At 42.1% G+C, this 72089-nt stretch overlaps 3 protein-coding genes, 1 non-coding gene and 1 pseudogene across 4 annotated transcripts; all 5 read right to left on the bottom strand.

Moving 5' to 3' along the window:
* Positions 1–651: 651 nt before the first annotated feature.
* On the bottom strand, positions 652–725 carry trnaa-cgc. Its single transcript has one exon. It is a non-coding gene; the product is annotated as a tRNA-Ala (tRNA).
* Positions 726–12950: 12225 nt separating this feature from the next.
* Positions 12951–15905, bottom strand: si:dkey-43k4.5 (potassium voltage-gated channel subfamily S member 1). The gene is made up of 3 exons (XM_045224019.1): positions 14940–15905; positions 14101–14433; positions 12951–13001 (listed from the first exon to the last, which is right to left on the bottom strand). Exons 1-3 carry the CDS (start codon positions 15903–15905, stop codon positions 12951–12953), a joined length of 1350 nt encoding a protein of 449 aa, XP_045079954.1.
* Positions 15906–38864: 22959 nt separating this feature from the next.
* On the bottom strand, positions 38865–39776 carry LOC123492074 (annotated as a pseudogene).
* A 2697-nt stretch (positions 39777–42473) lies between these two features.
* On the bottom strand, positions 42474–43679 carry LOC123492098 (odorant receptor 131-2-like). The gene has a single exon (XM_045224085.1). It carries the CDS (start codon positions 43657–43659, stop codon positions 42688–42690), a length of 972 nt encoding a protein of 323 aa, XP_045080020.1. The 5' UTR covers positions 43660–43679; the 3' UTR covers positions 42474–42687.
* A 19018-nt stretch (positions 43680–62697) lies between these two features.
* On the bottom strand, positions 62698–63744 carry or90a1 (odorant receptor, family 90, subfamily A, member 1). The gene has a single exon (XM_045224084.1). It carries the CDS (start codon positions 63716–63718, stop codon positions 62759–62761), a length of 960 nt encoding a protein of 319 aa, XP_045080019.1. The 5' UTR covers positions 63719–63744; the 3' UTR covers positions 62698–62758.
* Between the last annotated feature and the right edge of the window lie 8345 nt (positions 63745–72089).

Here is a 72089-nt window from a genome sequence, read left to right as displayed (position 1 = left end):
CAACCGGTTTGGCTAAAATAGCCGAATCTACTCATTTGAAGGGGTGTCCACATACTTTTGTATATATAGTACCAGTCAAAAGTTTGGACACACCTACTCACTCCAGGGTTTGTCTTTATTTTTACAGAAACACTGCTAACCAAACAACAGTGCTAGGTGCCTGCACACTTGAATTAAAGGGTAACTACACTTAAAAATTCAAAATGTCTTAGATTTTTCACAGATCTCAAAAGTGGTCTCCTGATGAAGTGTAAGCATTGTTGTGGACTTAGAACATACAATTGTGTTGTTTTTCTGCAAAAGTGTGACTTTGAGGGTGAAAACCTGATATATTTTTGAAAAATCTGAAACCTGTGAAATGTTTACATTTATCAGTTTTAATCATTTAGCAGACGCTCTTTTCCAGAGTGACTTACAGGCGCAATTAGGGTTAAGCGGCTTGCTCAAGGGCACTTTGGCAGATTTGTTTCACCTTGTTGGCTCTGAGATTCGAATCGGCAACCTTTCAGTTATTGGCCCAATGCTCTAACTGCTAGGCTACCTGCTGCCCTGTTTTAATGGTAGGCCTGCTACATTTTTACATTTTAATAATTTAGCAGACGCTCTTATCCAGAGCGACTTACAGTTAGTGAGTGCATAGATTTTCATACTGGCCCCCCGTGGGAATCGAACCCACAACACTGGCGTTGCGAACGCCATGCTCTACCAACTGAGCTACACGGGACTATTAGCCTACTTGCACAGGACAGCTTGGGTTGGCCTGACTGTGAAAGACCAAGACCATCAATCCTTCCCGAGTGCCTCTCTTTGCTTATTTCTTTTAAGTTTCTTAAAACAGTGAATTCTAGATGACTGTAAATGTGTTTTCTTTCTAATTTAAACTTGCATGACTACAAAGTCAAAGCCAATGTTTTTCCACTTTAAATAACAATGCAGGAATGCATCTAATTCAATACATCTGCCTGGTCACCTAGAAGTAGGTAGCTACTCATATAATAGGGTCTGTCTAACATTTACATTTTTTTACATTTTAGTCATTTAGCAGACGCTCTTATCCAGAGCGACATACAGTTAGTGAGTGCATACATTATTATTTTATTCATACTGGCCCCCCGTGGGAATCGAACCCACAACCCTGGCGTTGCAACTGAGCAACATCAACTGAGCAACATCCCTGCCGGCCATTCCCTCCTCTACCCTGGACGACGCTGGGCCAATTGTGCACCGCCCTATAACATTGACAGGGGAAGAAGGTATTTTTCAGTGGTGATTTGCTGCACACCCAGCCCTTAGGTTTAGAAAAGATGTACGATAAAATTAAATATAGCCTATACTTTAGTTAAAAAGGAGTCTCTGCAAACTTAAATCAGTTGCAATTTCAGAGATGTGGAGACTACTTTTTCACTATATAGCATACAGAACAGCCTCTATTCGTCCCATTGTTTAGGCCAGTTCCCATCATCCCCCACTCTCCATGTCTTTCACCTGACTTTGGAACTCACTAGAAGGTCTGTTTTGGGGATGGAACAAACTCTCAAAGGACGATCTAGGTGTCTCAAATCCAAAAATAAGGCTTACCAGTTACAAACAAATAGCCATTGAGTTATTGTCCCATGGTTCTTTGCCGTTCTTTGTTGGGTGTATCTCATATTGAACACACAGTCATCCATGCCTGTATGGACGAGCCAAAGGTGTGTCCATATCTCCATTAATAACCTGTCCATTTGATCTCTCTTACCCACTGTGCTCTACGGTGAGTCTATCAGCTGCTCTTCTGGACCAGTAGGTTGTCAGGGGCTTCTCAAGGCTCTCTACACTGTTATTTTTACTTTATTGATTGAGGGGGCAATAATTAGCTGTATAGTGCTCGTAAAAACCAAGGGGGAATCCCAAGAGGAAACATAACCAGGCATGAGATCCTAATCTGGCATATAGCCTAGCCACTATAAATGCTCAGACGCACCAATAACGTTTGCTGGCCGAGAATACCTAGCACCTCGTTCTCTATTTTCTTTCTCTCTGCATTGTTGGGAAGGGTCCGTAAGTAAGCATTTCAATGTTAGTCCACACCTGTTGTTTATGAAGCATTTGACAAATAACATTTGATTTGATTTGAACAGAGTGCTGGCTTGAATTTGCGAACCGCAATTTTACATGGAGAATCGTGTGAAAATATCAGCAGTCAGATGGCAGACGAACGCTAGATCCACATTCGGTGCAATGTGTGTGAGCCTTAGTGCTCACGCGTCTTATCAGTCGTTATCGAGAGCCTGTATTTGGGGATTTTGTAAGGATCTAAACATTAATTGGTAAAGAGTTCTTAGGGTGAACTTCAACTTTATGCAATCTGAAACCCTGAAAGCACAAAGTACTTCTAAGGACGCCATGGTTAAATGTGCAAGGTTTAGACCAGGTGTTTTGTAATTATATTGGTGGTGTCTGTATGGTTTGAACCTGGGATTCTTACGCGTCTTTCAGCTCAAGTTCAAGCTTAGTATAATTGATGACTTTGCGTGAACATTGCATGCTATGCGTGGATCAGCGTCATATTTGAGGGTAAATAGCATGCAGTAATAAAGGGGACCCCCTTTATGCGAACATGGAGTGTGGAGGAGCTGAGGTTGTGGCTGGCCTCCCTTGACCCCCAGATGGAGCAGGAGATCAAGGACATCCGCCAGCGCTACCTGGCCAAGCGCCAGCCCAACCTGGATGCCATCGAGGCCAAGAAGCGACACCAGCAGAATTTCTGAGGCACTTTGGCATGCCACACTCAAACCTCTTAAGTGGACTCTTGGTTATTCACACTGGACAATGACGTGGACAGATTACTTCTGTTCAACTCTACTGCATTGCGGTTCTTGTCTTTTTCTTTAAAGGGAAACCACTTAATGCTGCCAAGCACATTTTGTTTCTATTAACTTATTGCCCTTTTTTGTTTAGGTCACTTCAGATCTCTCAAGTATATGTTTTTCACTGATGTGGTACAATTGTATTACAGTGGGGGAAAAAAGTATTTAGTCAGCCACCAATTGTGCAAGTTCTCCTCTGTAGCTCAGCTGGTAGAGCACGGCGCTTGTAACGCCAAGGTAGTGGGTTCGATCCCCGGGACCACCCATACACAAAAAAAAATGTATGCACGCATGACTGTAAGTCGCTTTGGATAAAAGCGTCTGCTAAATGGCATATTATTATTATTATTATTATTAAAAAGATGAGAGAGGCCTGTAATTTTCATCATAGGTACAAGTCAACTATGACAGACAAATTGAGAAAAAAAATTCCACAAAATGACATTGAAGGATTTTTTATGAATTTATTTGCAAATTATGGTGGAAAATAAGAATTTGGTCACCTACAAACAAGCAAGATTTCTGGCTCTCACAGACCTGTAACTTCTTCTTTAAGAGGCTCCTCTGTCCTCCACTCGTTACCTGTATTAATGGCACCTGTTTGAACTTGTTATCAGTATAAAAGACACCTGTCCACAACCTCAAACAGTCACACTCCAAACTCCACTATGGCCAAGACCAAAGAGCTGTCAAAGGACACCAGAAACAAAATTGTAGAACTGCACCAGGCTGGGAAGACTGAATCTGCAATAGGTAAGCAGCTTGGTTTGAAGAAATCAACTGTGGGAGCAATTATTAGGAAATGGAAGACATACAAGACCACTGATAATCTCACTCGATCTGGGGCTCCACGCAAGATCTCACCCCGTGGGGTCAAAATGATCACAAAAATCCCAGAACCACACGGGGGGACCTAGTGAATGACCTGCAGAGAGCTGGGACCAAATTAACAAAGCCTACCATCAGTAACACACTACGCCGCCAGGGACTCAAATCCTGCAGTGCCAGACGTGTCCCCCTGCTTAAGCCAGTACATGTCCAGGCCCGTCTGAAGTTTGCTAGTGTGCATTTGGATGATCCAGAAGAGGATTGGGAGAATGTCATATGGTCAGATGAAACCAAAATATAACTTTTTGGTAAAAACTCAACTCGTCGTGTTTGGAGGACAAAGAATGCTGAGTTGCATCCAAAGAACACCATACCTACTGTGAAGCATGGGGGTGGAAACATCATGCTTTGGGGCTGTTTTTCTGCAAAGGGACCAGGACAACTGATCCGTGTAAAGGAAAGAATGAATGGGGCCATGTATCGTGAGGTTTTGAGTGAAAACTTCCTTCCATCAGCAAGGGCATTGAAGATGAAACGTGGCTGGGTCTTTCAGCATGACAATGATCCCAAACACACCGCCCGGGCAACGAAGGAGTGGCTTCGTAAGAAGCATTTCAAGGTCCTGGAGCGGCCTAGTCAGTCTCCAGATCTCAACCCCATAGAAAATCTTTGGAGGGAGTTGAAAGTCCGTGTTGCCCAGCAACAGCCCCAAAACATCACTGCTCTAGAGGAGATCTGCATGGAGGAATGGGCCAAAATACCAGCAACAGTGTGTGAAAACCTTGTGAAGACTTACAGAAAACGTTTGACCTGTGTCATTGCCAACAAAGGGCATATAACAAAGTATTGAGAAACTTTTGTTATTGACCAAATACTTATTTTCCACCATAATTTGCAAATAAATTCATTAAAAATCCTACAATGTGATTTTCTGGATTTTTTTTCTCATTTTGTCTGTCATAGTTGACGTGTACCTATGATGAAAATTACAGGCCTCTCTCATCGTTTTAAGTGGGAGAACTTGCACAATTGGTGGCTGACTAAATACTTTTTTTCCCCCACTGTATCTTCCACTGTTGGTACTCCTGAATCAACTGTGTAGCATTGGTAATTGGAGATCACTTTTATACCATACACTGTATCATTTTTTTCTTCTGTTATTACCACTTTTGTGTAATTTGGTACTTATTCCTTAATTTGTATTTTGGTTCCACATACTAGCCTATTCATTTTGCAGCACAGTACACTTTCCAGCCAAAAGGAAGTTGAATTTACTTCATGGGTATATGACCCAGGAGAAACTGAATTTCATTAAAGAGATAGTACCTCAGCTTTGGTCCTGAATTATTATATGAGAGCATGGACAAAAAGGTGCAACGCACAATCGTTTAAAATATGTTTGAAAAATGTAAGGGAAACCTTATTTTTGTGTTAAACCACGGTGCACTTCGTTCATTGTTATTCACTGTACAGTTACTTCTCTATTTTTGTTCATAACTCATCGTCAACATTCCATAGAGCAGCTTGTACTTATTTTTTTTACATTCACATTTTTGGTATACATAAGTGACAATTATTTGTTATACAGTGCCTTTAGAAAGTATTCACACCCCTTGACTTCCTCCATTTTGTTGTGTTACAGCCTAAATTTAAAATGCATTACATTTAGATTTTTTGTCACTGGCCTACACACAATACCCCATAATGTCACAGTGGAATTTTGTTTTTTGAAATGTTTACACATTAATAAAATATTTAAAGCTGAAATGTCTTGAGTCAGTAAGTATTCAACCTCTTTGATAAGGCAAGCCTAAATAAGTTCAGGAGTAAAAATGTGCTTAACAAGTCACATAATAAGTTGCATGGACTCACTGTGTGCAATAATAGTGTTTAACATGATTTTTTAATGACTACCGAATTTCTCTAACCCTCACATACAATCATCTGTAAGGTCCTACAGTTGAGCAGTGAATTTCAAACACATATTCAACCACAAAGACCAAGGAGGTTTTCCAATGCCTCACAAAGGCACCTATTGGTAGATGGGTAAAATGGAAAGAAGCAGACATTTAATATCCCTTTGAGCATGGTGAAGTTATTAATTACACTTTGGATGGTGTATCAATACACCCACTCACTACAAAATTACAGAGGAAGGAAACCACTCAGGGATTTCACCATGAGGCCAATGGTCACTTTAAAACAGTTACAGAGTTTAATGGCAGTGATAGGAGAACATTTGAGTTACTCCACAATACTAAACTAAATGACAGAGTGAAAAGAAGGAAGCCTCCACAGAGTAAAAATATTCAAAAAAAAGTAAAACTGCATTTTTTTGGGGGGGGGGGATAAAAATAAATGAAATAGAGCAAAGCACAGGCAATATCCTAGAGGAAATCTGGTTCAGTCTGCTTTCCAACAGACACTGGGAGACAAATTCACCTTTCAGCATGTCAATAACCTAAAACACAAGGCCAAATATTCACTGAGTGTACAAAACATTAGGAACACCTGCTCTTTCCATGACATAGACTGACCAGGTAAATCCAGGTGAAAGCTATGATCCCTTATTGATGTCACCTCTTAAATCCACTTCAATCAGTGTAGATGAAGGGGAGGAGACTGGTTAAAGAAAGATTTTAAAACCTTGAGACAATTGAGACATGGATTGAGACATGTATGTGTGCCATTCAGAGGGTGAATGGGCAAGACAAAATATTTAAGTGCCTTTGAACGGGGTATGGTAGTAGGTGCCAGGCGCAGCGGTTTGTGCCAAGAACTGCAATGCTGCTGTGTGCATGCGTGTGTGTGATGGAGAATGACACTAATGATTAGAGACAAAGTCTTTCTGGACAAGTATTTTTCCCTTCTGATAAATATAGTGTGACATACACACACAGTGTAGACTCACACACACACTCGAGTGCACATACTGGGCCACACGCAACGCTGCTGGGTTTTTCACGCTCAACAGTTTCCCATGTGTATCAAGAATGGTCCACCACCCAAACGACATCCAGCCAACTTGACACAACTGTGGGAAGCATTCGTATATAAGGACATTAATTAAGAAATTTATCGAAATAACCCAGTTTGATTACCAAGAAGCACAATTTAGTTTTCTGAAAATATGACTTGTTACAAGCAAAAAGGGAATGTATTTAATTGCCTTATCCTGCCTACTTATTCGTTTTTCTGCATTATTAATTGGAATAATGATCTATGTCAATAGTTTTTTTTATGAATTACAATTATTTAATTACTGTAGGTTTATAACTCCTCAAACCTTTAACATATCACTCAATCTAAATCTGCTCTATTTATCTGATTGTGTTTATTTGAGATTTATCACACTGTGGGACCCATGCCATGCCAGATATAACAGGATCCATGCCGTCCAAAAAGTTGTTCTCAAGTTTGCCAAAAAGCACCTGTATGATCGTCAAGACTCTTGGAAGAATGTTCTATGGACAGATGAGTCAAAAGTGGAACTTTTTGGAAGACAAGGGTCCCGTAATGTCTGGCGAAAACCAAAAACTGCATTCCACAGTAACAACCTCATACCAATGGTCAAGCATGGTGGTGGTAGTGTGATGGTTTGGGGATGCTTTGCTGCCTCAGGACCTGGACGACTTGCCTTAATAGAATGAACCATGAATTCTGCTCTGTATCAGATAATTCTGAACGAGAATGTCAGACCATCCATTCATAAGCTAAAGCTGAAGCACAGCTGGGTCATGCAGCAAGACAATGATCCAAACCACACAAGCAAGTTTACATCAGAATGGCTGAAAAGCAACACATTTAAAGTTTTGGAATGGCCTAGTCAAAGTCCAGACCTAAACCCGTTTTGAGATGTTGTGGCAGGATCTGAAATGAGCAGTTCATGCTCGAAAACCCTAAAATGTCTTAAAGCATTTCTGCATGAAAGACTGGGCCAACATCTTTGGTTGCAGTCATTGCAGCTAAAGGTGGCACAACCAGTTATTGATTGTAAGGGGGCAAATACTTTTTCAAACAGGGGCATTGGGTGTTGCATAACTTAGTTTTGAAAATAATTGAAATAACTATCAAAATGTTGTGTTATTTGTTTGCTCAGGTTCCCTTTTTCTAATATTAGGTTTTGGTTGAAGATCTAAAAGCACTCAAGTGTCAGAAATAGAGAAAATCAGAAGGGGAAAATACTTTTTCACAGCACTATAACTCCTCAAACCTTTAACATATCACTCAATCTAAACCTGCTCTGTTAGTCTGATTATGTTTATTTGAGATTTATCACATTGTTACAACCATTGTTTCTGAGTAACGTTCTATAGGCAGGCTATGTTTTTGTCTCTTATTTTGAAAGGCATTCATTGAAGTTGCAATCTCTGTAAAGCATTTCAGCCCTGTCTACTCTAAAGTCGCCACTGGTCCTTAAATGTAGTATTCATTCCAAGAAAATGGTTTTGAAATGTGTTAAATATCAGTGTTTGATTTGTATATTTGTTGCGTGCCTATTAAAACCAACTTAAGGAATGTGTTATTTATACCATGTGCTTTTTTTCTCCCATTGAAGTTACTGATGTTGGAACCAGCGTACTGTTAGGAGTGTGCAAAGCTGTCATCAAGGCAAAGGGTGGCTATTTGAAGAATCTCAAATATAAAATATATTTTGATTTGTTTAACACTTTTTTTTGGTTACTACATGATTCCATATGTGTTATTTCATAGTTTAGATGTCTTCACTATTATTCTACTATGTAAAAAATAGTAAAAATAAAGAAAAACCCTTAAATTAGTAGGTTTGTCCAAACTTTTGACTGGTAGTGTATTGATAATCTTTATTTAGGTTTCATGTACACATTACCACTTGTAGAGATGTGCAAATCATTTAATTTCATTTTCTTGGTAAGAGAAAAGTACTGGTTTCACTTAAATATAATCATTAAATCCTTCATAAACATAGGTGAAGGTTGTTTCCTATCCTTTATTTCATGTCATTTCGTCCTGTGTTTTATTTGCCAAAATAGCAGGGATGCATTTTTAATAGGGTCACTCTGAATTTGAGCCTTGTCTCCTTCAAGCTGTCTGGAGCGTTGGTGTCTATTTCAGCCCGTGTCTGTGTGTCTGTGTGTGTAGATTGTTCTAGAGGTGACTCCTAATATGCGTTTGCAGTTACATAACTATGAAAAAAACTAATTAAACCTTTATAAGCAATGCTCAATAGCGGGTTTTATATTGCATTTATTCATTTGAAATACATTGACTTTCAAAGCTTTTCAGTATCTTCACTTTCCTATGACCACCCATAGATAACTTGCATTGCACCGTGAACAGCAAATCATATCAAGTGGCCACAATGAAACGTCTCAATTTGGTTTCACGAACAAAGCTCTGTGTAACAGTTCAAGTAAACAACTAGAAATATGGATAGCATGTGAAGGGTGTGAGAGCAGTAGAAGATGAAAAGCTACAGGAAATGTTGTATATTAGTTTAAAAAGGACGTTTTGTTAGTCTTTTTAGAAACCAGAAAAAATACATCGGTTTTATCTCAATATCCAATCATTTCAATCAATTAAGTATTTTACTGTGATTGTTTTAAATTAAAATGGTCCAAAAGAACAATACAAATAGTCCGGGTAGCCATTTGATTAGCTGTTCAGGAGTCTTATGGCTTGGGGGTAGAAGCTGTAAAGAAGCCTTTTGGACCTAGACTTGGCGCTCCGGTACCATTTGCCGTGCGGTAGCAGAGAGAACAGTCTATGGCTAGGGTGGCTGGAGTCTTTGACAATTTTTAGGGCCTTCCTCTGACACCGCCAGGTATAGAGGTCCTGGATGGCAGGAAGCTTGGCCCCAGTGATGTACTGGGCCGTACGCACTACCCTCTGCAGTGCCTTGCGGTCAGAGGCCGAGCAGTTGCCATACCAGGCAGTGATGCAACCAGTCAGGATGCTCTCGATGGTGCAGCTGTATAACTTTTTGAGGATCTGAGGAGCAGTAGCGGTGCTTAGGTAAAATCACTGGGGAAGCCAATGAATGAATCAATGGTTGGATCAGAATCGCCGTTATAATCATTGGCCAGTACGGAGAATTAAGTAAAACCACAAGTACAAATCCCTATCTCCATCTATGGCTAATTTAGGAAAGGGGCAATTTTAACTAGCTGGCTAGCTAGCCACCGGAGGACCGCAACACAACTATGCAACAACTCAAGTTTTTCTGTCAATGACATATGCTCTCAATGAGATTTAAATAGGAGTGATGCCAAATCCAAGCTGGCTTCCCTTTACACGTTCTTTTGGTGCTCCAGGACAGTTCACAGTTGAGCTCGCTCAGTTTAGCTCAACGCTGATTGGCAAATGATTGGCAGATGCTCCCTGGCTTCCCTTGCCTTCAATGCTACGGGTGGCAACATGTCATACTCGTTTCGACCAGACAGCATCAGATAGATTGCCTACACGTTGTTCGCTCGCTCGGATGCTTTCTCCTGTGAGATACATTCAGCCTCTTGCGAATTGAAGGAACGTTATGAAACACAGAGAGACAAAAATATACATAATTGTATGTTTTTTAATGTTTTTATTGGTACATTTTTTTGAGAAGCCTTGCTTCCCTTGGCATCCATGAACAAACACCACTGTCTGGGAGTGGTCTGAATGGGGAGGGGAAAACTGAAAACTAGCTGTTTCTTATTGGTCTATTAACTAATTTACAGGCCCAAACTCCATCCCACCAAAATAGGCTGACATTTATTTGTAAACACCTCTTACACTAAAAGAGCATTATCATCATTTTCACAATTTCACAGTATTATTCCAACCTCATAGTGTGGAATATACAGTTGAAGTCGGAAGTTTACATACACATAGGTTGGAGTCATTAAAACTAGTTTTTCAACCACTCCACAAAGTTCTTGTTAACAAACTATAGATTTGGCAAGTCGGTTAGGACATCTACTTTGTGCATGACACAAGACATTTTTCCAACAATTGTTTACAGACAGATTATTTCACTTATAATTCACTGTATCACAATTCCAGTGGGTCAGAAGTTTACATACACTAAGTTGACTGTGCCTTTAAACAGCTTGGAAAATTCCAGAAAATGATGTCATGGCTTTAGAAGCTTCTTATAGGCTAATATACATAATTTGAGTCAATTGGAGGTGTACCTGTGGATGTATTTCAAGGCCTACCTTCAAACTTAGTGCCTCTTTGCTTGACATCAATCAAGAGAAATCAGCCAAGACCTCCGAAAAATAATTGTAGACCTCCACAAGTCTGGTTCATCCTCGGGAGCAATTTCCAAACACCTAAAGGTACCACGTTCATCTGTACAAACAATAGTACACAAGTATAAACACCATGGGACCACGCAGCCCTCATACAGCTCAGGAAGGAGACGCGTTCTGTCTCCTAGAGATGAACGTACTTTGGTGCAAAAAGTGCAAATCAATCCCAGAACAACAGCAAAGGACCTTGTGAAGATGCTGGAGGAAACAGGTACAAAAGTATCTATATCCACAGTAAAACGAGTCGTATATCAACATAACCTGAAAGGCCGCTCAGAAAGGAAGAAGCCACTGCTCCAAAACCGCCATAAAAAAGCCAGACTACAGTTTGCAACTGCACATGGGGACAAAGATCATACTTTTTGGAGAAATGTCCTCTGGTCTGATGAAACAAAAATAGAACTGTTTGGCCATAATGACCATCGTTATGTTTGGAGGAAAAAGGGGGTTGCTTGCAAGCCGAAGAACACCATCCCAACCGTGAAGCACTGGGGTGGCAGCATCATGCTGTGGGGGTGCTTTGCTGCAGGAGGGACTGGTGCACTTCACAAAATAGATGGCATCATGAGGAAGGAAAATTATGTGGATATATCGAAGCAACATCTCAAGACATCAGTCAGGAAGTTAAAGCTTGGTCGCAAATGGGTCTTCCAAATGGACAATGACCCCAAGCATACTTCCAAAGTTGTGGCAAAATGGCTTAAGGACAACAAAGTCAATGTATTGGAGTGGCTATCACAAAGCCCTGACCTCAATCCTATAGAACATTTGTGGGCAGAACTGAAAAAGTGTGTGCGAGCAAGGAGGCCTACAAACCTGACTCAGTTACACCAGCTCTGTCAGGAGGAATGACCCAAAATTCACCCAACTTATTGTGGGAAGCTTGTGGAAGGCTACCTGAAACGTTTGACCCAAGTTAAACAATTTAAAGGCTATGCTACCAAATACTAATTGAGTGTATGTAAACTTCTGACCCACTGTGATGAAAGAAATAAAAGCTTAAATAAATCTCTCTCTACTATTATTCGGACATTTCACATTCTTAAAATAAAGTGGCGATCCTAACTGACCTAGGACAGGGAATCTTTACTAGGATTAAATGTCAGGAATTGTGAAAAACTGAGTTTAAACGTATTTGGCTAAGGTGTATATAAACTTACGACTTCAACTGTATATAAAGCACAGCAAAATCACGTTTTTGACTGCACTGGAACTTTAACAACCAACATGATGTCACGCCACATTTTGCCTGCTGGGAGAAGCAGCCACGCATGAAGCATGAAATTGATTAAGATACGCAACAAATAGTATCCTATGGCACATTGTTGTGCAAGAAATTTGGATGAGGAGACAAGTTCACAAAATGATTGATGAATATTTCCAGCAGAGCTACCGGCCATGTCTAAAAGTATTTTCTTATCATAAGATAGAAATGTAACATGGGAAGTTATATTTGCCAAAATGATTGAAAATAATGCAAAACCAAATGACAAGTACTGTAGACTACTACTTTGCCTTCCAAGATGTTGGTATTTTAGTAGAGTCTACAAGGTTGCTGTGGGGAAAGGATCTGTTTTCAATCAGATCAATGAATCCCTTAATGTTCCAGGAGCTTGTGTTACATTTAATGGATGCCGACACAGGACAAATGTTCCCGGAAAGATGGGTTTCCAGCAGGCCAGTCTAAACGCATTAGTGGAGGTACAGCACTGTATTTGGATTGCAACACTCAACAGTACAGCAGGGCCATTACTTCCCACCTAACCCAACGTAGCAGGCGTAAAACGACGTCTGATCCCTGAAAACCGAAAACATCTGCTTTCTGCCGACCTTGCACTAGCTGTAGCAATACTGTATGTATTCTCTAAACAAAGGGAAATTGTTAGGATTGTCTAAAGCTGCATGTCATAATAAGTGTTTGCTGTGTCATACATTCATTTGTTTTGAGCAAGACAATTTCTTTGTATCATTTTCCTCTTTCATCTAAATGCAGCACTGTCTACTGCCAGTTAGGTGATATCAGTGCACAACTGCTTAACACTTCGTCAAACTTCCAAGTTTCGACCTATAGGGTAGAATATAGACCTAGGCTGGGATTTCAACTGTATTGCTATGCAAAGGAAAGAAACCCACCCATGAGTACTGTGGACCTACACATGCATTGCCATAGTTTGTTAAGTGTATACAATACCTTAGGGATATTCTCCACTCATCAAGCACACAGCCTTGCTCTCTGTTAGCATTGATGCACAGTGGAAGAGTTCCTGTACATACATGTGGGGCTAAGATTTAGGATGTCTGGAGGGCTGATGGAAGTGAAGCACTATAAGAGAAGATGGAAAGTAAAGCAAGATGTTTGTCAAGCTCAAGGAAACATGCGGCACACTGGGATGAGACTCTGTCCTGATATGCTTCATTCAACAGTCTACAGTCTGAAATCTTAGTGCAGTGTTGCAATATAGCTGCTTTTGTCTACAGCTAACTTCCTAAGTGGCTGTGGGCACTAACAATCCTTCTGTGTACCCTCTTTTCTATTTTTGGAATAGGAGACCCTCACAAATATGAAGAGGATGTAAGCATTCCAACAAGGAATACATTGGTATACCTTGGTATTGAGTTGTGATTAAAAGTATACAGTAACAGAACACTGCACAATTTCAGAATGGGGTGTTGATGGAGCGTATCAACATGAGTCTCTGTTCTGTACAGGGCTAGCAGAAGACACCATAGGAACTAGTGGAGGCTTGATATTGGCATTAACAGTGTCTCAATTTGGGATTCAGGAAGAGTTCCATCAAATCCAGAGACAGCACAGTGCTGAAACAATACCTTATGGTAACACCAAACAGAACAGAGAACACAGGGTGCTTATAATTAATTTCAGTTCATGTATATACTGTGTATACTTTCCCTGTAATGCTTCTTTTATCATCTGTCCTGTGTTTATGGTGAAGCATTCAGAGTTGGAAGAACTCTTTCCTCCTCGCCAATGGGCTGACCCTCTCCATAGGCAGCGGTGGATGATCAACATAGCTATAGTTCACCACTCCTCCATCATCATCATCCTTATCCAGCTCCTCCAGACACTGGCTATCCCTATCCGAACCCCCATCTTCCTCCTCCTGCACATTGTCACTGCGCACTTTGACCTTCTTCTTGTTGCTGTTTCTCACTGAGGCTTCCAGGGCCTTCTGCTTGCGGTAGAAGTGGGAGAACTTGTTGAAGATGATCGTGATGGGCAGGGACACCACCAGGGTCCCACCCAGGATGCAGCCGCTGGCCGCCAGCTTGCCGGCCACCGTGACGGGCACCACATCGCCGTAGCCCACGGTGGTCATGCTGACGGTGCCCCACCACCAGCAGGCAGGAATGGTATCCAGCCCCACGTCCTCCTCATACTCGGCCGTATAGGCAAAGCCCGAGAACACGCACACGCCCACGCCCAGGTACAGCAGCAGGATGCCCACCTCCCTGTAACTGTGCTACAGAGACACACAGTGGCAGATAAGCACAATATGTCAGAGTGGGTATGTGATAGAAATTCCTTTAAATTCAGAAATTCCTCTATTTGTGATCAGTTGCATGTTATTACTTTATTTTGTAGGACAATATAGGTGAGGAGTGGGTGATGAATGATTTGGGAATTGAATGCCCTGTATTACATTTCTCCATTGGGAATTTCCAAAGGGATCAGAGATAAAGGCAGTGCCTTCCAAGATTACCCCTGTTCAGTTTCTAGTATAAATGATGCAATTTGTGATACAAAAAACTGAACAGATGTAATTGATAGTGTGAGTGCTACATTTTAATCGCTAAATTCCACCATAGGATAAACTGTTTATAAAAGGTACGATGCGATTATGAATTTGACACTATTAAAACTGAATGACTCACAATTACAACCTCATGTTCTGTATGAAAATGTATGATAGATGTGATATGATTCTTTGATATAATGGGGTACTGCGGTTATAGTGGCAGGGCTCACCCGTAGCGTTGCTCCCAAAGACCTGAGGCCTGTCGAATGTCTGGCCAGCTTCAGAACCCTGAATATCCTCATGAGGCGGAACACCTGCACCAGTTTGCCCAGGTTCCCCAGCTCTGATTCGCTGCCCAACGCCAGGTCAATAGGCAGCGTGATATAGATGGGCAACACTGACACAATGTCGATTATGTTGAGCGGGTGGCGGAAGAACTTTCTCCTGTTGGGCGCCAAAAGCATCCGCGTCACCACCTCAAAGGTGAACCAGCAGATGCAGAAGAACTCCAGCGCTTGCAGGGTCGGGTCCTCCACTTGTTTGCCATCCTCGTCAAAGTGCTGGTACTCCGGAAGGCTGTTAATGCACATGATGGCTATGGAGGTCAACACCACAGCTATGGAGAGGAAGCTGAAAAGCTTACTGGGAATGGAGTAGCCAGGGTTCTCCAGAGTCAGCCACAGGTACTTCCGGGCATTTCCACAGCGCATGTCCTGGAAGTGCTGGATGTCCTTGTTCAGGTCTGAGATCTCGTCCACGGAAGTGTCCACGCTGCTAACATCACTCTCCTCGTCCCAGCTCTTGTGGCGTCTCTCCAGTTTGCGGTCGTGGTAACGGTAGCTACAGCAGCTGTCCAGGAAGAACTCATTGATTCCCCAGTATTCAATCTCCTGGCAGAAGGAGAAGATACATAGTTCCTCCATGATGTGGAGTTTGCCGGTAAGGTAGAATTGCAGTACGTAAGGGAAGAGTCCCGGGTTGCGGTCGAAGTAGAACTCCTTTTGTTGAACGTCGTAATCGTCGCAAACTTGCAATATGGCCTCTTCGGACTCGCAGGCCAGCAGGCGTCCCAAACGTGTGTCGGGGAAATTACTTAGAGTGCTGGAAAACAGGCTGCGCTTCAGGCCACCGACGTTGATGTGCACCAGGATATCCTCAGCTTCCTGGACCCAGGCTGGGAGACTCTCTTTCACCATGTTGCCCCCTCACTGAAAGATAAAAGGTCATTATGAAGATTCACCATAAATCAAACAAGGCTATTTACTGAACTATAAACAACATTGACATCTACCAATAAAATATGTTCACTAGAGTGGTGACTATGAAAGGAATGCAATTAGATTTCAACACCTACAGTGGGGAAAAAAGTATTTAGTCAGCCACCAATTGTGCAAGTTTTCCCACTTAAAAAGATGAGAGAGGCCTGTAATTTTCATCATAGGTACACGTCAACTATGACAGACAAATTGAGAAAAAAAAATTTATTTGCAAATTATGGTGGAAAATAAGTATTTGGTCACCTACAAACAAGCAAGATTTCTGGCTCTCACAGACCTGTAACTTCTTCTTTAAGAGGCTCCTCTGTCCTCCACTTGTTACCTTTATTAATGGCACCTGTTTGAACTTGTTATCAGTATAAAAGACACCTGTCCACAACCTCAAACAGTCACACTCCAAACTCCACTATGGCCAAGACCAAAGAGCTGTCAAAGGACACCAGAAACAAAATTGTAGACCTGCACCAGGCTGGGAAGACTGAATCTGCAATAGGTAAGCAGCTTGGTTTGAAGAAATCAACTGTGGGAGCAATTATTAGGAAATGGAAGACATACAAGACCACTGATAATCTCCCTCGATCTGGGGCTCCACGCAAGATCTCACCCCGTGGGAGTCAAAATGATCACAAGAACGGTGAGCAAAAATCACAGAACCACACGGGGGACCTAGTGAATGACCTGCAGAGAGCTGGGACCAAAGTAACAAAGCCTACCATCAGTAACACACTACGCCGCCAGGGACTCAAATCCTGCAGTGCCAGACGTGTCCCCCTGCTTAAGCCAGTACATGTCCAGGCCCGTCTGAAGTTTGCTAGAGTGCATTTGGATGATCCAGAAGAGGATTGGGAGAATGTCATATGGTCAGATGAAACCAAAATAGAACTTTTTGGTAAAAACTCAACTTGTCGTGTTTGGAGGACAAAGAATGCTGAGTTGCATCCAAAGAACATCATACCTACTGTGAAGCATGGGGGTGGAAACATCATGCTTTGGGGCTGTTTTTCTGCAAAGGGACCAGGACGACTGATCCGTGTAAAGGAAAGAATGAATGGGGCCATGTATCGTGAGATTTTGAGTGAAAACCTCCTTCCATCAGCAAGGGCATTGAATATGAAACGTGGCTGGGTCTTTTAGCATGACAATGATCCCAAACACACCGCCCGGGCAACGAAGGAGTGGCTTCGTAAGAAGCATTTCAAGGTCCTGGAGTGGCCTAGCCAGTCTCCAGATCTCAACCCCATAGAAAATCTTTGGAGGGAGTTGAAAGTCCGTGTTGCCCAGCGACAGCCCCAAAACATCACTGCTCTAGAGGAGATCTGCATGGAGGAATGGGCCAAAACAGTGTGTGAAAACCTTGTAAAGACTTACAGAAAACGTTTGACCTGTGTCATTGCCAACAAAGGGTATATAACAAAGTATTGAGAAACTTTTGTTATTGACCAAATACTTATTTTCCACCATAATTTGCAAATAAATTCATAAAAAATCCTACAATGTGATTTTCTGGATTTGTTTTTCTCATTTTGTCTGTCATAGTTGACGTGTACCTATGATGAAAATTACAGGCCTCTCTCATCTTTTTAAGTGGGAGAACTTGCACAATTGGTGGCTGACTAAATACTTTTTTCCCCACTGTACATAACAAAGACATCACTAAAACATGAGGGTTGTGGCAGAACAATACGATAATGCCATTTCAATAACAAAATGATAATATTTTGCCCAAAGACCAACCTAGAAGAATCTGGTTAAAATCAAATCAAATTTTATTTGTCACATACACGTGTTTAGCAGATGTTATAGCGGGTGTAGTGAAATGCTTGTGCTTCTAGCTCCGACAGTGCAGTAATATCTAACAATTTCACAACATATACCTAATACACACAAAACTAGTAAGGAATGGAATTTAAGAAATATACATATATGGACAAGCAATGACAGAGTAGCATGGACTAAGAAACAGTAGAATATAATAGAATAGAATGCAGTATATACATATGAGATGAGTAGTGCAAGATATGTAAACATTATTAAAGTGACTAGTGTTCCATTTCTTAAAGTGGCCAGTGATTTCAATAGGCAGCAGCAGCCTCCAATGTGCTAGTGATGGCTATTTAACAGTCTGATGGCCTTGAGATAGAAGTTGTTTTTCATTCTCTCGGTCCCAGCTTTGATGCACCTGTACTGACCTCGCCTTCTGGATGATAACGGGGTGAACAGGCAGTGGCTCAGGTGGTTGATGTCCTTGATGAGCTTTTTGGCCTTCATGTGACATCGGGTGCTGTATGTGTCTTGGAGGGCGTGTAGTTTGCCCCTGATAATGCGTTCGGCAGACCGCACCACCCTCTGCATCCCACGGGGCACAAACTGGTTGAATCAACGTTGTTTCAATGTAATTTGTCAATGTATTGTGACGTGGAATCTACATAAAAAATACATTGGATTTGAAAAAAGTAATCAACTGTCGTTTTGTGGGTGAAATTTCAACTACAGGATTATGTCATCATGGTAATCAAATTTAAACATAGACAAACCTTCTACAAAATATGTTGAAGTTATACCTTTAAAACAATGTCAGATCTTCAATGTTCTATCCACTATCAGAAAAAAAACTAACAATAACACTGGGCAGCACCTCTTACATGAGAATTGATCTATTAACAGCTACCCTTTAATCACCCATCAAGGGTATTGTACAAGCCGAGCCCTGCTTAGCTATGATATTTGTCACTTGTGCTATTGTGAGAATGATTGTTGAGAGATCACTTAAAAACGAAATAGATTCACTGTTGCTATTTAAGTAATTACAAAGGGTAGGTTTAACAGAGCAAATTAAATGTGACCATACTTTATCACTTTAAAACAATCCAATATTTCTTTTGAAGTACAATAAATAGTCTAAAGTTAAGTATATCTTACAAACTAATGTAACTTTAAAATTAGTAACACATCCATGGACACATTTTGAGGTTACTGTAACTATAAATGTGTTCTTATAGAATGGTTTATTTCAAATTCGACATTACAAAGTACAGTATCAATGGGAGCCGATGATGAAATATTTGACACAATTCACATAAATACACTTTGCACAAGAAAATCATCAACACAATAAAAACTACAACTTTATAATACATATCTTCTTAACCGTCAGTTAAGTTCTAGATAGCACCTTTTTTTCTAAGATTGTATGATGTGCACCGGCCTGGGCCTGTATCCTCTCAATCCTGTCCTGTTGTTTGCTGGTTAAACCAGAGTGCCACACTGGAGCTGCGTATTCTGTCATTGGCCGTATGTATCTGGTGTACAGCATCACCATGTCCTCCTGTGGGACGGAGCTATATTTCAGCTTCCTAAGTAGGAACAGGCATTGACTGGCCTTCTTGCAGATCGCATCCACCTGTACTGTCCAACGGTAGGACTGCCTGGATGAGGATGCCTAGGATTTTTATGGCTTCAACTCTCAGGAGCTCTGAGTTATTGATGTGCAGTGGTGGTAGGTGTGAAGTAGTTTTCATTTCTGCGGGTGGAGAATCATGTGACTGCCTCTGGACCATGACTCCAGGTCAGACAGATCTTGTTGAATTGAAGAGGGTGCAGTTTGGGGTTGCACCCCTAGTAGGTTAAGGTTGTCCACAGATTTTGAGTGTTGTACTGCTGCGTTGCTTGCTGCAATGTTGATATATGCGATGAATATCAGGGGCCCGTGCAATGTTCCATGGGGGAGGCCACATGACACTCTCCGGCATGGAGCCATGGTACTTCACTACCTGGTGCCTATTAGATAGGAAGTCAGTGATCCACCTGACTAGTGATGTTCGATGCCCCATGTCTAGGAATCTGGTGATGGACACAAAGGCCTTGCTATAGTCAGTGTTTACCAGTGAACAGATGAAGCCAGGCTTGTCAGAGTGCTTGTACAGCTCGTTGGTAAGGTCCAAAAGGCAGCGGGTGGTGGAACGACCTTTGATGCAGCAAAATTGATGGTCATCGATTTGGGGAAGGATGTTTCCTACTGCCCACTGGGAGATGAAGCTCTCGGCTGCCTTGCATAGAAGGGAGGTAAGGGAGATGGGTCTGATTTCGCTAAGGCTGGGTGGATTCGTCTTGGGGAGGGGCACTACAGTAGCAGCTTTCCACTCCTTTGCGACCACACCTTGGTCGAGGGAAGTGTTTAGGATATCAGCCATGGGTCCACTTAGCTCGTAAGCAAACTCTTTAATGAGCCTGCCAGGTATGCCGTCTGGGACAGTTGCTTTTTTTCATACATACAGTGCCTTCAGAAAGTATTCATACCCCTTGACTTATTCCACATTTTGTTGTGTTACAGCCTGAATTCAAAATGGATTAAATATATGTATTTCTCACCAATCTACACACAATATAATGACAAAGTGAAAACATGTTTTTAGAAATGTTTGCAAATGTGTTGAAAATGAAATACAGCAATATCTCATTTACATAAGTATTCACACCCCTGAGTCAATACATGTTAGAATAATCTTTGGCAGCGATTACAGCTGTGAGTCTTTCTGGGTAAGTGTCTAAGAGCTTTGCACACCTGGATTGTACAATATTTGCCCATTATTCTTTTCAGAATTCTTCAAGCTCTGTCAAATTGGTTGTTGTTAACCATTGCTAGAAAACCATTGTCAATTATTGCCATAGATTTTCAAGCAGATTTAAGTCAAAACTGTAACTCGGCCACATTCACTTTCTTCTTGGTTAGCAACTCCAGTGTAGATTTGGCCTTGTGTTTGAGGTTATTGTCTTGCTGAAAGGTGAATTCATCTCCCAGTGTGAGTAACTACAATGTTGTTGATCCATCGTCAGTTTTCTCCTATCATAGCCATTTAACTCTGTAATTGTTTTAAAGTCACCATTGACCTCATGGTGAAATCCCTGATCCGTTTCTATCCTCTCCGGCAACTGAGTTAGGAGGGACGCCGGTATCTTTATAGTGACTGGGTTTATTGATACACCATCCAAAGTGTAATTAATAACTTTACCATGGTCAAAGGGATATTCAATGTCTGCATTTTACACCTTCACCCATCTACCAATACAGTGCCTTCGGAAAGTATTCAGACCCCTTGATTTTTTCCATATTTTGTTAGAAATTCAGACCCCTCATCAATCTACACACAATAGCCCATAATGACAAAGCAAAAACAGATTTTTAGAAATGTTTGCTAATTTATTTAAAATAAAAAATGGAAATAATACAGTGGCTTGCGAAAGGATTCACCCCCCTTGGCATTTTTTCTATTTTGTTGCCTCACAACCTGGAATTAAAATGGATTTTTTTGGGGTTTGTATCATTTGATTCACACAACATGCCTACCACTTTGAAGATGCAAAATAAAAAAATGTGTGAAACAAATAAGAAATAAGACAAAAAAACAGAAAGCTTGAGCGTGCATAACTATTCACCCCCCCAAAGTCAATACTTTGTAGAGCCACCTTTTGCAGCAATTACAGCTGCAAGTCTCTTGGGATATGTCTCTATAAGCTTGGCACATCTAGCCACTGGAACTTTTGCCCATTCTTCAAGGCAAAACTGCTCCAGCTCCTTCAAGTTGGATGGGGTCCGCTGGTGTACAGCAATCTTTAAGTCATACCACAGATTCTCAATTGGATTGAGGTCTGGGCTTTGACTAGGCCATTCCAAGACATTTAAATGTTTCCCCTTAATTCACTCGAGTGTTGCTTTAGCAGTATGCTTAGGGTCATTGTCCTGCTGGAAGGTGAACCTCTGTCCCAGTCTCAAATCTCTGGAAGACTGAAACAGGTTTCCCTCAAGAATTTCCCTGTATTTAGCGCCATCCATCATTCCTTCAATTCTGACCAGTTTCCCAGTCCCTGCCGATGAAAAACATCCCCACAGCATGATGCTGCCACCATCACGCTTCACTGTGGGGATGGTGTTCTCGGGGTGATGAGAGGTGTTGGGTTTGCTCCAAACATAGCGTTTTTTCCTTGATGGGCAAAAAGCTCAATTTTAGTCTCATCTGACCGAGTACCTTCTTCCATATGTTTAGGGAGTCTCCCACATGCCTTTTGGCGAACACCAAACGTGTTTGCTTATTTTTCTTCTTTAAGCAATGGCTTTTTTCTGGCCACTCTTCTGTAAAGCCCAGCTTTCAGGGTTACCTTCGGACTCTTTGTTACCTCTCTGATTAATGCCCTCCTTGCCTGGTCCGTGAGTTTGTGGGCGGCCCTCTCTTGGCAGATTTGTTGTGGTGCCATATTCTTTCAATTTTTTAAATAATGAATTTAATGGTGCTCAGTGGGATGTTCAACGTTTCTGATATATTTGCAGTGTGTGCAAACCTGGTCAAGACCTACAGGAAAGGTATGATCTCTGTAATTGCAAACAAAGGTTTCTGTACCAAATATTAAGTTCTGCTTTTCTGATGTATCAAATACTTATGTCATGCAATAAAATGCAAGTTAATTACTTAAAAATCATACAATGTGATTTTCTGGATTTTTGTTTTACATTCCGTCTCTCACAGTTGAAGTGTACCTATGATAAAAATTACAGACCTCTACATGCTTTGTAAGTAGGAAAACCTGCAAAATCGGCAGTGTATCAAATACTTGTTCTCCCCACTGTGTGCACACACCACTTTTGCGTTATTTATTTTGTATATATTTTTTTAACAAGTAATTTTTTTCACTTCACCAATTTGGACTATTTTGTGTATGTCCATTAAATGAAAACTATTTCAATTAAAGGTTGTAATGCAACAAAATAGGCCAAACGCCAAGGGGGATGAATACTTTTGCAAGGCACTGTACATTTACATAAGTATTCAGACCCTTTACTCAGTACTTTGTTGAAGCACCTTTGTCAGCGATTAGAGCCTAGAGTCTTCTTCGGTATGACGCTACAAGCTTGGCACAGCTGTATTTGGGGAGTTACTCCCATTCTTCTCTGCAGATCCTCTCAAGCTCTGTCAGGTTGGATGGGGAGCGTTGCTGCACAGCTATTTTCAGGTCTCTCCAGAGATGTTCGATCAGGTTTAAGTCCAGGCTCTGGCTGGGCCACACAAGGACATTCAGAGACTTGTCCCGAAGCCACTCCTGCATTGTCTTGGCTGTGTGCTTAGGGTCGTTGTCCTGTTGGAAGGTGAACCTTTGCCCCAGCCTGAGGTCCTGAGAGCTCTGGAGCAGGTTTTCATCAAGGATCTCTCTGTACTTTGCTCCGTTCATCTTTGCCTCTATCCTGACTAGTCTCCCAGTCCCTGCCGCTGAAAAACATCCCCACAGCATGAATCTGCCACCATCATGCTTAACACTTTTTTTGGTTACTACATGATTTCATGTGTTATTTTATAGTTTTGATGTCTTCACTATTATTCTGCAATGTAGAAAATAGTAAAACATATATATATAATCTGAAAGGAGTAGGTCAATCAATCAATCAAATTGTATTTATAAAGCCCTTTTTACATCAGCAGATGTCACAAAGTGCTATACAGAAACCCAGCCTAAAACCCCAAACAGCAGGCAATGCAGATGTAGAAGCAGGTGTGTCCAAACTTTTGACTGGTGCTGTAGGCTGTAATGTCATTGATCAACGTCTCAACCAAATATTACCCAATTATCCACGTGGGATCTTTCTTTCCAGTGTTTTTAAACAGCCCCTCATTTGATTTATGGAATGTGATTATCCAAGGTGAGGTAGACATAATGCAATTTGGGAAAGTAACAGTAATACCGGTTTATTGCACTGTGTGGGAATTGCTTCAGGTTAGAGGTGATAATCTAATGAAGTTTCGATCCATAAACAGATTAGTCTCTCACAGCCTCTTTCCACATTAGGTTTTCCATTTCAGACAAATCAAAGAACCATATAGGCCTAGCTATAATCTCACCCTTTCCTATGGTCATAGACCAGGCATCCAGTGGAAAGAAAGAAGGTAATGTCCATGGATGATACTTTTGACCTATAGGTAATCATAGTGGTGCGTCGGTAAAATTAAAATCAAATAAAGTAAAAAATAACGAGGCTATGTGCGGGGGTACAGGTTAGTCGGGGTTATTGAGGTAATATGTACATGTAGGTAGGGGTAAAGTGACTATGCATAGATAATAGATAATAAACAGCGAGTAGCAGCAGCGTCAATGCAAATAGTCCGGGTAGCCATTTGATTAGCTGTTCAGCAGTCTTATGGCTTGGGGGTAGAAGCTGTTAAGAAGCCTTTTGGACCTAGACTTGCTGAAGCTAAGCCAGGAAAACAATCCATATTACAACCTATGTTGTGATATTTGCATTGTTGGCTCTTTACCCATTTGTTCATACGCCACCGTGATATACAATAAGGCCAAGACAACAAAAAGACAACAGTCACGCAGTGGTGGAATAAATTCAAACACACATACGGTTGTGTCATCACAAAACCGGAGAGCGACATCTGTCCGGTGAAGTCCACAAAACAAATATTGCATGTAACAAACAGTTACATGACCTACAACATGGTAAAGCAAGTTAATGTTTCTGACAGTTTACTAAACAACTACTGATTTAGAATCACTGAGAGTAACAGCAAGTCAAAACAGGAGCACTGCCTCCACTATTCCAGCACGATTTCAACTTAAACATCATCAAATCAACTAGGCTATATATGATTAGTCTCATACAGTGAAAACAAACTTAAAGATACCAAAAACAATTTAGTCCAATCAACATTGCTAAATATCATGTGGCTGTCCATCGTACTGATTTCTGCACCCACGCAAAAGTACAAAAAACATGTTGTTGACTCACCCTACTTGTAAACTAGATGAATGCCAATGCCATCTTTTCCTGTTGGCAAAACAGTCTATGACTGTCATACAGTAGTACACGCTTTTAGTTTTTAATGTCCTAGACTAGGCTACCTGGCTAAAATGCTTGCTAGCCTAACTTCCTTGCATGGGCAACAATGAACCAGCTAGCTAAGTAATTTTTTTCTGACAATGACATTTTGCTTTGATGTGATTTGATTGGTGTGATGTCAAATCCAAACTGGCCCTTGGGGGGTTCAACGCTGATTGGCTTAATATTTTTTTTATCAATACTCGCTGGCACTAATCAATCAAATGCTGCAGCGGCAACAACTCATACTCTTTTTGTCCAGACAGCATCAGATACATCATGGGCTATACAAATACTGAGACAGAGGGGCGCTGTTTCCCTCGCTCTGATTACTTCTCCGGCGAGGAAGATACAGCCAATTGCGAATTGAAGGAAAATTATAAAAACACAGAGAGTAGAACGATAAATTGTTTGAGATGTTTTTTTTTTTTATGCTTCCCTTGGCATCTACGAATACACGCCACTGAATAGACTGGGGTTGTCTATGTGCCTTTCGCTGCAAACAACAGATGGAGCGAGCTGTAAACACCTGTGACATTGAATGGTTCTGCTAACGGTGTTCTCACACGCAAGCCGCTGTGTGTCCAGCCCTTTCAACAAGCAACTGTGAGCAGCTTGATGGCCAAACTTTTCATGCATGGCTGCAGAAATGTTTGACTTTCAGTATACAGTGAACCCTAGGGAATGTCTTAATTTTTGTGTTCAGAGATGTATGAATACAGGTACAATGCCTTCAGAAAGTATTCACACCCCTTTACTTTTTCCACATTTTGTTGTATAACAGCCTGCATTTAAAATCGATTAAATTGATATTTTTTTGGGGTCACTGGCCTACACACAATACCCCATAATGTCAAAGTGGAATTATGTTTTTCTGAATTTTTACAAATTAATAAAAAATGTACAGCTGTAACGTCTTGTGTCAATAAGTATTCAACCCCTTTGTTATGGCAAGCCTAAATAAGTTCTGTAGTAAAAATTTGAATGACTACCTCATCTCTGTAACCCACACATACAATTATCTTTAAGGTCCCTCAGTCAAGCAGGGAATTTCAAACACAGATTCAAACACAAAGACCAGGGAGGTTTTCCAATGCCTCGCAAAGAAGGGCACCTATTGATAGATGGGTAAAAACAAAAACAAATTGACACTGAATATCCCTTTGATCATGGGGAAGTTATTAATTACACTCTGGATGGTGTATCAATACACCCAGTCACTACAAAGATACAGGCGTCCTTCCTAACTCAGTTGCCGGAGAGGACGGAAACTGCTCAGGAATTTCACCATGAGGCTAATGGTGACTTTAAAACAGTTACAGAGTTTAATGCCTGTGATAGGAGCAAACTGAGGATGGATCAACAACAATGTAGTTACTTCACAATACTAGCCTAATTGACAGAGTGAAAAGAAGGAAGCCTGTAAAAAATATACATTTTTCTAAACATGCATCCTCTTTGCAACAAGGCACTAAAATAATACTGCAAAAAATGTGGCAAAGCAATTAACTTTTTGTCCTGATTACAAAGTGTTATGTTCTTGGCAAATCCAATACAACACTTTACTGAGTACCACTCTCCACATTTTCAAGCATAGTGGTGGCTGCATCATGTTATGGGTATGTCTGTAATCGTTAAGGACTGGGGAGTTTTTCAGGATAAAAAATAAACATAATGGAGCTAAGCACAGGCAAAATCCTAGAGGAAAACCTGGTTCAGTCTGCTTTCAGCAGGACAATAACCTAAAACGCAATGCCAAAGATACACTGGAGTTGCTTGACAGAGCTTGAAGAATTTTGAAAAGAATAATGGGCAAGTATTGTACAATCCAGGTGTGCAAAGCTCTTAGAGACTTTTCCAGAAAGACTCACAGCTGTAATCGCTGCCAAAGGTGATTCTAACATGTATTAACTCAGGGGTGTGAATACTTACTGTATGTAAATTAGATATTGCTGTATTTCATTTTCAATACATTTGCAACAATTTCTAAATACATGTTTCACTTTGACATTATGGGGTATTGTGTGTGTACATGTGTAAAAAAATAAATATATATTTAATCAATTTTGAATTCAGGCTGTAACACAATAAAATGTGGAATAAGTCAAGGGGCTTATTCCACATGTACCATGAAGATATACCAGCATGAAGTCCTATTGACAATAGCTGTACAGAATAGTTTATTTCAACACTGAATTCAGCCTTTAGATGCTAAATCCATTAGTGTTAAACTGCAATATCAGCTAGGTCCATCCATATACTCTTTACATTTAAGTCATTTAGCAGATGCTCTTATCCAGAGCGACTTACAGTTAGTGAGTGCATACATTTTCATACTGGCCCCCTGTGGGAATCGAACCCACAACCCTGGCGTTGCAAACGCCATGCGCTACCAACTGAGCTACACGGGGCTGTACTCTTGCACTGTGCAGTAAGTTATGTTTTATTCAGTTAAATTGGCACAGCTGGTAAACCAGAGAAGATTAGGGGTGAGTTTCACCAACATGGATTAACTCTTAAAGTTGTTTAAATCAAGGTTTATCTATTAATCTTGTTGCACCTAACTTTAAACCTTCCTTAAATAAAGCAGATCCACAAATGACACAATCTCTATTACACTCCACACTGCCCTCTCCTATGTGGACAAGAGGAACACCTATGTGAGAATTCTGTTAATTGACTACAACTCAGCGTTCAACACCATAGTGCCCTCCAAGCTCATCACTAAGCTGAGGACCCTGGGACTAAACCACTGGCGTAGCACGCCCCCCTGCAAGGCGGGGGAGGCCACGAGAAAATGTGTAAAATAGCAGCAAATTAGCTCAGGGATTCTTGAAAGTCGGGACAATCCTTGTCCAGCAGGGAAACACAATTTTTATAGTTGAAAAAAAAGTTATTACATTATTTGAGCTTAAAATGTACATCATCATTGAGTTTGCTGACAACACGACGGTGGTAGGCCAGATCACTGACGATGATGAGACAGCCTATAGGGAGGAGGGTAGTGCGGGTAGTGCACTACAGAGGGTAGTGCGTACGGCCCAGTACATCACTGGGGCTGAGCTCCATGCCATCCAGGACTTCTATACCAGGCGGTGTCAAAGGAAGGCCCCAAAAAATTTCAAAGACACCAGCCACCCAAGTCATAGACTGTTCTCTCTGCGGTACCGATGCACCATATCTGGAACCAACAGGACCCTGAACAGCTTCTACCACCAAGCCATAAGACTGCTAAGTAGTTAGTTAAATAGTTAACCAAACAGCTACCCGGACTGTCTGCATTGGTCCTTTTTGCACTAACTTGAGCTCAATTTCGAGTCTCATAGCAAAGGGTCTGAATACTTATGCAAATTAGGTATTTCTGTTTAAATTTTTTATAAATTTGCAAAAATGTCAGAAAACCTGTTTTCACTTTGTCATTATGGGGTATTGTGTGTAGATTGATGAGATGTTTTATTTTATTTAATCCATTTTAGAAGAAGGCTGTAACGTAAAAAAAAATATTGAAAAAGTCAAGGGGTCTGAATACTTTCTGAATGCACTGTATCTACCTCAATTACCTTGTATCCCTGCACAATGCACATCGACTCGGTACTGGTACCCCCATGTACAGTGGCTTGCGAAAGTATTCACCCCCTTGGCATTTTTCCTATTTTGTTTCCTTACAACCTGGAATTAAAATGGATTTTTTGGGGGTTTGTATCATTTGATTTACACAACATGCCTACCACTTTGAAGATGAAAAATAAGTTTTCTTGTGAAACAAACAAGAAATAAGACAAAAAAACAGAAAACTTGAGCGTGCTTAACTATTCACCCCCCCTCCCCCCAAAGTCAATACTTTGTAGAGCCACCTTTGCAGCAATTAAAGCTGCAAGTCTCTTGGGGTATGTCTCTATAAATTTGGCATATCTAGCCACAGGGATTTTTGCCCATTCTTCAAGGCAAAACTGTTCCAGCTCCTTCAAGTTGGATGGGTTCCGCTGGTGTACAGCAATCTTTAAGTCATCCCACAGATTCTCAATTGGATTGAGGTCTGGGCTTTGACTAGCCCATTCCAAGACATTTAAATGTTTCCCCTTAAACCACTTGAGTGTTGTTTAGCAGTATGCTTACGGTCATTGTTCTGCTGGAAGGTGAACCTCCGTCCCAGTCTCAAATCTCTGGAAGACTGAAACAGGTTTCCCTCAAGAATTTCCCTGTATTTAGTGGCATCCATCATTCCTTCAATTCTGACCAGTTTCCCAGTCCCTGCCGATGAAAAACATCCCCACAGCATGATGCTGCCACCACCATGCTTCACTGTGGGGATGGTGTTCTCGGGGTGATGAGAGGTGTTGGGTTTGCGCCAGACATAGCATTTTCCTTGAAAAGCTCAATTTTAGTCTCATCTGACCAGAGTACCTTCTTCCATATGTTTGGGGAGTCTCCCACATGCCTTTTGGCAAACACCAAATGTGTTTGCTTATTTCTTTCTTTAAGCAATGGCTTTTTTCTGGCCACTCTTCCGTAAAGCCCAGCTCTGTGGAGTGTACGGCTTAAAGTGGTCCTATGGACAGATACTCCAATCTCCGCTGTGGAGCTTTGCAGCTCCTTCAGGGTTATTGTTGGTGTCTTTGTTGCCTCTCTGATTAATGCCCTTCTTGCCTGGTCCGTGAGTTTTGGTAGGCTTGTTTGTTGTGGTGCCATATTCTTTCCATTTTTTAATAATGGATTTAATGGTGCTCCGTGGGATGTTCAAAGTTTCTGATATTTTTTTATAACCCGACCCTGATCTGTACCTCTCCACAACTTTGTCCCTGACCTGTTTGGAGAGCTCCTTGGTCGTCATGGTGCTGCTTGCTTAGTGGTATTGCAGACTCTGAGGCCTTTCAGAACAGGTGTATATACAGTGGGGAGAACAAGTATTTGATACACTGCTGATTTTGCAGGTTTTCCTACTTACAAAGCATGGAGAGGTCTGTAATTTTTATCATAGGTACACTTCAACTGTGAGAGACGGAATCTAAAAAATCCAGAAAATCACATTATATGATTTTTAAGTAATTAATGTGCATTTTATTGCATGACATAAGTATTTGATACATCAGATAAGCAGAACTTAATATTTGGTACAGAAACCTTTGTTTGCAATTACAGAGATCATACATTTCCTGTAGGTCTTGACCAGGTTTGCACACACTGCAGCAGGGATTTTGGCCCACTCCTCCATACAGACCTTCTCCAGATCCTTCAGGTTTCGGGGCTGTCGCTGGGCAATACGGACTTTCAGCTCCCTCCAAAGATTTTCTATTGGGTTCAGGTCTGGAGACTGGCTAGATCACTCCAGGACATTGAGATGCTTCTTACGGAGCCACTCCTTAGTTGCCCTGGCTGTGTGTTTCGGGTCGTTGTCATGCTGGAAGACCCAGCCACGACCCATCTTCAATGCTCTTACTGAGGGAAGAACGTTGTTGGCCAAGATCTCGCGATACATGGCCCCATCCATCTTCCCATCAATACGGTGCAGTCGTACTGTCCCCTCTGCAGAAAAGCATCCCCAAAGAATGATGTTTCCACCTCCATGCTTCACGGTTGGGATGGTGTTCTTGGGGTTGTACTCATCCTTCTTCTTCCTCCAAACACAGCGAGTGGAGTTTAGACCAAAAAGCTCTATTTTTGTCTCATCAGACCACATGACCTTCTCCCATTCCTCCTCTGGATCATCCAGATGGTCATTGGCAAACTTCAGACGGGCCTGGACATGCGCTGGCTTGAGCAGGGGGACCTTGCGTGCGCTGCAGGATTTTAATCCATGACGGCGTAGTGTGTTACTAATGGTTTTCTTTGAGACTGTGGTCCCAGCTCTCTTCAGGTCATTGACCAGGTCCTGCCATGTAGTTCTGGACTGATCCCTCACCTTCCTCATGATCATTGATGCCCCACGAGGTGAGATCTTGCATGGAGCCCCAGACCGAGGGTGATTGACCGTCATCTTGAACTTCTTCCATTTTCTAATAATTGGGCCAACAGTTGTTGCCTTCTCACCAAGCTGCTTGCCTATTGTCCTGTAGCCCATCCCAGCCTTGTGCAGGTCTACAATTTTATCCCTGATGTCCTTACACATCTCTCTGGTCTTGGCCATTGTGGAGAGGTTGGAGTCTGTTTGAATGAGTGTGTGGACAGGTGTCTTTTATACAGGTAACGAGTTCAAACAGGTGCAGTTAATACAGGTAATGAGTGGAGAGCAGGATTCTTCTCACAGTTGAAGTGTACCTATGATAAAAAATTACAGACCTCTACATGCTTTGTAAGTAGGAAAACCTGCAAAATCGGCAGTGTATCAAATACTTGTTCTCCCCACTGTATACTGAGATCATGTGACAGATCATGTGACACTTAGATTGCACACAGGTGCACTTTATTTAACTAATTATGTGACTTCTGAAGGTAATTGGTTGCACCAGATCTTATTTAGGGGCTTCATAGCAAAGGGGGTGAACACATCTACACGCACCACTTTTCCGTAATTAATTATTTAGAATTTTTTGAAACAAGTTATTTTTTTCATTTCACTTCACCAATTTGGACTATTTTGAAATCCAAATAAAAATCCATTTAAATTACAGGTTGTAATGCAACAAAATAGGAAAACCGCCAACGGGGATGAATACTTTTGCAAGGCACTGTAAATAGCCAAGTTTCACAGGACGCCGACGGAACCGCGATGCTTTCCAGGGCTTGGGCCCCTCTCTCGGGGTGAACCCATTCCAGGGCGCCCTGCCCATCACAAAGAAAAGAGAACTCTCCCCGGGGCTCCCGCCAGCTTCTCCGGGATCGGTCGCGTTACCGCACTGGACGCCTCGCGGCGCCCGTCTCCGCCACTCTGGATTCGGGGATCTGAACCCGACTCCCTTTCGATCGGCCATCGCCCCTCCCTTCCGAACGACGTTCGCCCATCTCTTAGGACTGACTGACCCATGTTCAACTGCTGTTCACATGGAACCCTTCTCCACTTCGGCCTTCAAAATTCTCGTTTGAATATTTGCTACTACCACCAAGATCTGCAAAGTTGTCATTACTCATTGTGTATTTATTATTATTATTACTTTTCTATGATTTCTCTATTTTCTTTCTCTCTGCATTGTTGGGAAGGACCCGTAATAATTATTTCACTGTTAGTCTACACCTGTTGTTTGCAAAGAATGTGACAAATAAAATTGACTTTAAACCAAGATCAAATGTAATCGTGTTGCTCTATTGTTTTAAAATCAAATTTAAACTTAGATTAGGGATTAATGCTAAACTGCCACTGGAGGAGGTTTAAATTGATCAAATGTCAGTGTATGTGCTGTATTCTGGGTGTGATTAAAATTTTTAGCTCCTGTGGCTACCGTATTTGTAAAAGTCACCTAGCCAACTAACTAATTTGACCATAAAATGCCATTAGTTGTATCTTTTAGCTTGAGGTACAACCTCACTTTGCTAGCTAGCTGGGAAGCTAGCAATGACCAGTGGGAATTTGTTTCCCTAGAATTATAATTAGAACATATTGCTATGAATCCATTATGACAAGTGTAACTAATCATAGTCTAAAGATTTAACCTCAGATGAACTAATCCAGGTTTAAAATTAAGTGGTTCTACACATCTCTGATTAAGGTCTAATCTAAGATTTATTTAAACCAAGTTGGTGCAACCCTGTAGCTTTTATACAGGCTGAGTCTATACACTTGGAAAGTTACACACATATTTTGGTTTAAAGACCATTTTGAATTTAATTAAGCCAAACTTGACACACTATGCAATTCATGTGCTTTCTTAAGATTCAACTACACAGATTAAATTACAAGTGCTGTTCTTGTGGGTATTGCCAGGTGCATATAAAAATTGTTGGTGTATAATTTGGAAGAGGGCTTTCAGCTTAAAATCACTACACTTGAAATGTCAGTTTACAGACAGAGATTCATAGACAGTCTGAAGTAGGTAGCCTACATCATGGGTAATGTAATTTGTTGCCTTTTAAAATCCAAAATAATATGTCATAGGCTAAAAAGCATATTGTCGGTGGCATTTGAATATAAATGATCAAATAACATTTATTTTAGACATTTCCCCCCTACAATAATTACAAACCAATATGATGAGCATGCAGATATTTTTACAAACATCGAATGATAGTCCTGATGACAGGTACAGGACTATCATTCGATATTTGTAAAAATGTATATGCTAATAGACTTTTAAGATTAAGTTAAAACAAAAACAAACAAAGGACAACCTCACCTCAAGATGATTTTGTTCTTCTTTGCAGTTTTTTTTGGTCCCGAAATAACTCACTATAGTCTATCCCATGTTAAGTTTGAGATGCTGTCACTGGCTGAATCTTTATAAATGTCTGTCTAAACTCATGCTTTTGGTCTACTGCCTATAATATGACGTTTTTGTTCTTTTGATAGGCATTGGCATAATTCAATTCAGCATTTTCTCCACTTCAGTTAAGGTGTTGTTACTGTAACAGCACTCGTACTGTATCTCATCTTCTCTTACGTTCGTGATTGCATGCCATCGTCACACATAAAGGTCCATCGGCATTTCACGGTACTTTCCGCTAGGGATCGTGTGGATGTTATCTCGCGACGAGTAACCGCAAATCTCTCTCCAAAGACCCATCACCCTCCTCGCGCTTGTCTTGAGGTATGGTAGTGCAATCCGGAATCCTTGGGACGTCCCTACCGTGAACCCTAACCTTAACCCCTACCCTAACCACAACCACAACCCTTATCTAACCATAACCATAACCCTTACCTTAACCCTTTTACATTTCGGTTAAGGTAAGTGTTACAATTGTCAGTCAGACATAATTGATGTGAAAAATAAATAAACATTTTAGCTCCTCCTGAGGATGATGTCATGCACAATTACCATACAGTAGCCTAATCTTTTCAATGATTTTATTTGGACCTTTTTGAAGTGCTGCACTTATCACTCAAACTTCAATTGTTTGTATTGAACACACAATTCCAAATAACAATCTTCAAGATTGAAATGCATTGCTTTAGAACATTTAAGCTATACTTATTAATGTGTGCATAGCCTACCATCATAAAGTGGACCCCCAACATGTACAACAAATGTCCAACAATGAAGCAAATGCATGACATTTTCACATGCAAATAGGCCCTATAATTGATTTGATACATCTTTAGTTCTCAATTAGTGATTTTCCATGAGAGCAAGTTGAGCGATGCTACTTTTTAAAACCATTTCAAATTATTGTTTGGGTAGTGATATGGTACAATGTTGTAGGCCTATTGATATCATCAAGGGATATACTTCATTATTTGAAATTGCTATAATAATTGCAAACTGACTTTAAATTGTGTGAAAGATTTTATAGTCTATTACATGCACAGTGACTGTAAACAATACATCTATTTGTTGCTAATTAGTAGGCAATCTAATGCACTGTTCTTGCTAACATGCTGTGGGAAGACTCACTGGGCACACACTGGTTGAATCAACATCATTTCGTTGAATTGACGTCTGTGCCCACTGCCCAGTGGGGAATGTCTTGACGCTGACAATGCATCATTCCAGTAATCCTCATTTGACTCATTTGTGAATTATCAACATTTAATAGCAACACTATTATATCTTGATGATGGAATGTAACTGACAATAGCACAGCATGGTGCAGCACAGAGGGGTGTCAAACACACCCCTGTCCTTGAGGGCCACAGATCTGCGTGGATGCTTTAAAAGTGTGTCCCATTTACACACAGACTCATTTGTAAATCACGATCCAATTAAAATGCAATTAATAAAGTACCATATAACAACATGTTATATGTTGTTACTCATGTGATTACAACCTTACCGGACAGGTATAAGAGCAACTGAATTAAAGTTGTATCACTATACACTAGGCTTATGTCTAGGTATCTGGACCCAGATTAAGCCTAAAAAGCACATTCAATTGAGGTTTTCCATTGAGCATGTTTTTATTACATGAGTAAACTTCATCTGGGTCCAGGAAACTGGCCCTATATACTGTATAGTGGCCCTTGAGTACTGGAATTGAGCACTGTTTCATTTCTTTGACAATGCCGCCATCTGGTGTCCAACAGCCTTACCTGACTAAATATGGTATTTCTACTGCACGAACAATTTGTTCAATGCAATCTATGTGAAGATAGACATGTTCCCAGAAGCATTATCAAACGAGAGCGTCTTAAGACCTGACTAGTCATTGGAGTGCGCTCTGATTTCTAAAGTAATTGCAATGTATTAACATTAGCTCAGTAGCTCAGCTGGTAGAGCACGGCGCTTGTAACGCCAAGGTAGTGGGTTCGATCCCCGGGACCACCCATACACAAAAAAAAATAATTATGCACGCATGACTGTAAGTCGCTTTGGATAAAAGCGTCTGCTAAATGGCATATTATTATTATTAATCCCAAAAATGTTCTGTATACAGAAACTCTATCTGGTATCATATTCCACATGAATATGAAACTCAAGACATTGTGTACTGTGCTGAATATTAGAATGAGTATTTAATATCTGGCTTTATTTCCAAGATATTGGGTGTGTTAGTAAATTCACTCTTGCTATCTACTCCGATTTCAGAGCACTCTCATCTGAGTGTGCCAGAGCGCAGAATAACTGATTCATTTACAAACGAGCAACACCCGCTGAACATGAACTTCAGCAAAAAAAGTAATTCAACTGTTGCCAGCAGCACAGTTACAGTCACTAACGCTCTAGATAACATGAAAACAGCCTAACCAGCTCTGCTAGGGCGAGTAAAATGGTCAGAGTGAGGTATTCTATCATTTGTGTCTGGAAGTAGCTAGCAAGCTAGCCAACTTTAGCCAGTTAGCTTGGGTGCTTGACTGCCGTTGTGAGATCAGAACGCTCGGATCAACCCTACTCCTCTGCCAGAGCGTCCAGTGTGCGCTCTGAACACCCCGAGAGCGAAATGTTCTGAATTTACGAACAGACAATCTGACAACGCTCTGAATTTACGAACGCCCAGAGTGCACTCTGAGCGCAGTCTGGTACTCCAGATTGAATTGAGGAAAAAATACTATTTTCAATCAACTTTAAAAAATTGTCAAGAGTTTTTATTACAATTTTATCCCAAAATATCATCAGATAATTACAAAACATTTTTGTTTGTTAAATCAGGGATTCTTGAAAGACAGAACAAATATCTTCACAATATCTTTCTTAATTTTAACAAAATTTGAAATAAATATTTTTATAGACCAAAGTATCAACCTTCTTATTACACCTAACTGGATTTATGTAAACTCCATCAGACACCTTAAAAGGCATTTCATTTTTACATGTATTGTCCAACAAGTGTTTAAAGGCCTTGATTGTTTAATTCTAACATTAAATTATTCAAATATTTTATATAAAATAAAAGTTCAAAGCAAACATTTGAAACATATGGAAAATTATTAATTTGACAATCCCCAATCAAAACATTACCATTCTATCAGATCTTTCAGCAACAGGTAATGTTTTAAGGAGTTGACAAAAAGGCCATATTTTTCTTCTTCATTCAAGTGATGTACAGAGTGGGAAATGTGTTTTTCGACTGTTGCTTTATGACTCTAAAACCTAATTAAAATGAACATATTTTAACCAAAATTCATATTCTGTCTTAATCTATAATCGAGATGGAGTGAACAGGTTATGGTTGTGATCATGGTAATTTCAATATTGTTTGTTTAAATCTATCAAAAGTAGAGACATTTCCAGACCATGAGTGATTTGGTTGCACTACAGGTAATCAGGAAATGATATACAGTGAGGGAAAAAAGTATTTGATCCCCTGCTGATTTTGTACGTTTGCCCACTGACAAAGACATGATCAGTCTATAATTTTAATGGTAGGTTTATTTGAACAGTGAGAGACAGAATACCAACAAAAAAATCCAGAAAAACACATGTCAAAAATGTTATAAATTGATTTGCATTTTAATAAGGGAAATAAGTATTTGATCCCCTCTAAATCAGAAAGATTTCTGGCTCCCAGGTGTCTTTTATACAGGTAACGAGCTGAGATTAGGAGCACACTCTTAAAGGGAGTGCTCCTAATCTCAGCTTGTTACCTGTATAAAAGACACCTGTCCACAGAAGCAATCAATCAGATTCCAAACTCTCCACCATGGCCAAGACCAAAGAGCTCTCCAAGGATGTCAGGGACAAGATTGTAGACCTACACAAGGCTGGAATGGGCTACAAGACCATCACCAAGCAGCTTGATGAGAAGGTGACAACAGTTGGTGTGATTATTCGCAAATGGATGAAACACAAAATAACTGTAAATCTCCCTCGGCCTGAGGCTCCATCCAAGATCTCACCTCGTGGATTTGCAATGATCATGAGAACGGTGAGGAATCAGCCCAGAACTACACGGGAGGATCTTGTCAATGATCTGAAGGCAGCTGGGACCATAGTCACCATAAAAACACACTACGCCGTGAAGGACTGAAATCCTGCAGCGCCCGCAAGGTCCCCCTGCTCAAGAATGCACATATACAGGGCTGTCTGAAGTTTGCCAATGAACATCTGAATGATTCAGAAGAGAACTGGGTGAAAGTGTTGTGGTCAGATGAGACCAAAATCGAGCTCTTTGGCATCAACTCAACTCGCTGTGTTTGGAGGAGGAGGAATGCTGCCTATGACCCCAAGAACACCATCCCCACCGTCAAACATGGAGGTGGAAACATTATGCTTTGGGGGTGTTTTTCTGCTAAGGGGACAGGACAACTTCACCGCATCAAAGGTACAATGGACGGGGCCATGTACCGTCAAATCTTGGATGAGAACCTCCTTCCCTCAGCCAGGGCATTGAAAATGGGTCGTGGATGGGTATTCCAGCATGACAATGACCCAAAACACACGGCCAAGGCAACAAAGGAGTGGCTCAAGAAGAAGCACATTAAGGTCCTGGAGTGGCCTAGCCAGTCTCCAGACCTTAATCCCATAGAACATCTGTGGAGGGAGCTGAAGGTTCGAGTTGCCAAACGTCAGCCTTGAAACCTGAATGACTTGGAGAAGATCTGCAAAGAGGAGTGGGACAAAATCCCTCCTGAGATGTGTGCAAACCTGGTGGCCAACTACAAGAAACGTCTGACCTCTGTAATGGCCAACAAGGGTTTTGCCACCAAGTACTAAGTCATGTTTTGCAGAGGGGTCAAATACTTATTTCCCTCATTAAAATGCAAATCAAATTATAACATTTTTGACATGCGTTTTTCTGGATTATTTTGTTGTTATTCTGTCTGTTCAAATAAACCTACCATTAAAATTATAGACTGATCATGTCTTTGTCAGTGGGCAAACGTACAAAATCAGCAGGGGATCAAATACTTTTTTCCCCTCACTGTAGCAGTATGAGTCTGAAGTAACAGCTTTAGTGGCAACATTGTTCTGAAGTAAGCATGTACTGTATCAGAGTTAAGCTATTGTATGAATATGTAACAAATTTAGGGGGTAGCCCAACCGGGACTTGAACCTAGTTCCTTGAACCTGTCAGTCTAAAATTGTCAGTGTAACACTTTAGCCATTACACCAAAAGGCTCAAAAGGTTGCAAGGTGTTGTACCAATGTAATTTCAATATTGTAGCGAATTCAGGTGGTAGCCCCAACTACGACTCAAACTCAGGTCCAGCGACTGTCAACCCAACACCTTCCGCCAAGAGATCCAAACCCCTTGATGAGGTCAGTAGATGTTGGGCTAAGGTCGCTACAATATTGAGTTTGTAACAGAAAATAACAGAGGAGACTAGTTAGCAATTAGTGCTCACAAAGACCAAGGTGCAAGCACGGAATTAGAATGAGATTATATTTCTATGGTTGCAACACAGTGATGATATCAGTGGGTCCAGTGATGACCCCAGATGAGGTCGATGAAAATGCAGGTCCTGTGCAGATCAACACTTCAATACACAGTTGTCACATCCAGCCCACCCTGATGCAAATTATATGATTATGAACAGGTTACAATTTACCCTACCGCTTTTTTGAATTCACCTGAACTTCAGTGGGCTTTATCTGGATATCATATTGTTTGCATGAATAGTAAACTCTGATATACTTGGCAAATTTCTGATCTCTTGAACCGTAAATCAGTGGGCTTAAGAGACATGGCATTTTGAGAATAGAATGATTGTTTGCTTATTTGGGAAGAGAGACAAGAGAATCGTATTGGTTAGGGGGTGAGATACGCCAGCATGCAGAGCAGAAGCTGAACCCCATGTAACAATATTGTATTACGAGCCTTTCGAGCCGATGCTGGGTCTGTTACGGCAGCTTTTGCAGCAAAAAGGACCTTAAAATAAGTAACGAATCAGAAATCAGAAATACAAATGACAGGTTAACAATATGTACCGCCGTGGATGTAGCCTTATGATATGGGGAACCATAAACAGCATCGTTATAACATATAACAGCTGTGGAAAAAATTATGAATGGTTTAGTAGCTAGCCCAATGATGACGTCACTGAGTGCAGGGATGACTGATACACTTCAGATGAGGCAGATGAGGATGTAGGTCCTACGCACTGTACAGAACTGAGTATGATGCAGGGGCTTACAGACAGCACAGTAGCGCTCTATGGCCATGCCTGCTAAGTTCAATGGACTGTTTCTGTTGGTTGTGCTAGTGATTACAAGCGCCATACAGCACACAGACATATTCAGGCCATGTGGCAGCGCATATGTTATAACCTGTAGCATCACTGCAAAAGACAGCATAATCATGTCGTTGATCACCAGGTGAATGTATAGAATATACCTCGGGTCACTGTAGAAGATATGACTCTTGAAGAAAATATACACAAAGGTTCCATTGATGTATTTGATGATTACACCCAGGGCAAATGTTGTGAAGTTTTTCATGAAAGTGTCATTGAAGTTATCCATTGCTCTGCTGTTGTTCATTATTCAGTTGTTCATGAAAGCATTGTTGAATTGATTCCGGCCTTTGGTGAAATTCATTAATCATTCACTATTAAGAAGTATTTGGACTGTACCTGACAAAGAAAAACAAATATTATTCAGAGTTTCAGACAATCCCCATAAGAAGTGATATGATTACAGGGATAGCTTCAACTTGATATACTGTACAATGAAAAAGGTAACGAAGCGCCTTACTGTTTTTCTTGGGACTGAGCTGGCTATTTTTATATATTTTTATTTTTATTTTTATTTGAAAGGCTGTAAAACTTACCTCGCAATGCCTGCCTGTCTGACTAACCAGTAAGTTTGTGAGGCAAAGCTACTGGTTTATATAGACACCTTTTCACAGATCTAAGTGAGATTATGTAATCCATTGGGGAATGATGAGTCAGCAGAGCAGGAGGGGATGGTGCATGACCATTATGTCCAAAATATGTATTTTCAACAGCCCAACCCTGCCCCTTTGTTTGGTAAACTGAGAGATAGGGCAGGGGGAATAGGCTGAGGATAGACAGCTTAGAAGATTTGGCATGATAGTATTAAACCTATTTGAAATATTGGTAACACTTCCTATGAGTCCCCTTTTCATAATGCATTATAATTGCATGTATAATGCCTTATGAGCTATGCATAATGCACTAAAATGCATCTAACTGCACTCATAAAGCAGGCATTAGAATACCTTATGAAATGTGTTATAAAGTGTAATATAAAATATGAATTGCTCTTTAAGAAATTGTGTCCAGAGGTAATCTTCCATCATGTTTGGTGCACAAGACAGATTTAAGTGCGTGGGAGGTTGTGCAGTGGAATTAAAATATACCCCTTGATGAGCACATACAGTATAAAGCTGTATTTCCTAATGAGCAGTGAGGTATCACTGATTACTAGGGACACACATCAGTACAAAGTAGTTGAAATTGCTGGTTCCCCAACTTTCCATGGGGTTGGGGAACATACAAGGAAAGGATAATTGAAGTGGCGATGTCAATACCTGAGGATCACCCACTGAACAAGAAATTCATCCTCCTGCTATCTCCCTACTGAACATTTCACACAAGATTAATACTGTAGGGTAGTGATGGGTCGTATGTGAACAAACAGCTCTTTTTGAACGGCTCCTTTTGGTGGACGTTGGGAATCGAAACATCTTGTTCGTTCATTTGGCTCCCAAATCAGAGAATGTATATAATATACCCCAGGAACCCTGTAGAAGATATTACTTTTGAAGAAAGTATACACAAAAGTTATATTAATGTAGTTGATGATTATGCCTACAGGTCAAATGTTGTGAAGTTTTTGATGAAGGCTTAAATTAAGTGATCCACTCGGCTGTTGTTCATCATTCACTGTCTTTTTGATGTTGTTATATGATCCACTAGGTGAAAAAGAAAACCAAAACAGAATTGTTACATATTTCCAATAGTCTAATTTCAGGGCTGGAAAGTGTCATACAAATTGACATTTTAGTTAACGTTCCTTTTAATCCTCAATAATTTGGCATTAAGCATCAGTGCAGCGTTTATATATCTTCCTAACACTTTTTTAGCATTGTCATCAAATCACATGAACTATGTGATATTGCATAGCATTGTGCATTGATAAGAACAAAGTGTAGCTACTACAACACAGAAAAGTCTGTTCTGAACGGCATTTTCTTTGTTCTTGAGAAACAGAGAACTCTTATCTTTCAGTGTCCTGGAATAACACAGATGAGACAGAGCGTGCTACTTTATATAAAGAGTTACTGTCTTTATGTATGATATTATACTCCAATATAACACTAGAGACAGGAAAGGGGAAGATAAAAACATGTTAATTAATCAGCAGTAAAATAGTGATATAATTATCTGACCCTTTAAAACATTTTACAAAATGTTGATGCTTGTGTGGTTTAATCTGATTTGTTATACAGACATCACATACATACACATGTAGGTCCTGGTTGTTGGTAAACTGTACATAAAGAAACAACCTGCACACAATAAGCTGCCTTTAATAGTGGCTTGTTGTCACTAGGAAGGATTACAGTGGTCTTGTTTCTTTATGGATGAATCTCATGACATTGTTCCATGACATTGTTCCATGGTATTGAACCAAACTTGATTAATTGTATTTGTACAAACAATGGTAAAGGATTAGCATTATATTTCGAAGCATTACATTGTTTGTTAATAAAGACCCAATGACAATGGAAATGTAAAGAATGTTGTAGTAAACTTACATTTTAGGTTATGGTAGGGTAATACAGTTGGACTACACCAGGGCTGCCCAAAGCTGTTCTATTCAGCTTATCAACCAACTAATGATTAGAATCAGGTGTGCTAGATTTGGGTTGAAGAGAAAACCTACAGGACGGTAGCTTTCCAGGAACCGGGTTGGGCAGCCCTGTATTACACTCACAGGGGATGAACGTAAACATTTTCAAGAATCAAGGGGTACTTGATATGGCCATTGGACTGCAGGAAATATCTCTTAACATGCCTTTAAAAATATACTTCCGATTATCATGTTGATTTCGTGGACTGTCAGTCCTTGCATCTATAGGTCCGTCTATGAATTTGAGTGGTTACATGCACACGAACACACACACACACACACACACACACACACACTCACAGTTCATATTTTATTTACACCCTGTAGGAATGAGTAATTGAGTCATTGAACGTGTTTTTCCAGCAAACAGCATTATGTTACAGTATAAAAACATAATGACAATTTATGACATAATGTACAGTATTGTGAAGTGGCGCATATATGTCACTGACAAGGACCCCCACATTTGTTCATTTATTGCATTTTTTTCATCCATCACTACATGCAATACTTCATATTCTATCCATTCTCTCAGAATTCAAGCAAAATGTTCCTATCACCTGAACTTGAGATTCACTTTCATAGCCGGCCTCACTCTAGATCTATTGTTCCTGTGACACATCAGGTACCTGGCCCAGTATTTGCGGAACTGCTTGTCCCTGAAACCGTAGATCATGGGGCTGAGGAATCGTGGGATTATGTAGACCAGCAGGAAAAATATGTAACGGATCTCCAGGACAAACTGGGGGAAGAGAGCGATGAGGGCTGCTTGCAGAGAGGGGACTACAAAGGCCAGCATGCACAGCAGCAGCTGCACCCCGTGGAGTAGCACTGTATTCCTTGCCCTCTTTATGGACACCAGGTTTGTGGAGGCAGCGCGTGCTGTTAGCATGATCTTACAATAAGTGTAGAGCAGCGTGAGCGCCACGAAGGAGAAATAGATGCTGTCAAACACAGCGTTCTTGTAGTAGATGGAGCGGTCCCGGAAGACCAGGGATTGATCGCAGAAGATGGAGGTGCGGAAGAAATCCAGGGGCTCCTTGATGAGTGTGATCAGGAGGTCAGTGAGAGGCACGGCCACCGTTAAGAACAGGATGAACACGATGAGGACAATGGTGCGCGACACCGTGCACATGTGCCCGTAGTATAAGGGGAAACAGATGGAAAGGTAGCGCTCCACAGCCATACCGGCTAATATGAGAGGGGTGGAGCGTGTGGTCAGCACGGCAGTCATCACCAGCAGGCAGCACACGGAAGCATTGATCTTTATGAAAATGTAGCTGACCACGTACAGTGCCGTGACCAGGGTGAGCTGCAGGGCGTCATTTATGACCATGTAGATGAACATGATGTAGCGCGGGTCCTCATAGAAAAAGTTATGTTTGAGGAAGGTGTGCACCATGCTTCCGTTGATGAAGCTTAGGGCCATCCACACCAGCACGGCCACAATGTTCTTGGTCAAGGCGGCACTAAAGCTGTCTTTAGGATAGCCACCTCCTCCAACTGACATCTGGGATGTGAAGTTCATGTCCAACAGGCTGGCTGAAGAGTTCATTTCCTTAATGGAGAAATTGGAGCACATTTCAAACAAATTGCAGTCAACATTTTGTTGTCTAAGTCAACATGTTTGGTTGTCATTGTAAATAAGTTAACTTGTTCTCATCTGGTAAAAGTAAAGATGGAGAAAATAAATATAGTACCTTTCCCTTAAATGACACAAGAAGAAGCCTTGGTTTTTAGCAGTCCTTTGTTAAATGTGAGGCCACAACTTGCCTTAAAAGCAATAAAACTAGGAAGATTCTTGATTCAGTGTCTTCTTGATTCTTGAAAATGTTAGATGAGCATCAGATCTGGAAATAATTGCCACACCAATTATGCCATGTTAAGTAAAAGTAACTCTTCTACAAGAAACAACACACACAAATCCGTACAATGTTATGCTAATCCACATACTCACCTTTTAATGTTGTTAAATTGCATTCATTTTGTAAAAGCTCTGATATATAGCAAATACATAGTAAATAATGTGTCAACTCCTACATCATGATAATTAAAAAAGATAGTGAACTGACAAATCCCTATAGTCAGAAAGTACTGCCCTACAGTAGTACTATTCAGAACGTATTGCTCTATTAAAACGAACTTTCACTGGCATTGCATTGAAGCATCAAAGCATCAGCATGTAAAATAATGTGTTCACTTACCTCCTGTGTAACTTACATTTGACCAAACATCCCAGGTTCATGTCTGCCTTATAAAGTATGTGGGGGTTTGATAAGGATGTTGTGATGTAAGAGGTCATGCATTAATAAGTGTCAGGAGACCATGGATATCCACCGTGTATCAAGCTTATTATTTTTTACCCCATGCTGCAAAAATGTTCAATATGGTAAAGCATGGTGATCAAGGGACTTTCAATGACCTTCAGAGAAGAGAGCAGAAAGTATATGTTAAAGATAGGCTATGATGTGAAGTTGTTCATTAAGGAATCAAAACTAAAGGCACTACATCCATCCAAGACATCCCTAAATAATAGTACATTATTGGTAACTATATATAATAACATTGATGAATACCGGGAAGTCATTATACATGCTAAATCATGTTCACAAATTCTTATGAACGCATTATAAAATATTATAAGTGTTATACAAGTTTATGAATTGTAATCTTATAATGCTTATATATGTTTACAAAGAATGAAATAATAATGTGTAGTAGTATGGACACTATTTATAAATAGTTTATGTTATTATGAAGTGTAACTCTTTATAGTGCTGCTAATTCACCAGAATAAATAAAAAATGAAGTTATGCAATTCAGTTGACAATTGTCAGGTTGAAGATAATGAGCATAATTTTTGTCGCACGAAAGAGCACAGTTCTGTAAAAAAAAAAAAAAAACTACGTAGAACTCATTGCAATATGGAGCACAATTAAATGTTTAACTTTTCTTCAAAGATGTGCATTATAAGGGGACTATTATTTCAGCCTGCATGATGCATGATGCAGGTGATGCATACGATCAGTCCCGAGTTGAAGTATTTGGAACTCACATGGGATAATGCACCATCCCATCTATTTGAAATATTATGGTTAATTTGCACACTACTCACTGCCATTTGCTCATGCAAAATATCACCCTATGTATTTGATCCTCTCTAATGATCAGGAATGTCATAACAAAATTTGGGTTATTCCTTTAGTCCTCACTAATAGATTAGTGAACTAAAATGTAAAATGTAAAATGTAAGCCACCATGCTTCTACATCTGCATTGCTTGCTGTTTGTGGTTTTAGGATGGGTTTCTGTATAGCACTTTGTGACATCTGCTGATGTAAAAAGGGCTTTATAAATAAATTGGATTGATTGATTAATTAAACAACAGCATTACTGCTTTGTCTACAGGTTTTGTCAGTTTAACTGCAAATACATAGCCTGGTCCCAGATCTGTTTTTGCTTTTGCCTACTCCATTGTCATTGTCAAGCTAAACAACGTTTGGCATGCCAGTTCTATTGTCAAGAGTGCTGTATGTGGAAGGTGCGGGAATCAGGCGTTGGACACAGAAGCTTCGTTCAACAGTCTTTAGTAGATCAATACGAGCAAAAGTGCCCGGAGACGAGCGATACGCACACAGGCGTAAACGAACAGGAAAAATACTAAACGCGCACAACAAGTGCGAAAACCTCTCCTAAAACACAAGGAGGGAAAACCAAAACAGACACGAAGACAGGAAGCTCAATAACACACAACACATGACTAACAAAACAAGAACTTATAGGACACATAATCAACGCTAACTAACCACAGGTGTACAACAATCAGACAAAAGCAAACGAACATAGAAACATACAACGGTGGTAGCTAGTACTCCGGGGACAACGACCGCCGAAACCTGCCCGAGCAAGGAGGAGGAGCAGCCTCGGCAGATTCCGTGACAGTACCCCCCCCTTGACGCGCGGCTCCAGCCGTGCGCCGACCCCGGGGACGACCAGGAGGACGCGGTGCAGGGCGCGTAGGGTGACTACGGTGGAACTCAGTCAGGAGAGACGGGTCTAGGATGTCCCTCCTCGGCACCCAGCACCGCTCCTCCGGGCCGTACCCCTCCCACTCCACAAGATATTGGAGACCCCCCATCCGACGTCTCGAATCCAAGATGGACCGAACTGTGTACGCCGGAGCCCCCTCGATGTCCAATGGGGGCGGAGGAGTCTCTGCTATCTCACCTTCCTGGAGTGGACCAGCTACCACCGGCCTGAGAAGAGACACATGGAACGAGGGTTTAATATTCTTATACTCAATAGGTAGTAGTAACCTGTAACTCGTTCAATGTCTTCAGGACTTTAAAGGGCCCTACAAACCGCCGACCCAGCTTCCGGCAGGGCAGGCGGAGGGGTAGGTTTCTGGTCGAGATCCAGACTCGATCTCCAGGTGCGTACACCGGCCCCTCACTGCGGTGGAGATCGGCGCTTGCTTTTTGTCGACGGATGGCCCGCTGCAGATGGACGTGTGCAGCGTTCCACGTCTCCTCCGAGCGCCCTACCCACTCATCCACCGCAGGGGCCTCGATCTGGCTCTGATGCCACGGTGCCAGAACCGGCTGGCAACCTAACACACATTGGAAAGGGGTTAGGTTGGTGGAGGAGTGGCGAAGAGAATTCTGGGCCAACTCTGCCCAGGGAATATACCTCGCCCACTCCTCCGGCCGGCCCTGGCAATACGACCTCAGAAACCTACCCACATCCTGGTTCACACGTTCTACCTGCCCATTACTCTCCGGGTGGTACCCCGAGGTAAGGCTCACCGAGACCCCCAGGCGCTCCATGAACGCTCTCCAGACTCGGGAGGTGAACTGGGGACCTCGATCAGACACTATATCCTCGGGTACCCCGTAATGCCGGAAGACGTGGGTGATTAGTGCCTCAGCGGTCTGCAAGGCAGTGGGAAGACCTGGCATTGGGAGAAGACGACAGGCTTTAGAGAACCGATCCACAACGACCAGTATGGTGGTATTCCCCTGAGAGGGGGGAAGGTCTGTAACAAAGTCCACCGAGAGGTGAGACCAGGGTCGTTGTGGAACGGGCAGGGGTTGTAATTTACCCCTGGGCAGATGTCTGGGCGCCTTACACTGGGCGCACACCGAACAGGAGGAGACATAAACCCTCACATCCCTGGCTAACGTTGGCCACCAGTACTTAGCGCTAAGGCAGTGCACAGTCCGGCCAATACCTGGATGTCCAGAGGAGGGTGACGTGTGAGCCCAATAAATAAGTCGATCCCGAACCTCGAGCGGAACGTATGTCCGACCCACCGGACACTGTGGAGGGCTAGGGTCGGTACGCAACGCCCGCTCGATTTCAGCATCGACCTCCCACACTACCGGTGCCACTAGACAAGACTCCGGCAGTATGGAAGTGGGCTCAACGGACCTCTCCTCTGTGTCATACCGCCGGGACAGGGCGTCTGCCTTACCGTTCTGGGACCCAGGGATGTACGTGATTTTAAATACAAACCGGGTTAGAAACATGTTCCACCGAGCCTGGCGAGGGTTCAGTCTCCTAGCTGCCCGAATGTACTCCAGGTTACGGTGGTCAGTCAAAATGAGAAAAGGGTGTTGAGCCCCCTCAAGCCAATGTCTCCACACCTTTAGGGCTTGAACCACGGCTAACAGCTCCCTGTCTCCTACGTCATAATTACGCTCCGCCGGGCTGAGCTTTTTAGAGTAGAAAGCACAGGGGCGGAGTTTAGGTGGCGTGCCGGACCGTTGTGATAGCATGGCCCCTATACCGGCCTCAGACGCGTCCACCTCTACCTGAAATGGTAAGGCGGGATCCGGATGCGCAAGCACTGGAGCCGAGGTAAACAGGGCCTTCAGTCTCCCAAATGCCCTGTCCGCTGACCACTGCAATCGCACCGGACCCCCCTTCAGAAGAGATGTTATGGGAGCTGCCACCTGTCCAAAACCCCGGATAAACCTCCGGTAGTAATTTGCAAAACCCAAGAACTGCTGCACCTCTTTCACGGTGGTTGGGGTTTGCCAATTACGCACGGCTGGCACCCGGTCAACCTCCATCTTCACCCCTGACGCGGATAACTGATAACCCAGAAAGGAGACCGACTTCTGGAAAAACAGACATTTCTCTGCCTTGACATACAGGTCGTGCTCCAACAGCCTACCCAACACACGACGCACCAGGGCTACATGCTCGTCTCGGGTAGGCGAGTAAACCAGGATGTCATCTATGTACACGACCACACCCTGCCCCTGCATGTCCCTGAAAATCTCTTCCACAAAGGATTGGAAGACTGAAGGAGCATTCATCAACCCGTATGGCATGACGAGATACTCGTAATGACCCGAGGTGGTACTAAATGCCGTTTTCCATTCATCGCCCTCCCTAATGCGCACCAAGTTATATGCGCTCCTGAGATCCAGTTTCGTGAAGAAACGGGCTCCGTGCAAAGACTCAGTCATAGTCGCAATCAGAGGGAGTGGATAACTGTACTTCACAGTGATCTGATTGAGACTACGGTAATCTATGCACGGGCGCAACCCTCCATCCTTTTTCTTCACAAAAAAGAAGCTTGAGGACGCAGGAGAAGTGGAGGGCCGTATGTATCCTTGTCTTAGAGATTCGGCTATGTAAGTTTCCATAGCCCTCTTCTCCTCTTGGGACAGAGGATACACATGGCTTCGCGGAAGCGCCTGCTCCTGCCTGGAGGTCTATCGCACAATCCCCCTGTCTATGAGGAGGCAAACGCGTCGCCCTCGATTTACTAAACACAAGTGCCAAATCCTCATACTCAGTGGGAATGCGCAGTGAGGACACCTGGTTTGGACTCTCCACCGAGGTCGCCCCCACGGAAACACCCAAACATCTCCTCTCACACTGGGCAGACCACTCCTTAAGAGCCCTCTCTTGCCACGAAATAGAAGGATCATGGGTACTCAACCAGGGAATTCCCAGCACCACCGGATACGCAGGAGAGTCGATAAGATATAGCTGGATAGTCCCCTCATGACCCCCTGCGTACACATCCTAAGTGGCGCTGTGACTTCCCCTGATCAACCCCGATCCCAACGGACGGCTATCTAGGGCATGAACAGGAAATGGGATGTCAACAGGAAGTAGGGGAATCCCTAATTCTAAACAAAATTTACGATCAACAAAATTCCCAGCTGCGCCTGAATCTACTAGCGCCTTATGCTGGGAATGAGGTGCAACCTGTGGAAATCGCACAGGTATACAGAAGTGCACAACAGAGAGCTCTGGGTAAGTGGGACGCCTACTCACCTGGAAGGACTCCCCAGTGCAGGGCCTGCCGTCCTCTCCCCTAGGAGACCCTCCCCAACACCTGGCCGCGGTGTGTCCTCCACGGCCACAGTTGGTGCAGGGGATGGCCCCCCTCGTGCTCCTTCCCCTCTTCTCTCTAGCGCCAGCACCCCCGAGCTCCATAGGGCTCGGCTCGGAGGTGCTGGAGGGTGGAATGGACGAACCCCACTCGGAACATCCGCGGGTGGCCAGCAGGGTGTCCAGCCGGATGGACATGTCCACCAACTGGTCGAACGTGAGACTGGTATCCCTGCAGGCCAGCTCTCGACGGACGTCCTCCCGAAGACTACAACGATAATGATCGATGAGGGCCCGCTCATTCCACCCTGCGTCAGCCGCTAGAGTCCGGAACTCCAGTGCAAATTCCTGGGCGCTCCTCCTCCCCTGCCGGAGGTAGAATAGACGCTCCCCCGCCGCTTTCCCCTCAGGTGGATGGTCGAACACAGCCCTGAAGCGGCGGGAGAACTCCGCGTATGTGATCGTGGCGGCGTCTATCCTCCTCCATTCGGCGTTGGCCCACTCCAACGCCTTGCCGGTGAGACAGGAGATGAGGGCGGAAACGCTCTCGTGTCCCGAGGGCGCCGGGTGTACGGTGGCCAGGTATAGTTCCACCTGCAGGAGGAACCCCTGACACCCGGCAGCGGTACCATCATATGCCCTCGGGAGCGAGAGCCGAATCCCACTGGGTTCCGGAGCTTGGATGGGCGGACTGGCCGATGGTGATGGCAAGGTAGGGGGAGATGTGGGTGCCCCTCTGTTCTCCCATCGGTGCAGAGTGTTTATTACGTCCTGAAGGGCGGTCCCGATGCGGTTGATCTGGTCGTTCTGCTCGCGGACGCGCTCCTCCAGGGACTCGGATGCTAGTGCTGCTCCTGCTGATTTCATCTTGGTGTGTTATTCTGTCAAGAGTGCTGTATGTGGAAGGTGCGGGAATCAGGCGCAGGACACTGAAGCTTCGTTCAACAGTCTTTAGTAGATCAATACGAGCAAAAGTGCCCGGAGACGAGCGATACGCACACAGGCGTAAACGAACAGGAAAAATACTAAACGCGCACAACAAGTGCGAAAACCTCTCCTAAAACACAAGGAGGGAAAACCAAAACAGGCACGAAGACAGGAAGCTCAATAACACACAACACATGACTAACAAAACGAGAACTTATAGGACACATAATCAACACTAACTAACCACAGGTGTACAACAATCAGACAAAAGCAAACGAACATAGAAACATACAACGGTGGTAGCTAGTACTCCGGGGACGACGACCGCCGAAACCTGCCCGAGCAAGGAGGAGGAGCAGCCTCGGCAGATTCCGTGACATCTATAAGGAATTGGCAAGAGAACAGAAACACACTGGCACCCAGGCTAGCAAATATATAGTTCAACCTGACTTTTGTAATGAAAGTACTGTATATATAGATCATACAATGTAAAGGGATTGCCCAGAATGTTTCTGTAACTTACATGGGATTGGTGCAAGCAGGTTGGCTGCTATGTAATATGTTTACACATCATGTTCACAATACAATGTACAGTATATCAATTCATATTTGGTGTTATATCACCCAGGTCTTAAAGCTGAAATCCGTAAAGGGGGGAACAGCGCCACTGTTTGCCCCAGCGCCTTTGTTATTGCTGTTCTATCGAGCGTGCAATGATGTCTGAGGGAAAGAAACAGTGTTTTTTGTTTGAAGTAACTTCTTTGTTGTTGTAATATCGCAAACGGATATGGCAGTATCACTAGTCTCGCGTTGCCATACCTCCAAAATCACGTCGTTGTCACACCTCCCTTGGAGGTCTGGAGAATGTTGTATTGTCGGTTTAAATTGTCAGCTGATTTTGATTGGATGTTACATTTCAAGAACCCTCCCCCACAAACCCGTAGAAGGGGTGCTGTGTGTTATGTGCATCACTTTTTTGCGTCCGGGTAGTTGTTGCCTACGCTAGTTTCAAGTGCTAGTTTTCAAGTTATCAAGTGTGGCCGAGAGTCTGCAATTTATATTTACTGAAATTGAAAGTGGATTACGCTGGTAAGTCAAACATCACAACACGTTCTACACTGCTTTGGTGACAAACATACTTTTTTCCTTTTCTCCAGTCATCCACATGGTTGCTGGCTGCGCTTTGCTACCACCGAAAATAGTGAAGATTGCCCATTATGTTGTTTTTGGCAGTGATTCATCACTCCAGAGAACGCGTTTCCACTGCTCCAGAGTCCAATGGCTGCGAGCTCAACACCACTCCAGCCGACGCTTAGCATAGCGCATGGTGATCTTAGGCTTGTGTGCGGCTGCTCGGCCATGGAAACCCATTTCATGAAGCTCCAGAAGAATAGTTATTGTGCTGACGTTGCTTCCAGAGGTAGTTTGGAACTCGGCAGTGAGTGTTGCAACTGAGGACAGACAATTTTTACGTGCTACACGCTTCAGCACACGGCGGTTCCGTTCTGTAAGCTTGTGTGGCCTACCACTTCGCAGCTGAGCCATTGTTGCTCCTAGACGTTTCCACTTCACCATAACAGCACTTACAGTTGACTGGGGCAGCTCTAGCAGGTTAGAAATTTGACACTGAGCCACTGAGCTCTTCAGTAAGGCCATTCTACTGCCAATGTTTGTCTATGGAGATTGTATGGCTGTGTGCTCGATTTTATACACCTGTCAGCAACGGGTGTGGCTGAAATAGCCGAATCCACTCATTTGAAGGGGTGTCCACATACTTTTGTATATATAGTGTATGTGAATCCATTTTGTGGCTTATCGTATGGCATGCATTGCCAATGCAGCCATAGGCCTACAGTATGATGGTATTTCTGGCTTTATGGGCATCTGTCATCTGAAGGAGAGAATAGCTAAACTCATACATTGTTTACATATTGAGCTATACACTGAGTGCACAAAAAATTAAGAACACCTGCTCTTTCCATGACATAGATTGACCAGGTGAATCCAGGTGAAAGCTATGATCCCTTATTGATGTCACTTGTTAAATCCACTTCAATCAGTGTAGATGAAGGGGAGGAGACAGGTTAAAGAATGTTTAATAAGCCTTGAGACAATTGAGACATGGATTGTGTGTCAAATCAAATGTTTTATTTTTCACGTGCGCTGAATACAACAGGTGTAGTGTCACGTCTATTCCTGCTCCTCCCCTCCGGCGTTCGATGTCGCCGGTTTACTAACCACCGGCCTTGGCTACCCATCATTACGCACACCTGCACCTCATCATCAGGCACACCTGGACTCACCTTCCTGATTACTCCCCATATATATAGCGCTCTGTTGTTATTTTCCGTCAGGTGTTATTGACTCTGTTTCCATGTCCCTACGCTATGCCTCGTTTTGTATTGATTATTGTTCAAGTTCTATTAAACTCTCCAACTGCACCTGCTTCATGACTCCCAGCGTCTACGTTACAGTAGACTTTACCATGAAATGCGTACTTACGAGCCCTTAACCAACAATGCAGAGTTTTTAAAAAGTAAGTAAGAAGAATGTGCTAAATAAAAAATAGTAACACAATAAAATATAATTAACCAGTGTGTATACAAGGGGTACAGGCACTGAGTCAATGTGCAAGGGTACGGGGTAATTTAGGTAATATATACTGTACATGTAGGTAGGGGAAAAGTGACTATGCACAGATAATAGGCCCTCTGTAGCTCAGTTGGTAGAGCATGGTGTTTGCAACGCCAGGGTTGTGGGTTCGATTCCCACGGGGGGCCACTATGAAAATGTATGCACTCACTAACTGTAAGTTGCTCTGGATAAGAGTGTCTGCTAAATGACAAAAAATCTAAAATGTAATAATAAACAGAGAGTAGCAGCAGTGTCTGTGAAGGAATGTAAATGTGTGTGTGGCGTCAATATGTGTTGGAGTGTCAATATAGTATGTGCAAGAGAGCCAGTGAAATAAATAACAAAAAAATAAGGGGATCAATGCAAATAGTCTGGGTAGCCATTTAATTAACTGTTCAGCAGTCTTATGGCTTGGGAGTAGAAGCTGTTGAGGAACCTTTTGGTCTCCCACTTGACGCTCTGGTACCGCTTGCCATGCGGTAGCAGAGAGAACAGTCTATGACTTGGGTGGCTGCAGTCTTTGAACATTTTTAGGGCTTTCCTCTGACACCGCCTGGTATAGAGGTCCTGGATTGCAGGGAGCTTGACCCCAGTGATGTACTGGGCCGTATGTACTACCCTTTGCAGCATCTTGCGGTCGGATGCCGAGCAGTCGCCATACCAAGCGGTGATGCAACCAGTCAGGAGGCTCTCGATGGTGCAGCTGTATAACTTTTTGAGGATCTGAGGTCCCATGCCAAATATTTCCAGCCTCCTGAGGGGAAATAGGCATTTTTGTGCCCTCCTCACGACTGTGTTGGTGTGTTTGGACCATGATATGTCCTTAGTGATGTGGACACCAAGGAACTTGAAGCTCTCGACCCGCTCCACTACAGCCACGCCGATGTGAATGGGGACGTTCTCGGCCCTCCTTTTCCTGTAGTCCACGATCAGCTCCTTTGTCTTGCTCATGTTGAGGGAGCGGTTGTTGTCCTGACACCAAAGGTAAAGGTCTTACTCACATCGGCTACGAAGACAGTGATCACACAATCGTTCAGAACAGCTGGTGCTCTCATGCATGTTTCAGTGTTGCTTGCCTCAAAGTGAGCATAGAAGGCATTTAACTCGTCTGGTAGGCTCATGTAACTGGGCAACTCGTGGCTGGGTTTCTCTTTGTAATCTGTGATGTTGTAGTTTGCAAGCGCTGCCACATCCGACGAGCGTCAGATCCGGTGTAGTAGGATTCGATCTTAGTCCTGTATTTACACTTTGCCTTTTGACAGTTCATCGGAGGGCTTAGTGGGATTTCTTATAAGTGTCCGGATTAGTGTCCCGCTCCTTGAAAGCGGCAGCTCTAGCCTTTAGCTTAGTGCGGATGTTTCCTGTAATCCATGGCTTCTGGTTGGTATATGTACAGTGGGGAGAACAAGTAATTGATACACTGCCGATTTTGCAGGTTTTCCTACTTACAAAGCATGTAGAAAATCACATTGTATGATTTTTAAGTAATTAATTTGCATTTTATTGCATGACATAAGTATTTGATCACCTACCAACCAGTAAGAATTCCGGCTCTCACAGACCTGTTAGTTTTTCTTTAAGAAGCCCTCCTGTTCTCCACTCATTACCTGTATTAACTGCACCTGTTTGAACTCTTTACCTGTATAAAAAACACCTGTTCACACACTCAATCAAACAGACTCCAACCTCTCCACAATGGCCAAGACCAGAGAGCTGTGTAAGGACATGAGGGATAAAATTGTAGACCTGCACAAGGCTGGGATGGGCTACAGGACAATAGGCAAGCAGCTTGGTGAGAAGGCAACAACTGTTGGCGCAATTATTAGAAAATGGAAGAAGTTCAAGATGACGGTCAATCACCCTCGGTCTGGGGCTCCATGCAAGATCTCACCTCGTGGGGCATCAATGATCATGAGGAAGGTGAGGGATCAGCCCAGAACTACACGGCAGGACCTGGTCAATGACCTGAAGAGAGCTGGGACCACAGTCTCAAAGAAAACCATTAGTAACACACTACGCCGTCATGGATTAAAATCCTGCAGCGCACGCAAGGTCCCCCTGCTCAAGCCAGCGCATATCCAGGCCCATCTGAAGTTTGCCAATGACCATCTGGATGATCCAGAAGAGGAATGGGAGAAGGTCATGTGGTCTGATGAGACAAAAATAGAGCTTTTTGGTCTAAACTCGCCGTGTTTGGTGGAAGAAGAAGGATGAGTACAACCCCAAGAACACCATCCCAACCGTGAAGCATGGAGGTGGAAACATCATTCTTTGGGGATGCTTTTCTGCAAAGGGGACAGGACGACTGCACCGTATTGAGGGGAGGATGGATGGGGCCATGTATCGCGAGATCTTGTAAGGGACGACTGCACCCTCAGTAAGAGCATTGAAGATGGGTCGTGGCTGGGTCTTCCAGCATGACAACGATCCGAAACACACAGCCAGGGCAACTAAGGAGTGGCTCCGTAAGAAGCATCTCAAGGTCCTGGAGTGGCCTAGCCAGTCTCCAGACCTGAACCCAATAGAAAATCTTTGGAGGGAACTGAAAGTCCGTATTGCCCAGCGACAGCCCCGAAACCTGAAGGATCTGGAGAAGGTCTGTATGAAGGAGTGGGCCAAAATCCCTGCTGCAGTGTGTGCAAACCTGGTCAAGACCTACAGGAAACGTATGATCTCTGTAATTGCAAACAAAGGTTTCTGTACCAAATATTAAGTTCTGCTTTTCTGATGTATCTAATACTTATGTCATGCAATAAAATGCTAATTAATTACTTAAAAATCATACAATGTGATTTTCTGGATTTTTGTTTTAGATTCCGTCTCTCACAGTTGAAGTGTACCTATGATAAAAATTACAGACCTCTACATGCTTTGTAAGTAGGAAAACCTGCAAAATCAGCAGTGTATCAAATACTTGTTCTCCCCACTGTATGTATGGTCAACTGTGGGGATGACGTTGTTGATGTACTTATTAATGAAGCTGGCGACTGATGTGATATGCCATCGGATGAATCCCAGAACATATTCAAGTCTGTGCTATGACAAAAGTGAATGTGACAAAATATTTAAGTGCCTTTGAACGGGGTATGGGGGTAGGTGCCAGGCGCACCAGTTTGTGTCAAGAACTGCAACGCTGCTGGGTGTTTCATGCTCAACAGTTTCCCCTGTGTATCAAGAATGGTCCACCACCCAAAGGACATCCAGCCAACTTGACACAACTGTTGGAAGTGTTGGAGTCAACATGGTCCAGCATCCCTGTAGAATGCTTATGACACCTTGTAGAGTCCATGCCCCGATTAATTGAGGCTGTTCTAAGGACAAAAGGGGGGAACTCAATATTAGGAAGGTGTTCTTAATGTTTTGTACACTCAGTGTATGTTCTCAATTTAAAATCATACCAGTAGACAATGTATATGAGGCAAACCATATACCAGATTTTGTACATGCCTTTTAAGTGCTGACATATAAAAGTGTTTAGTGCAAATCCAACCGTTGTAATTTAGGTACATGAATCCCAGAACATATTCAAGTCTGTGCTTGCAAAACAGTCCTGTAGCTTAGCATCTGCTTCATCGGACCACTTCTGTATTGAGCGTGTCACTGGTACTTCCTGTTTGAGTTTTTGCTTATTGATGAAAATAAGGAGATGACAATTAGGCTACAGGAGATGAGCATTACAGGTAACATATTATAAGGTTCATTTTATTTTATTTTATTCATTTTAGCAATGTTGCTTGCAAAATGATTGCAGTTGTTCCCATAGATAGGCAGTACATGGTTGCTCTATGTATCACTGACCCTGGATAAGCTAGCGACTGGGCTAACACAGCTAACCTTTTAGGTTTATAATAGACTGTTTTTATTAACATTTTGTTGGCTTTATAATCGTGAGAGAAATGTAACTAGCTAGCTAATTAGTTATTCCTAGGTAGTGTACAAGGTTAGCTGACTTTTCTCAAAATGAACCTCATTGTGGCTAGCTACTTCTTGTCCATCATGCTAGCCTTTACAGCCAAATATCACTTCAGAAACATCAACATTTAAAATATTAATATGGTCAACATTGTAGACCATTTCTCCACTCTTGCTGAAGCTTTAGCTCATCTTGAAATAACAGAGAAATGCTGTGAAAACCAGCGTGCTGCAAACGTTCTAAAATGCTTTGTGTAAAATTATATATATTTACATATTGACAAAAATATATATGTGGGATTGGAAATGATGCAGACAATTACATTGATGGAAGCTACAATCTATCTGTAGTATTAAAGCTGATCTACCCCCCCAAAAAAATGTTTTGTTGACATTTTTTGTCCTCACGCACTGTTGCTCCTACAGCACTAATCTGCTGAGCACCTTTGGAGATCCGCTCAAGCAAGGCATTTGATTAGTTTGACATGTTGCGAGGGGTCACTGATTTACACCGGGATCAGACCCCTCTTTAGCTGATTTCTGCCATGGAACTTCCCTATGCTTCCCATTTTAGGGAAGCCTGGTTAGCAACGAGGCTACAGTTTCACCAACTGTGGATTTCAGCTTTAACAAAGGCTCCTAAACTGGCAGCGACTGGTCTGTTTTGCCCTGGCAAAATGCTCAACCATTAAAGGTTTAAGACTTCCTGCCACTCCAATCTGTTCCCTATACATTTTAAATTGTATGGGGCACTGTTACCACATACAGTATGAGTTAAATTGTTACAGCACTCTCACTAATGGATGCAGCAAATATATCCTCTTACAAGACACGCCTGAAAATATTTTATTGAGACAGAAACAACAATACAGTGCACTCACTATTGGTCAAAAGTGTTTTGGCGCTCCAAAAATATGGTGCGGTGCTGTAATCTGTGGGGTGGAATCACAGTACCATTCGAAATACAGCAATTCTTTACCCACCCACAACATTTCCCCACAATGTACAATAATTTACTGTATGCTGCAGTTAAACATTTCACAGTATTTTACTGTTGATAATACACCATTTCCCATATAAATTACAGTTTTCTGTTACAGTGTAGCCTACCTGCCTTCAGAAAGTATTCACACCCCTTGACCTTTTCCACATTTTATTGTGTTACAAAGTGGGATTAAAATTGATTTAATAGTCATTTTTTGTCAACGATCTACCCAAAATACTCTGTAATTTCAAAGTGGTAGAAACATTTGAAATTATATTTGTATTAATGGAAATAAACCACTAATGTATTTTGATTAGATAAGTATTCAACCCCCTGAGTCAATACATGTTAGAATCACCTCTGGCAGCGATTACAGCTGTGAGTTTTTCTGGGTAAGCCTCTTAAGAGATTTGCAAACCTGGATTGCCCATTATTATTTTTTTAATTCTTCAAGCTCTGTCAAATTGGTTGTTGTCTTGCCATGGATTTTCATGCCGATTTAAGTCAAAACTGTAACTAGGCCACTCAGGAACATTCAATGTCGTTGTCGTAAGGAAATCTAGTGTATATTTGGCATTGCGTTTTAGGTCCTGCTGAAAGGTGGATTTGTTTCCCAGTGTCTGTTGGAAAGCAGACTGAACCAGGTTTTCCTCTAGGACTTTTCCTGTGCTTAGCTCTATTCCTTTTATTTTTATCCTAAAAAACTCTGTAGTCCTTGCTGATGACAAGCATACCCATAACATGATGCAGCCACCACCATGCTTGAAAATATGAAGAGTGGTACTCAGTGATGTGTTGTGTTGGATTTGCCCCAAACATAACACTTTGTATTCAGGACAAAAAGTTAATTTCTTTGCCACATTTTTTGCAGTATTACTTTATAGCGTTATTGCAAACAGGATGCATGTTTTGGAATATTTTTATTCCGTATAGGCTTCCTTCTTTTCACTCTGTCATTTATTGTGTAGTAACTACAATATTGTTGATCCATCCTCAGTTTTCTCCTATCATAGGCATTTAACTCTGTAACTGGTTTAAAATCACCATCGACTGATGGACCTTACATATAATTGTATGTGTGGGCAGTGTGAGGGAGCGCAAAAAATATGTAAATGACGTCATAATTTCCTCAGTCCAAGTTTTGAATAGCCTATCATGGCTCTCAAACCCTGTTCCTGGAGCGCTACTGTCCTGTAGGGTTTCACTCCAACCCCAGTTGTTAGTAACCTGATCATTTTATAAACCAGCTAATTATTAGAATCAGGTGCACTACAAATTAGGGTTGGAATGAAAACCTACAGGTTGGTAGCTCTCCAGGAACAGGGTTGGAGAGCCCTGTTATAGAATATGCATAAAATGCATCCTCCAATTGCAACGTCTGCCTTTGCCCACACATATTGTCTCAATAAAATGTTCTATTTAATACCCTCAAACACCAAGTTAGGCATACCTCATTTCAAAATAGGCCATCATCACTGTCAATCGTGAATGATAATTATTCACGTGTTACCGGTGAAACTGCACTTGCATGCCATTTGATTGATCTCAATCAGTTTCATGGGAATAGCCTATGCATTTCGATCTTCTTAAATGACTGTTTCGTGAGCGAATTAGAGCAGATGGTGTTAACAATCAAAGGTGTCTCTGTTGAGTTCTGGTGCATGAGATTCTTTTGTGTGACTTTTAAGCTTCAGCTAACCATCCTAAAATCTCATAAGAAATGAGGTGGTGTTTTTGGTGTAACAGTAAGGCTATGCTATTATATTTGGTTCTGTTATGTAAAATACTAATGAATCATTATGTGATCTTGCAAGACATTGATTCAGCTTTGATCTAACTTTACTAAATGATCACCATTGTGAGAAGTGGTAATCTTCTATTTGTAATAATAACAATAATATTAAGTGATGAGTAGGACTATTAGGCATAGGCAACAGATCTTGATGAGTGGTATTTAAATGATTGGCGCGCCCTTCTTGATTCTAAAAGGACAGCGCTAAATAAACTTTGATTTGATTAGCTTGAACACATGTTTACAATATACCCTATTACAGAATAAAAGAAAACAGAGAGGTGAACTATCAATTCATAGATTTGATTTGCATATATTAAATCATCAAAAATCAATTGACCATGTATTGAACATAAATCATTACTATGTAGAATAGCAGGAAATCGATTTTAAAACAGCCATAAAATCAAGCTTTTGGTGTGGTGTACTCATGCATCTGAATAAACTATAACCTACTGTAAATCAAATCAAATCAAATGTTATTTGTCACATAAACGTGTTTAGCAGATGTTATTGCGGGTGTAGCGAAATGCTTGTGCTTCTAGCGCCGACAGTGCAGTAATATCTAACAAGTAATATTTAACAATTTCACAAGATATACCCAATACACACAAAACTAGTAAGGAATGGAATTTAAGAGTATATACATATATGGACAAGCAATGACAGGGCGGCTTGGACTAAGATACAGTAGAATATTATAGAATAGAATACAGTGTATACATATGAGATGAGTAGTGCAAGATATGTAAACATTATTAAAGTGACCAGTGTACCATTTCTTAAAGTGGCCAGTGATTTCAATAGGCAGCAGCAGCCTCTAATGTGCTAGTGATGGCTATTTAACAGTCTGATGGCCTTGAGATAGAAGCTGTTTTTCATTCTCTCGGTCCCAGCTTTGATGCACCTGTACTGACCTCGCCTTCTGGATGATAGCGGGGTGAACAGGCAATGCATTATTACCTCCAACTTGGCCCAAATCAGATTTCCAATTTCCCTCCCTGACACACCAAGCTAGAATGGGCCCTGCGTCTCAACAAATAGCCAATATAGGCTAAATGTCCCAAGCAGGGCTACAGCAACTTCCAGAGAGAGTCAAGCTCTTAGGCTTTGCGATGGCCACTCTGGTTTCGGTGTCCTCGGCAGAACGGTGTCGCCGTAACTAAGTGGTCACATATCATTCTGGGTTCCACTGTGCAAAAGGGGGTCATGGAGTTTTACGAACATCAAGGCAGACAAGGTGAATTTTTTCAAAGTTCTGATTGGCCAAAGTTGTCAAGCCTCCAATGCGCCTCCACAGTGCAGTGCACACTGCTGATGTAGCCTACAGTTCTTCATCATTCTTGCTACCGCCAGAGAGAAGACAGGGAAGAAACCACCGTTTACCTACCTGTAGGCTGCTGTAGCCTGTATATTTATTTGGTTTGTTATTCTATCGTTTTTCATGGAATTCTTGTGGTAATGAAATATAATTTATTTAGAATTGATCAGAAATGAATTGTCCATGCTCCCTCGTGCTCCCCTAACATTACACACCTGTGTGTGGGGTACAGAGATGAGGTAGTCATTCAACAATCATGTTAAACCCTATTATTGCACACAGTGAGTCCATGCCACTTATGTGATTTGTTAAGCAAATGTTTACTCCTGAAGTTATTTAGGCTTTGTCATAACAAAGGGGTTGACAAAAATGTATAAAAACTTCATTCCACAAAATTCGGAAAAATTAAAGGGGTGTGAATACTTTCTGAAGGCACTGTACACCATTATTTTACCAGGTACTGAGAACACATTCTCATTTACAGCAACGACCTGGGGAATAGTTGCAGGGGAGGATTAAGTGGCCATGATGGTATCAGGGCCAGATTGGGAATTTAGCCAGGACACCAGGGTTAAGTAGGACCCCTACTCTGACCAAAAGACAGCACCATACACAGGGCAATGTCCCCAATCACTGCCCTGGGGCATTGGGATATTTTTTTTTAGACCAGAGTAAAGAGTATCTCCTACTGGCCCTCCAACAACATCTGGTATCCCATCCAGGACCAACCCTGCTTAGCTTCAGCTAAGGTATGCTGCTGGTGTAGCTAGTTATCCATACACTTAAGTCATTTAGCAGACACTCAAGTGTCAGTTAGTGAGTGCATACATTCCCCCCATGGGAATCAAACCCACAACCCTGGCATTGCAAACACCATGCTCTACCAACTGAGCTACATCCCTGCCAGCCATTCCCTCCCCTAACCTGGGCCAATTGTGCACCACCCCATGGGTCTCCCGGTCGCAGCCAGCTATGACAGAGCCTGGATTCGAACCATGATCTCTAGTGGCACAGCTAGCGCTGTGATGCAGTGCCTTAGACCACTGCGCCACTCTGAAGGCTTACAATTGTGTATGCATTCATATGCATTGTCTCTCAAGCTACGAAACGACAGTACTGGTATGTTGTTAAGGGAAAACTATTTTAAATGAGCGTAACTTTTCACTAGATACAATCCAAAGATGTTATGTTGTGGGATCAATAGCAGTGAATATCCCCAAAAAATGTACTAAGCACATTTTCGATTTTAACAAACTTTTATCTCAAGATTGTCATTTTTCTTGTTCATTGCATGTGAATTTTGGATAATGTGTTTTCTTACATTATTGAAAAAAAATCTGCTTGATCAAATAGAACGTTTTTTCTATCAGAGAGACCTTGAGTGATGTTAAATTCCGCATTGGGCAATGGTAAAAAGTACTGAATCAGTATTTCACACTTCAAATAATCATTCTTTATTTCTAGTGTTTATATCATGTGTACTGTATATTCATTGATATAGTACCTCTGATGAATATATTTAGTTGAAACAACAATTTATTAGAAAAGAAAGGAAAACAATAATATTCCTAATTATATTCCTATACAAAAATAGGTTACATAAGTCATACAAAGTATGTATTTACAATACAGTGCAATTCCTTTTACCTGTATTTTTACACAATTACCATATACTGTAAATTGTATCACTAACTACTTTTTATTTTAACCTGCTTTATTTTCTCCCTCTTCACTATGGTTGACTCGATGAGACATCCCCTTACACCGGTCACTCACAAAATACCTTTTCAGATACTTCCGGAACTCCTTGTCTCGGACGCCATAGATGATGGGGCTGAGGAACCTGGGGAGGATGTAGACGATGAGGTAATTGGCGAAGCGAATCTCCAGGATGTGTCCGGGTAAGATGAGACGAAAGACTATGTCCATGCTGGGGGAGATATAGGAGAGCATGCACATGAGGAGCTGCCCCCCGTGGAGCAGGATGGTGTTCCTGGCCCGCTGGGCAGACTGCTTCTCTGAGGACAGAGCCCTGGCAGTGAACAGGATCCGCAGGTAGGTGTAGACCAGGGTGAGGAAGACACAGGAGAAGTAGATGGCGTCAAAGGCTTGCCTCTTGTAGGTTAGAATGGGGTCCTTGAAGACGTTCTGCCTCAGACAGAACACGCGTGTGTTGAAGAAGCTCAAAGACTCGGTGGCCATGGTCACAAAGAGGTCAGTGATGTCGGGCACCACGCAGATAAACCAGATGAAGCCGATGAGAGCGTAGGTGCGGCGTGGCGTGCAGATCTGAGCGTGGCGGAGGGGGTTGCAGATGGCGATGTAGCGCTCAATGGCCATGCTAGCCAGGTTGACCGGGGAGGTCCTGGTGGTAAAGACAGCCACAAGGATGAAGAAGCAGCAGAAGGAAACGTTAATGGTGTAGAATATGTAGCTCAGCACAAACAGGGTGATGGTGACAGTGAGCTGCATGGCGTCGTTGATGACCATGTGGATGAAGAGGATGTAGCGCGGGTTCTCGTAGAACACACGGTTCCTGAAGAAGGTGGCCACCACGCTGCTGTTGATGTAGCTGAGGCTGAACCATACCAGCACCACGATCAGGTTCTTCACGAAGGCAGTGTTGAACGTGTCTCTCACTAATATCTGCGGGTCATAGCTCATATTTCCTAGTGGACCGGCCGATGAGTTCATAGTACCTAGGCTGGGAACACAGAGAGAAAGAAAGAGAGAGAGGGATGGAAAATCCTTTAAAAAATGTATTCAATACATTTTATTACCTTTGGAAGTAAAATAACCACAGAATGTCACCTCATTGGTCAGTCCAAACAGTTTGAAATGTCATGTCTATATACAAAACTACACATTCTGTGATGTTTTTAATCACTATGCCTAACATAGGCTAAATAAACATTGAAAATTGAAGTGGAAACCCTTTACTTTGAATGGTCAGAATTTCAGTCTATAATTTTTTTAAACAGCCAAATACAGAGCATAAATGTTGACAATACACACGCGTGTCCTAAAACACACAGAAGTTCTGGACTAAGAATACAACAGCTTTGAATACTTGCTTCAAGGAATACAGTTCTTCGCATTTCAAAGTTACTGCACCAAGTTCATTAGCAGTCATACCAATAATCCAAGTAACGCAGTGCACTTTAAAGCAAATGTTTTTTACTGCATTGCAGTACAGGTTACCGTTTTAATGCCCATAACTGTATGTCCAAGTCTGCTAGTGATTGCTACATCCATTTTTGGACTTTTAAATTCATGATGATTACCTATTCTTTCTTGAAGAATAGAACTTATAAATGCCAAAATAAAAGCTTGTTGTATTACTCCATTGTTTGTAACAGTGTAATTGTAACCTCAAAACATGGTTAAAACGATCATGTAAATATCATAGATGGTCAGTCCTTGTAGCCATAGCTATGTATATGAATTTGAGAGTGGTTACATTTCTCCAGCCCCGTCCCTCAGCTGTTTACTGAAACAGTGGTGGGCTGACTGCTTTCTTGTTGTTTGAACTGCAGATTGCCCCCATAACAGTCATATAATTGAGGAAAAAGTACAGCCTTTAAGGTCTCACATGAAATTGTATCTATGCATATCATACATTTTAATAAGTGCTTCTGTGCCACTGTTTATATAATGGTTTGAACCCGTTTAGAATATCACTGAATGCTTTTTTGTGCTTTAAGTCACATAGTTACGTTTGGAATCTATGGCTGCGTTTACACAGGCAGCCAAATTCTGATATTTTGATGTAATTGGTCAAAAGACCAATTAGTGGAGAAAATATCAAAACTGGGCTGCCTGTGTAAACGCAGCCTAAGTTACATATTTAGCTGGCAAAAAATCTAAAGTACCTCATTGCAGGTGTATATAAAGTATATGCTGAAAATCACATTCTTTATGGTCAATAAAATGAATGTTGTGCAATAAAGGCAAAGGTTTGTTATTCAGAATAATTTAGCAGATTTGGTATAGACCTGAATGTACATATGAATAGACCATAAATGCTTAGATTTATATTAAATGTGCTTCTTTAAGGAAATGGCTTTCTCACTGAATCACAAACGATATAGCAAGTATATACACACAGCACAAATAATACCCTTTCACCTCACCTTAGTATCTGTGGAAGGAAAATGTGTATAGTCTTTCATTCCAAGAAATGTCCACTTACCTCATCCCACTTTAGTTTTGGTACCAAACAAGTAGGAGCTGTCTTATAAACACTTGATTCTGATGTCATCATAGAGTAGGTAGTAGAGAAAAAACTATCCAAAATGTAATGCAGGTTCAGGGATTGGCTCTGATAAGCATAACCTTTGAAATGTTGCACAACAAACTAGGTGTGCAAAACAATTAAGTAGGCTAAATATAGATAGTTGTTTGAACTGTGTTTGGAATAACACTTGACATGGAATATGTGAGGAGGCAAGCAGTGGTCCTCTGTAGCTCAATTGGTAGAGCATGGCGCTTGTAACGCCAGGGTAGTGGGTTCCATCCCCGGGGCCACCCATACGTAAAAATGTATGCGCGCATGACTGTAAGTCGCTTTGGATAAAAGCGTCTGCTAAATGGCATATTATATTAAATTATACAATATACTAATGAGAAAATAATGTTCATTTCATTTTATTCAACTTTTAATTAACCAGGCGAGTCAGTTAGGAACAAATTATTATGTACGATGAAGGCCTTGACCCATGATTGGATACATGAAGCACATTCCCAGCACCCACCACATTGTTTTAAGCAATAAATTAATATTTGTAAACTTAAGAGCCTTTGTAGCTGAAGTACTGCAGCCAGATCGTGGAGCTTTTCAGCCAAATTATCCTAACTCTGTGCAATGTGAACGCTCCAATCAAACTCAGACCCCTCAAAAAGAGCCACAAAGAGAACCAAACAGAGACCATTCAAATCAAAATCAAATCAAAAACAAATGTTATGCGTCACATGCTTCATAAATAATATAATATGAACAACAGGTGTAGACTAACAGTGAAATACTTACTTATGGGCCCCTTCTCAACAATGTAGAGAGAAAGAAAATAGAGTAATCATAGAAAAGTAATAACACGTAATGAATAAACAATGAGTAACGATAACTTGGCTATATAAACAGGTACCAGTACCGAGTCGATGTGCAGCGTTACGAGGTAATTGAGGTAGACATGTTGTAGATATTGCCTTCAGAAAGTATTCACACCACTTTACTTTCTGCACATTTGTTGTGTTACAAAGTGGGATTAAAATGGATTTAAATGTCATTTTTTGTCAACGATCTATATGTAGAAAATGTATGAAAAATAAAACACTAATATATCTTGATTAGATATGTATTCAACCCCTTGAGTGAATACATGTTAGAATCACCGATGGCAGCGATTACAGCTGTGAGTCTTTCTGGGTAAGTCTGCCTTGCGGACTTGGATTGTACAATATCGGAACATTATTCTTTTTTAAATTCTTTTTTAAATTGGTTGTTTATCATTGCTAGACAGCCATTTTAAAGTCTTGCCATAGATTTTCAAGCCGATTTAAGTCAAAACTGTAAATAGGCCACTCAGAAACATTCAATGTCATCTTTGTAAGCAATTCCAGTGTATATTTGGCCTTTTATTTCAGGTTATTGTCCTACTGAAAGGTGAATTTGTCTTCCAGTGTCTGTTGGAAAGCAGACTGAAACAGGTTTTCCTCTAGGATTTAGCCTCTGCAGTTACAGTTTTGACTAGAATCGTCTAGAATCTGCCTTTTTATTTAAAAAACTCCCTTGCCGATGACAAGCATACCCATATCATGATGCAGCCACCACCATGCTTGGAAATATGAAGAGAGGTATTCAGTGATGTGTTGTGTTTGATTTGCCCCAAACATAATGCTTTGTATTCAGGACATAAAGTTAATTTCTTTGCCAATTTTTTTGCAGTTTTATTTTAGTGCCATAGTGCATGTTTTGGAATATTTTTATTCTGTACAGGCTTCCTTCTTTTCACTTGGTCAGTTATGCTAATATTGTGGAGTAACTACAATGTTGTGGATCCATCCTTAGTTTTCTCCTATCACAGCCATTAAACTCTGTAACTGTTTTAAAATCACCATTGGCCTCATGGTGAAATCCCTGAGCGATTTCCTTCCTCTCCGGCAACTGAGTTAGGAAGGACGCCTGTATGTTTGTAGTGACTGGGTGTACTGATACACCATCCATAGTGTAATGATTAACTTCACCATGCTCATAGGGATATTCAATGTTGGCTTTTTTTCTTATCCATCTACCAATGGGTGCCTTTCTTTCCGAGGCATTGGAAAACCTCGCTGGTCTTTGTGGTTGAATCTGTGTTTGAAATTCACTGCTCGACTGAGGGGCCTTACAGATAATTGTATGTGTGGGATACAGAGATGAGGTAGTCATCTAAAAAAAATGTCCATGCAACTTATTGTGTGACTTGTTGAGCATATTTTTACTCCTGAACTTATTTAGGCTTAGATGAACAAAGGGGTTGAATATTTAATGACTCAAAACATTTCAGCTTTTCATTTTTTATTACTTTGTAAAAATGTCTAAACGAATAATTCCACTTTCAAATTATGGGGTATTGTGTGTAGGCCAGTGACAAAAAAGATCTCAATTTAATCAATTTTAAATTCAGTGCATTCGGAAACTATTCAAACCCCTTGACTTTTTCCACATTTTGTTACGTTACAGCCTCATTCTAAAATTGATAAAATTGATTTTTATCCTCATCAATCTACACACAATATCCCATTATGACAAATCAAAAACAGGTTTTTAGAAATGTTTGCAAATATAAAAAAACTAAAATGGAAATATATTTACATAAGTATTCAGAACCTTTACTCAGTACTTTGTTGAAGCACCTTTGGCAGCCATCACAGCCTCGAGTCTTCTTGGGTATGATGCTACAAGCTTGGCACACCTGTATTTGGGGAGTTTTTCCCATTCTTCTTTCCAGATCCTCTCAAGCTCTGTCAGGTTGGAAGGGGATTGTCGCTGCACAGCTATTTTCAGGTCTCTCCAGAGATGTTAGATCGGGTTCAAGTCCGGGCTTTGGCTGGTTCACTCAAGAACATTCAGAGACTTGTCCCGAAGCCACTCCTGCGTTGTCTTGGCTGTGTACTTAGGGTCGTTGTCCTTTTGGAAGGGGAACCTTCGCCCCAGTCTGAGGTCCTTCGCGCTCTGGAGCAGGTTTTCATCAAGGGTCTCTCTGTACTTTGTCCTGACTAGTCTCCCAGTTCCTGTCCCTGAAAAACATCCACACAGCATGATGCTGCCACCACCATGCTTCACCGTAGGGATGGTGCCAGGTTTCCTCCAGACATGACGCATGGCATTGAGGCCAAAGAGTTCAATCTTGGTTTTATCAGACCAGAGAATCTTGTTTCTCATGGTCTGAGAGTCCATTAGGTGCCTTTTGACAAACTCAAAGCGGGCTGTCATGTGCCTTTTACTAAGGAGTGGCTTCCGTCTGGCCACTCTACCATAAAGGCCTGATTGGTGGAGTGATGCAGAGATGGTTGTCCTTCTGGAAGGTTCTCCCATCTCCACAGGGGAACTCTGGAGCTCTGTCAGAGTGACCATTGGGTTCTTGGTCACCTCCCTGACCAAGGCCCTTCTCCCCTGATTGCTCAGTTTGGCTGGACGGCCAGCTCTAGGAAGAGTCTTGGTGGTTCCAAACTTCTTCCATTTAAGAATGATGGAGGCAACTGTGTTCATAGGGACCTTCAATGGTGCAGAATTATTTTGGTACCCTTCCCCAGATCTGTGCCTCGACACAATCCTGTCTCGGAGCTCTACGGACAATTCGACTTCATGGCTTGGTTTTTGCTCTGACATGGACTGTCAACTGTGGGACCTGATATAGACAGGTGTGTCCCTTTCCAAATCATGTCCAATAAATTGAATTTACCACAGGTGGACTCCAATCAAGTTGTAGAAACATCTCAAGGATGATCAATGGAAACAGGGTGCACCGGAGCTCAATTTCGAATCTCATAGCAAAGGATCTGAATACTTATGTCAATAAGGTATTTCCGTTTTTTTATTTTTAAAACATTTGCAAACATTTCTAAAAACCTGTTTTTGCTTTGTCATTATGGGATATTGTTTGTAGATTGATGAGGACAATGTGTTATTTAATCCATTTTAGAATAAGGCTGTAATGTAACAAAATGTGGAAAAGGGGAAGGGGTCTGAATACTTTCTGAATGCACTATATATATATAACTAGGAATAAAGTGCGTAGGCAACATAATAGATAATAAACAGTTGTGGTAGCGTGTGTTGAGTCAAAAAACTTTAGTGCAAAAAGGATGCACCGAAAATCAGAAATCTAAATCTTCGAGTGCATTGATATAATATTTTTAAAAGATATAGGTTTCTTTCTAAACATAGCAATAACATCTTCAATGTATGAACGAAAACATTTTGTAAAACCATTTTTTTATCCTGCATCACCTCATTTTCAATGGGAAAAACCTTTACAATAAAAGGCCACTCTAAAGTATTCCGTTTTGTCACACAACACAATGCTGCAGATGTCTCAAGTTTTGAGGGAGTGTGCAACTGGCATGCTGACTGCAGGATTGTCCTCCAGAGCTATTGCCAGATAATTAAATGTTAATTTCTCTACCATAAGCTGCCTCCTAGAGAATTTGGCAGTACGTCCAAATAGCCTCACAACCTCAGACCACGTGTAACCACGCCAGCCCTCCACATCCGGCTCCTTTACCTGCGGGATCGTCTGAGACCAGCCACGCGGACAGCTGAAGAAAATGAGAAGTATTTATGTCTGTAATAAAGCTCTTTTGTGGAAAAAATAAACTCATTCTGATTGGCTGGGCTTGGCTCCCCTGTCGGTGGAGCTGGGCAGGGGCGCAGCCATGGGTGGGCCTGGGAGGGCATACGCCCACTCACTTTGGAGCCAGGCCCACCCATGGCTGCGCCCCTGCCCAGTCATGTGAAATCCATAGATTAGGGCCTAATGAATTCCTTTCAATTGACTGATTTCCTTATATGAACTGAAACTCAGTAAAATCGTTGACATTTTTGTATTGTCCATTTATATTTTTGTTCAGTGGTACTATGTACTACGTTAACTGTGTGTCACGTCTACTCCCGCTCCCCCTCTCCAGCATTTGAGGTCGCTAGTTGACTGTTCATTACGCACACCTGCCACCATCGTTATGCGCGCCTGCACGGTATTATGAGACTCACCTGGACTCCATCACCTTCCTGATTACCTCCCCTATATATATCACTCCCTTTGGTTCCATCCCGAGGCGTTATTGATTCTGTTCCTGTGTTTCATGTCTGTACGCTACTCGTGTTTCTTGTTTTGTTCCATGTTTCATTTATTATTAAATTCACTCCCTGTACTTGCTTCCCGACTCCTTGCTTCCCGACTCCCAGAAGCGACTGTTCCGCCCCTGGACCTCGGGACCGTCCCTCGGGTCGGCGTCGTTCTGCGGCTTGACAGGTTCCCGTGCCTCGGCTGGCTCGACAGGTTCCCGCGCCTCGGCTGGCTCGACAGGTTCCCGCGCCTCGGCTGGCTCGACAGGTTCCCGCGCCTCGGCTGGCTCGACAGGTTCCCGCGCCTCGGCTGGCTCGACAGGTTCCCGCGCCTCGGCTGGCTCGACAGGTTCCCGCACCTCGGCTGTCTCGACAGGTTCCGGCGTCTCGGCACAAGAGCATTAGTGAGGTTGGGCACTGATGTTGGGCGATTAGGCCTGGCTCGCAGTCAGTGTTCCAATTCATCCCAAAGGTGTTCGATGGGGTTGAGGTCAGGGCTCTGTGCAGGGCAGTCAAGTTCTTCCACACCGTTCTCGACAAACCATTTCTGTATGGACCTCGCTTTGTGCACAGGGCCTTCCCCAAACTGTTGCCACAAAGCTGGATGCACATAATCGTCTATAATGTAATTGTATGCTGTAGCATTAAGATTTCCCTTCCCTGGAACTAAGGAGCCCGAACCATGAAAAACAGCCACAGACCATTATTCCTCATCCACCAAACTTTACAGTTGGCACTATGCATTGGGGCAGGGAGCGTTTTCCTGGCTTACGCCAAACCTAGATTCGTCCGTCGGAGAACGCGTTTCCACTGCTCCAGAGTCCAATGGTGGCGAGCTTTACGCCACTCCGCAAAAGCTTGGCATTGCGCATGGTAATCATGAAGCTCCCGATGAACAGTTATTGTGCTGAAGTTGCTTCCAGAAGCAGTTTGGAGCTCAGTAGTGAGTGTTGCAACCGAGGACAGACTATTTTTAAGCGCTGCGCGCTTCAGCACTCGGAAGTCCCGTTCTGTGAGCTTGTGTGACCTACCACTTCGCGGCTGAGCCGTTGTTGCTCCTAGACGTTTCCACTTCACAATAACAGCACTTACAGTTGACCGGGGCAGCTCTAGCAGGGCAGAAATTTGAAGAACTGACTTGTTGGAAAGGTGGCATCCTATGATGGTGCCACGTTGAAAGTCACTGAGCTCTTCAGTAAAGTCATTCTACTGCCAATGTTTGTCTATGGAGATTGCATGGCTGTGTCCTCGATTTTATACACCTGTCAGCAACAGGTTTGGCTGAAATAACCGAATCCACTCATTTGAAGGGGTGTCCACATACTTTTACATATATAGTGTATGTATAGCCAGCTAACTAGCTACTTGCTATTAGCCACCGTTAGCGGTTTTCACCCAGAACATCAGATTTTCTGCCGGAATAACTGAATCACTGGACCTTAACACCGGATCGCAACTAGCTAGCCGCAACCGAATGGATTTTGCTGTTGGCTAATCACCACTGCCCCGAAGCAAGCACCAGTTAGCCTTAAGCTAGCCTCGAGCCAGGCCCATATCCCGGCTATCTACCTCTCTGTCTACTGGATGGGAGTAGCCAGCTAACTAGCTACTTGCTATTAGCCACCGTTAGCGGTTTTTCACCAATGTCGGTGGCCTGCACTACCTACCAGCCAGCTCTAGCCTGGAATATTATCGGGCAGTCTGCACTGT

This window comes from Coregonus clupeaformis, chromosome 12 (assembly GCF_020615455.1).
Source record: "Coregonus clupeaformis isolate EN_2021a chromosome 12, ASM2061545v1, whole genome shotgun sequence".
Lineage (NCBI taxonomy): Eukaryota > Metazoa > Chordata > Actinopteri > Salmoniformes > Salmonidae > Coregonus > Coregonus clupeaformis.
The sequence above is the reverse complement of the archived record's forward strand: the minus strand, read 5'-3'. Positions and strand labels throughout refer to the sequence as shown.

Excerpts from the sequence above, each read along its gene's own strand:
- si:dkey-43k4.5 (XM_045224019.1), bottom strand. The coding sequence starts at position 15,905 with ATGGTGAAAGAGAGTCTCCCAGCCTGGGTCCAGGAAGCTGAGGATATC. Across the intron at positions 14,434-14,939 it reads CTTTGGGAGCAACGCTACGG|CACAGTTACAGGGAGGTGGG; the intron begins GTGAGCCCTGCC and ends GTGTCTCTGTAG. Across the intron at positions 13,002-14,100 it reads GAAACAGCAACAAGAAGAAG|TTTGACGAAGTGTTAAGCAG; the intron begins GTCAAAGTGCGC and ends GAAACTTGGAAG.
- LOC123492098 (XM_045224085.1), bottom strand. The coding sequence starts at position 43,659 with ATGAACTTCACATCCCAGATGTCAGTTGGAGGAGGTGGCTATCCTAAA.
- or90a1 (XM_045224084.1), bottom strand. The coding sequence starts at position 63,718 with ATGAGCTATGACCCGCAGATATTAGTGAGAGACACGTTCAACACTGCC.